This window comes from Carex rostrata, chromosome 35 (assembly GCF_964058835.1).
Source record: "Carex rostrata chromosome 35, lpCarRost1.2, whole genome shotgun sequence".
NCBI lineage: Eukaryota > Viridiplantae > Streptophyta > Magnoliopsida > Poales > Cyperaceae > Carex > Carex rostrata.
The window spans coordinates 3,592,476-3,664,049 of NC_135952.1; the positions used below are offsets into that span (position 1 = coordinate 3,592,476).

The following is a 71,574-nucleotide window of genomic DNA, read 5'->3' on the forward strand; positions in this document are numbered from 1 at the left end:
GTTGTTTTAGACAAGGATGTAAAACATGAGTAAAATAGAGTTAATATAATCCTCCTTAAATCTAACAATTATATTTGATTCATAACTTAAAGTACAATATAATAACCTCTTTACTCCATACTTAAGTTGTCAAACAAGATGTAGAACAATAAAAGCAAGATGTTCTACAAGGTGCAGTGGAATAAGTTAAACCTCTGTTTTAGATTATTAGTTTACTGCAAACTTACTCTGTTTGTAGGGTGCACTGTCATATTATAAACTCTCAAAATCTTTCATCTCTGATATTATTAGAGTTTCTATCTAAGGTGACAGTTTTTATATAGATTGCATGAATTAATATACGAGAGTTTCTTATTAAGAAACTATGGATGAAAGTTTCTTATTAAAAAAAAAAATTTATGAACTCCACGCTGGTTAAATAATTGGTTGAAGTTTTTTTCTTCCAAGAAGAAATGAGTTTATTTTCAATTAATTGCTAATCTAGTTTTAATAGAAACTATAATTTCATTTTAAGAGATGTGGAGATTTATAAATTAAAAGAGACTTAATTTCTATTTTAGTAGTTAACAGTTATTTAGAAATTAATTGAGTTGTTGAGATACACATTTATTTGGTGTAGTTGAGTCTCTCCATCCATCACCATTATCCTTGCACGGGCCCTACGATCAAAGCATATTTGTGCCATAGTTGGCGCAGTTCAATTTCCTCAAGTCATGAGAGATAACCTAGCTAGCACTCTGCTGGGTCAAAGTTGATTTATGGTGTAGTTCTCACTGATAGCTTCTATCAGTTTTTCAAAAAAAAAAAAAAAGATTTATGGTGTAGTTCAAATTTCCCAAAAATAAACAAGGATAGAGCTATCTCATAGAACCCTGGGTCAAAGTCAGGAGAGATGCCCATTTCATTACGATTTCTCACAAGTTGCTTCTAATTCTTTCAATAGTTTGAAACTTTGAATCTTTAAATAATAAATAAAGTAATTAACCAATTACTGATGAATGAAGAATTAATTATTATTTTTTCAAGTCAAACATTGATTCTACCATACTGAACTTTATACGACTTATCAGAGCAGCATCCATCGATCTAAGAACTACTGAGCCTTCTGAAAACAACTTATTATAATAAAAAAGGCTCAAGAAATACTTGTATGTTTGACCCTAAAATAGTCAGATACCATATTCTAGGAATTTATTAAAAACAGTCAGATTCATATACTGTTTATGTTAAGATTACACTCAGTTTCAGCATAATTTGGGAATCAAACCGAATTCTCTAGAAGATCTATATCTACTCAAAAGAAGAAAAAAAGAAATTCAAGAATATCAATTATATCAATTATATCTAGTGAAATAGACAATATATAGTATTTGATTATTTGTCATTAATTCTAAAAATTGGTTTTTATGTTTAGCATAATATGCAAAATATTTTTGAATTGATAAATAGAAATGTAAGAGCCATGTATTTCATACAAGAAAGAAAAAAGAAATAAAAATTTGGGAGGAAAAGAAGATTCATGGGAGTCTTGTGTTCTTGAGTTCTTGAATTGTTCTATTAATTTTGACAGTTTACCCGAGAACTGGGGATTCTTTATGCAGTTTTTAAGAAGACGGGTGATTGGAGAAGGGAAGTTTTTCTGTGTGATATCAGACCAGCACAAAGGAATAAAATATGTTTTTGATCGTGAAGATTACGGTTGGTCAACACGTACTGGCCAGTGTGTGCACAGGTTGTGTATGCAACACGTTGCGGAGAACCTTTCCAAGGCAACCGGGGGCGACACGTGGTTTACTGATACATTTAGATGGAATTGCAGAAAGAAAAAACCGAGAAGGGTGGTAGAGATGACTAGCAGTTTTGCAAAGGTACATGTATTTCAATTGTTTACATATATTATTGTACTTTAAGAAAACAAATTTTTTTTACTACAATTGTTTACTTACATTATTCTATTTCCTTATTTTCTATGTAGTACATGCCAAAGGCAAATCTCTACTTAATGAAGGTGGGCAAAAATAATCCCCGAGATGTCAACGAAGATCCAGCATACGAGAAAATATATCAATCCCGGGATGGAGGTTGGCGTTGGGGAATTATGACCACCAACGGATCCGAGTCGCTGAATACAGTATTCAAGCAGAGCCGGATGTTGCCTGTGGCTGCAGTTGTAGATGACACATTCTACAAGTTAAATGCCTGGTTTCAGGAACGGCGTGCTAAGGCCGCAGAATTAATAAGGATGAACCAGTCATTTTCAACAAGGGTGGAGGAGAAACTAAGACGACACAGAGACAAAGGTGCAACTATGATCGTGATCCCGATGGGTAATGATGGAACAGAATTCGAAGTGCAAAATCCAAATGAGTACGTTCCTACCAGCCGTAAACCAGACGGCACTATGGCGTTTGTCAAGAGGGCTTGCAAGTACGTGGTTAAATTCGGAGATGCCAGGGCGGTAACCTGTACATGCCAAGGACCCCAGCTAAGTCACATACCCTGCAGTCACGTGATGGCGGTATGCCGAGTGAGGAACTACTGTGAGGATCACTATGTTGCTGACATGTACCGTACCAATTACCTTGCTTCCACTTGGGGTGGATCTTTCCATTCTTATCCTGATCAGCATGAGTGGACTGCATATGTCGGAGATAGAATATTACCTTCAGAAGGATGGATAAGAAAGGGAAGGAGGAGACACAAGCGTATTGTAATGACCATGGACGAGATGGGTGGTAGGCGACCGTCGGGAAATCGGGCTTGCCGTTCTGTTTCCAACAGGCATAGGGCAGGTACGTATAATTGTACAAAATTTATTTATGCTTTAATTATATTACTAACTGAATTGCATTGTTACATTTAGATGCAATAAATGAACACAACGAAAGAGAAAATGCCAGAGTTGTTGCTGAAGCAACCGGTAGAACACAACCCCCTCCTCCTGTAAGCCAATCATCTAGTAGCCAAGCCTCTACAAGTAATGCCGCACCTGCCACTGGTACCAGAAGAACTAGTCGTTTGTTAGGTTTATTCAGACGTGGTGGCAGATAAACTTGCTATTTTGCTTATGCGAATTGATTTATTTGATATATGTGTATGTGTATGTGTATGTGTATGTGTATGTGTATGTGTATGTGTATGTGTATGTGTATGTGTATGTGTATGTGTATGTGTATGTGTATGTGTATGTGTATGTGTATGTGTATATGTATGTGTGAGTTTTTTTGTATGTGTATGTGTATATATGTATGTGTATGTGTATGTGTATATATGTATGTGTATATGTGTATGTGTATGTGTATGTGTATGTGCATGTGTGTATGTGTATGTGTATGTGTATGTGTGTATATTATACATATAGTTCACCAAAAAAATAAAAAAATAAAAAATCAAAGTTAGGTTGAACATGGGCTGCATTATTTTTGAATATGCTAGAAATAAGTGCAGTTCTAAAATAGTTTGCTCGTAAGGCTTAGACCCAAATTGTATGCCGTTGTAGTATTTTGCTTATGCGAATTGATTTATTTGGTTTGAACTATGTTATGAACTTTAATTGCGTTTTTGATTGTACTGTTGAACTTTTTTTTGTTGAACTATGTTAAACTATTTTTAGAACTATATATGTATATGTGTATATGTGTATGTATATGTATATGTGTATATTATACATATAGTTCACCAAAAAAATAAAAATAAAAAAAAATCAAAGTTATAAAAATTTACGACATCACTTCGTAAATATATCAAATATTTTTATTTTTTGGCATACACATACACATATACATAATATTTTATTTTTTGACATACACATACACATATACATAAACCCTAAACTTTTTTTCACAAAATTATTCAAATCAAAATACTAAGATTTCTCTAAAAAAAAAAAAAAAAATTACACATGAGGCGCCTCACTTGTGGTATGGGCCGCCCGGCCCTGTGGCGCCTCACTGGGTATTTTTGTAGAGAAATTGTGAGCAGGGGCATTTTTAAAATTTCAATTTTTTTTAGGAATATTAATAAAAATGGCCGCAGTACTAAAGAGCACCTTAATTACCTCACGGACGCCTCAAGTCTCTTATGAATTATAGTACGGTGATGATATTATTTATTAACACAATATAATCAAAATATATTACGATATAGATTTTTTTACCCTTCATTAAGTATTTTCATTAATTAAAAACTGATTCTCTCTCTATTACCACATAACTTTTTTCTTTAAAAGTTATATTTTATAAAGTTATTTTATTCAAAATTTATATCTCTGTCATATATTATTATATGATTTATTTCCTTAGAAGTTAGATTAACATAATAAATATTCTATATTAATTTTCATTAATTGAATCTTTAAGATTTTTTTTAAAAAACTACAACAGTGAATGGTTCTATTATATTATTAAAATCTATCATATTGTATATATCGATTTTTTTTATAACTTCACAATTTTTTAATGATCTACATAAAAAAAAAATTGTTTTGCTTATCCATTCTTTGTGCAAATATAAATTAATTACAAAACATATCAATAAGCAATTTCTTGTAAAGTTTGTTGTTATATATATTTATTTTTATGAGAAAACATGAAGCAGAAAAAGTCAATTTTTTATTTCTATCCAAAAAATAAATCAAATTTTAAAAAATAACCAAACCGGCGGTGAAAATCGAAATCTATCCAAACCGGTTAACCATTAACCGGACTCAAATCAAATTTCCGGTTAACCGTTAACCGAACCGGTTCAAATAGTCCGGTTAACTCCAAAATTAGTATAGTTCGGTTCCAATTCTACATATAACTCCAGAATCGGTATCATTTGTGAAAAAGATGACACAATTCCTAAAATTATTTCGAACGATTGTTGGTTTATTACAGGTACTAACTGATGGTCACATCCCCCATCGGTAAATATATTAAACCTGGCTTGGATTTCCATATTTACTTGACTAGCATTGTATCCAACAAGTTTATAAATCTCATTCTGAAGATAATCAAAACTGTGGTTCACGATTAGTGGTAATGAGTATTTAGCTCGGGTGCTGTAAAAGACTCCGTCATCATTGTATTGGGTTTCCCCTCCAATAAAAATTTTCACACAAATATTTGTCATTTTTAGTTTCGATTGGTCTGGCAATTTAAAAAATAACAACATATAAGTAATTAAAATTTGTACGGACCTCTAAAAATTATTCCAAATCCATTTTATAATTTTATAAATTATTCTAAACTATTTTCGAATTTTATAAATTATTCTAAACCATTTTGAAATGTTCTAAATAATTCTAGATTATTTGGACAACTAAAAAAAAACTATTATGGAATGAACTAATTAATTATAATATAAATTAAAATAAAAATAAAAAAATAAAATTTAGAAACTACCAATAACCGGTAGTTTTCGAATTTCATTCGGGATTTGAATATTTTTTAAAAATTTATTTATTTTTTGGATGTAAATAAAAAAATCGGCTTTGTTTACTGATTTATTTTTGTATGGATGATTATGATTAAAGTAATTTACACATACATAATTTGCATACAAGTACTGGAGGAAAAATCTCCATTATAAAAAAATATTTCAAAAATCAATAGTTAAAAATTACAGTTCAAAAAAAATAAGAACTTACATAATTTACAAATTAATTATAAAAAAAAACTTACCTTTTTTTTTTCTTCCATTCGTCTCTCAGTTTGAGGGCGTTTCTTTCATTTCTTCGTCAGAGTGATCGAATTTGAGGGCGTTTCTTTCATTTCTTTGTCAGAGTGATCGGGTTATATAACATAATTTAAAATAACTTTGTAGTATTCTAAAAACCGGACTTCTATATCATTTCCGGTTCACCGTGAATTGAACTCTTTTTCCGGTTAACCAATAACCGGAATCTATTTTTAACCACGTGCAAAAAAAAAACCAAACTTTCCGGTACACGGCTAACCGGGCCAAAGAACCGGTTAACCATTAACCGGACCCAAAACAAATTTCCGGTTAATGGTTAACCGGACTATTTGAACGGGTCCGGTTAACGGTTAACCGGAAATTTGATTTGAATTCGATTAATGGTTAACCGGTTTGAGTAAATTTTGATTTTCACAGCCGGTTTGGTTATTTTTTTAAATTTGATTTATTTTTTGGATAGAAATAAAAAAATCGGCAGAAAAAGATACCTCAATATTAAAATAAATTAAAAAAATGAAAATAACATCTAACAAATATGATCAAATAATTTGATAAATGATCACTATATTAATTATATTATGGAAAAATATAGTAATCAACAAAATATTTAAAGAAGGTTAAAATTATCCATACATTAAATTTTATTAAAGATGTTGTGTTAATATAAATGTGTGTGGTGTCAATATGCCTACCATTATAGTATTATACATTGTTGTAAATAAAAGTATGTAGTTATCAGAAGGGCATGATACCATCAAGCGATTAATCAGAAATAATAAGTCATAGTCAGAAATAATTGGTCGATTAATTGGAAAAACCCTTAACGGTTTGGTTACCGCCAACGACTAATCGACCAATTAATTGATCTAAACATACGTTTTTTTACAAAAATGGTACTATACTCATGTGATTACGGGAGAATACTTTTTAATCTGATGATATATATGCCAGAAAAGTATTGAGGGGAGGGGGGTTGACTATTAAAAAATGAGGAACTTCGAATTATTATAAAAGTTAAAAGCGTTTTTTTTTTCATGTGCGTTGCATTTTCTTGGGTGTAATTTGACTGCCTAATAATTAATTGTAAGATAATTATGACTGGAAACGAATCAAACCAAATCAAACTTATTTTAATTTGAATTTGAGTTTTAAGCAGTGTTATCAGAACCGGACCGGACCGGCGGTTTAACCGAAAAAAACCGGACCCGGATGTCTTTCCGGTTTGGTTCGTTTAAAAGACCGTTTGTGTTGGTGAACCGGTAAAGTCCGGTTTAATAGACTGGTTTTTCAAAAACCAGTTACTCGGTTTAGGTAGAAAAAGCTGATTTAAACGGTTCAAACTTCAAAGTTCCACTTTTATACTGTTATGCATTAAATGAGAGAGTACGGAAATGAATGACATGTAAGTAGGGATGGCAAAAAAGCCCAGTTGGCCCGAAGGCCCGTTAATATCCGCCCGGCCCGCCCTTTACCCGGTCGGCCCGACACAGTGACGGGCCAGGGCAGGCCTGGGCTTCACTTTAAGCCCACGGGCAGCCCGTTGGGCTTATATGTTAATACAAGTATATTGAATTAGGGTTTTAGTTTTAGCCACGCTCTGCCTTAGTTGTCTCTAATTTTCTCATCGTAAAAATTATATTTACAGTTATACTTGTATTTGAAATTAATGCATAGTGCGACAACCAACAGGCTATAATTTATGGAAAAGAAAATAAAAATCTGGAGAAATTCAGCCTCAAAAAATGAATTGGGCATGGCCGGGCCGGGCCGGGCCGAATAAGGCAGCCCATGGGCACAGGCAGGCAAGCACGGGCAGGCCTGGGCCTAGATTTTCAAGCCCGTTAGACTGGGCCAGGCAGGCGGGCCATTAATTTTTTACGGGCAGGCCAGGCCTGAACTTGACAAAATACCCGTGGGCTAGGCCCATTGCCATCCCTACATGTAAGACATGTACATCTCTGTAACCTAAGGTGCATTTGTGTTCCCTGTGTTTCAACTTTGAACTATGAACTAGAAAAATAAATGTACATCTCTGTAGTTCAAACTTTATTCTTTCGGTATATTTTAATTTAACGTTTTGAAATTTACACATAAAACCTTAAATTTTATATATTCTAAAGTATCAATTTTGTATAGTATAAAATTTGAGTGAGTCTATGGTACTATGCATATCACGGGTTGGTCCGTGCTACGGCTCAATATTCGAGTTTTCAAAGTCCTAATGGTCGATTCAAACCGTTTATCTTGTTCTCCATATTAATATATGTTTGGAGACCAAATTTTACATTTTTTGAAATTTTTTTACTATTTTTTTAGATTTATTGAAAATCACTGTTTTTGGATGGTCCAGAATTTTCAGATCAAGTGATTTTCTATATATCTAAAAAAATAGTAAACAAATTTCAAAAAATGTAAAATTTGGTCTCCAAACACATATTAATATGGACAACAAGATGAACGGTTCGGATCGACCATTAGGACTTTGAAAACTCGAATATTGAGCCGTAGCACAGACCAACCCGTGATATGCATAGTACCATAGACTCACTCATAAAATTTTGTGCATGTATATTTCCTTGAAAACTAACAATTGTTACTTATTGTATTTTTATTCTAATTGTTATTTTTTGTTGAAGTGCTGTATCTTTCATTAGGATATAATTTATTACTAAATGTTAATTTTGAAATATATCTATAAATTTGGTCTTATATTATATTATTTGAAATTTTGAATACATAATTTATAACAATCTTGGTATCTAATATATATGTGAGTATTTAAATAAACCAGTAATTGAACCGGTTGACCCACCGGTCCGACCAGTAAACCGTTGACCCAAAGTTTTATCGGGTTGATGTCCGGTCCGGTTCTGATAACATTGGTTTTAAGTTACCGTCTGTTACAATTTGTCCTATTTCTACTTTTGGTATGTACAGTGTATCGTTGGTGTATATTTAGTGTCTAAAATAGATGTTATCTTTCTTATCTAATTCAAATCGCTTGATTGATGATGAACGACTGGGATTAAAATCCCTTCTATATCCTTATTTTTGTCAACATAGTCGCTCTCTCTCATTTTCCCTCTTCTGATTTTTCTCTTCCCTTGAAACTTCCAGTCTTTCACTGCAACTATATAATTGTACCCAATTAAAAGGTGTCCGCATCATTCCCCACACAGTGGACTTATCAAACATTTAGCTTTGTCTGAGCTCTATTGCAAGTTGAATGTAGTTAATTTATTTAGATGTTTGATTGCTACTTCAATTTAAAAGACATACATTATGTTACTTGTTTTATCTTCCTTATTTTGTTTTACATCTAGTTTCACTGTTTAAGGAATAATTTAAATTAATTTCTTTGAATAAGAGAGCAATTTAGAAATAATTTTTTGCTGATAGTGGACTCTATAGACAGAGTAAGTCTGAAGTAAACTAATAGTATAAAAAAAATTAACTTATTCCACTGCATTTTACAAGATGATCGTATTGTTTTACATTTTTATATATCTCTACAATCAAGCATAGTTGCTATTTAAATTTAAGGAGAAAATTGCTTACTCTATTTTACTCATTTGAAACAACTTGAATCATTATTTAAATTATTTCGTCCGAAAGTGAAAAATAGAAAAGTAAATCTATATCTATGACAATTCTACATGAATGTAGTGAAGTCAATCAAGAAGAAATTGAATAGAGAGCGATATAACTTGACCTGGACCCATTTTTTTTAGTATTAAGAATATTTATATGAGTATGGATCAAGTTACAACAAGTTATCACAACTATTTTTTACATTTTCAAAATCCAAATCGTCGATTCAAATCGTTAAATGTGATATCTACAATAAAATGTGTTTGGAGACCAAATTTTATATTTTTTGAAATTTTTTTTACTATTTATTAAGATGGGTACAAAAACTAGTCAAATTCAGACCATTGAATTTTGTACCCATCTTAATAAATACAAACAAAAATTTCAAAAAATGTAAAATTTGATTTGGAAACACATTTTATTGTGGAAATCACATCTAACAGTTTGGACAACGATTTGGACATTGAAAATGTAGAAAATAGTTATGGTAACTTGTTGTAACTTGATTCCTCCTCTATTTATATTTGTCACATCAAAATTTGAAAAATTTATCAAAATAACATTGACTTCAGCGTATAATTAATTACCTTTTCTAATAAACGATTTAGAGAAAATTGAAGTCTCCCCAACAAGTAGGTACGGTATCTTAGTTCCTAGTTTTACATATATATAATCTATGTTTTCAAGGTAAAGCCCATTCCATCTCTCAAAAAGTACATCAAAATTGAGGGAAAAAAGAATCATATGGCCATGCAAAAAGTAGAGATCATAACCTCAGCTATAGTATTAGTTTTACTCCAAGCTCAATTTTACCTAACCTCTGCAAATTTTATCAAAAACAATCTAGGAACTAGTATATTTGATACCTTGATATACTTTGTCATTTGTTATCTCCAAACCAACCAAATATCTACTAAGAAATGGAGAACTTTGATGGTAGTTTTATCCCTGGGTTTAATCATACTGATATTTGCAAATCATTTCTACATCAGTCCATGGCAATGGGAATTTGTAGCCTGCCTTATCCATGGTATCGACTCGGCAGCCAATGCGCATTTTTTGATGATGAAATTCTCACATGATTGGAGGACCGCGGTTCTATCCACAGCAGCCGTAATAGATGTGGTTCTGATATTCAATAATCGTCAAGATTCAGGAAAATTTAATAAAATTTTCACGGTGATCGTATCAATTTTAGTATATGTAATACTCGCTGTTTTTCATGTAAAGCAAATATGGGACCGAAGGAGGAAGGTAACGGCCATTGCATCACTTTTCCTTGCAACTTTGATGTTAGGTATTGTCCTTCGCATCTACTGGTATGACAAGGATAAGTTATTTGTATCAATTGCTAGCATCATTGGTTGTTTCTCCCTTGTGCCATGGCTGTGGCTAATGTGTGCCCCAAAAATAAAGGCATGGTGGCAAGTCTACAACAAGCAGGAAACAATCCAAGACGAGCAATACGATTTCCTCGAGATGGCCGGATTACCCGCTAGGTTCACAATCCAAGAACTTGAAACAGCAACAGCAAACTTTCAAGCACCCATAGGTGAAGGTGCTTCTGGTGCAGTGTTCAAGGGGACACTAGCAGATGGCTCTACCATTGCGGTAAAGCGGATCAAATGGCAGCCTAGTGGTGAAACAGAATTTAGAACAGAGATGACAATTATCGCAAGTCGGCAACATGTCAATTTAGTGCGCCTTCTGGGATTTTGCATCTCTCCGAGAGGGGACCGGTACCTTATCTATCCGTTCCACGAAAACGGGTCTCTTGATGCATGGATTTTCTCTGACGATGGAAAGAGAAGCCGTTTAACATGGGCATTAAGGTATCGCATTGCAATTGATGTTGCCAAGGCACTTGCATATCTCCACCATGAATGCCATAATCGGATTTTGCATCTCGATGTCAAACCTGCAAATATTCTCCTCGATGGAGACTTCCGGGCCCTGCTATCGGATTTTGGTATCTCAAAATTAATTGGGAAGGATGAAAGTAGTGTCATGACCAGAGCAAGGGGAACGGTAATTATTATTATTGATAAATACTCAATTAATTGTTGTATTTTGCTGACTCAAAATATTTTTTTATATAGTTATGATCATTAAATTTATCTCTAAATTTGGTTACATGCCAGAGCTTATTTTTTATCGAGTTATCCTATTTACTTTGTATATTTCGAAAACATCTTACCATATCAACATATTTTGTACCACAAACAGGTTGGTTACCTAGCTCCTGAGATGCTGGTGCCTAATGCTATCTCGACCAAGTCTGACATTTATAGCTACGGAATGGTGCTTTTTGAGCTGGTTGGTGGGCGAAGGAACTTGAGATTGATGATGGATGGAGAGACTCAACAAAGACGGAACTCGTATTTCCCGAAAATCGTCAGAGAGAAAATGATGCAAGGTGAGTTAATGGAGGTAGTCGACCAGAGCTTGATCAAGAGTGAAGAGATAAGAGAAGAAGAAGTTACAATCTTAACTCGACTGGCTCTTTGGTGCATTCATGAGAACCCAATTCTAAGACCCGGCATGACGGAGGTGGTTGAGATGCTGGAAGGTCGCACGCCGGTGCATGTGCCACCTGAAAGCTCAATGTTTGTGGTGAACTTTTTGGATGGGGATACACATTCCGGTGCCTTTGCCCGAGGACAGGAGGATGAGGCCATTATAATGTCGGCCAATACTTTGTCCATTTCCATTCAATCTGGTAGATAGAAAACAATTATATGGTAAGCCAAATGGTTGTTTTGAAGATCAGTTCTCCTAACCAGAACTCCTATTACTGGTAAAATTAATGGAGTCTATTGATTCAATTAATAGAGTGATTCAGAAAGAGAATAATATAATTACAAGGTGCACTGGCTGGGTTAGAACTTAGAACACAACCTTTTTTTGAAGAATCTCATTATTTTTTGACTGTGTGAAGATAAGATAGAATAGAATAGATTATGACTACACTCATAGATTTTATTTTTTTCAAACAGGTTCTGTGATACAATAAATTTTATTTTTTTCTCCTGTTGTTTTTATTTTCGTACGAAACTCGAAAATATTAAATATAAATTAAGCACAACAACTCAAAATATAGTTAGGTTCTTACAAGACTTATTTTATAATAGCATCTTTTACGCCCTAAATTCAGCTTAACTTGTTTTTTTTTTTCCTTTACCTAATCTGCAAAGTATGTCATACTTTAGGTCTTTAGCTATAAACAAAAAAAAAAAAAAAAAAATAGAACTGATTTTAAACTGGCCAAAATCAGAATTTAAACTATTTGATCACTAGTATTATTATAGAACTCTAAAAACAGCTTTACTATTTCCAAAACACAAAAGGGCTTTTCCCAAAATTACCTACCAATATTAGCCAATCGGCCCAACCCGTATGGGCCAAGTGGCCCAAGTCGGTGTTTTCGACTTTGTCTCTGGATAAATTATTACTAGCTTTTTGCAAGGCAACCATACCCCTAGACATCTCCTAAATCCGACCTCATCAACCTCTCCAGCTCCAAGGTGTATGTCAGATCCTTAATCTGACTGAGCTAACTGAAATCGCAATTGAGCCAAAAAGGTAGCTGCTTGGACGAATTTCAGTCTTTGAGCTTGAGCTCAGTGGTAATGGTGGAAAGATAAGAATGAGAAAATTGGGAAAAGTTTGTTATTCATTTCATAATCCGAATGGATACAATACTGAAATTTACAAGTATCTATGCAACGGATTCGTCAAACAAACGACGAGCTGCCACCTAAGCACCACACTGGAGCTTTTCTTTTTATTAGGCTAACTGACTAACTAACTACACTGTATCCTGTTACTGGGCCCAATCTCCAGTATTATTAAACTGACGACTCTCTTCAATAGACGGAGCATGGAGCCCACTGTCAGCGACTATTCTTTTTAACGGATGCTGCCGTTATTCCTTCTTCTTCAATCGGTCCTTTGACCAGTTCAAAATCAGCCCAAATCATCCCCAAATTAGCTCCGCTATCTGACAGCGATCTCCGTCCCTGTTGCCACCGGTTGCTTTGTTGGCCATGTCGGATGCTGTTCCTTTACAGGTAACAAATTAATTTCATTCTTTTTTTCTATTTTATCCCCGCGATTTCAATTTGAAAGGAACTGAGATGAACGACAATGGCGATGGTGACACGTAGGTTGCCATGTAACACTATATCGGCTATTTGTTCGGTTCTTACAATAGTGGCCCACCCGTCAGTTGCTTAACCTTCTTATTTGCTCTATTGTTGGGTTTTTATTTTCTGGTAAACCTTTGCATACTGCAGTACAAAATTTAGAAACTTCAAGTATCTAGGTGAAATTAGATTTTTTTTTTTTTTAAATTCAGATAACAAATCTGAATATTTATATCTAATACATAAAATAAATCAAATGAAGAAATAGGATTTTAATACTTTATCCTGTCTGTTTCCTGAAAAAAAAAAATCAGACTTCTGATTATTTTTTTCTATAAAAACAGGAGAACTTTTTTTGGACGGTAAAAGTAGACTAAATTTGATTAATTAACCTAACAATCTGGCCCCTTCAAGCATAGGTTCCTTAATGTAAAATCCTGCCCTAGTGCCCTGCCCGAAATGCCCGTAGCTTCATCTCTTATGTTCAACCATTTGAGCAATTCAAAATAGCCTATGGCCAACCTAATTTTCCCCGACTTGTGATTAGATCGTGACATGTAAACTCTGAAATTCTTGTGATCCAATGTGATTGTTTGAGAGGAGAGATAATTCAAATTTCAAATTAGCATTTGCAGCTTATAATCTCGACCTTGGATAATTTTGTTGATTGTTCGTATTAATGTTTCATACAATGCTAATTGCTTACATGAAGTGTGCTAAGTTGCCTTTTGTCTGAAGCATACCAGAACTTCACATTCATTGGTTCTATTTTGGTGTGATTATGATATAATAGCCAATTTTTTTTTAACTTTATTTATATAAATTGACATTTGGAACAGATGTAGAGTGTGATGCTGGCTGGTGCGCATTGGCCGGGTAAGCACTAAACAGATTTATTTTATTTCATTCTTTTCTTTCCTTTTTATTTCATTTCAAGAGATATTAAATTTTGTTATCTAATTTTCTAGGGTAAAGAAGGATTGGTCCACTTACAATGGCTTGATCGAAGCCAAAATATCTTCAGCGGCCAGCAACAGCACCGGTCGCTGATACCATTAGTCTCTTGATTTTGAGTGAAATTTTTTTTTTTTTTTTTTTTTTTTTTTTTTTTTTTTGGAGAAATTGAGTATTAGCGACCGGCGTCAGCACCGATTGCTGATGCTCCTTTTTGCTGTAGTGACGATAGGAAAGTGTAACAAAAACATATCAATAGATATTTTAGAAATATGCCCTTTTGCTTTTGCTTGGTCATGTGTAGCAAATCGCTAGAGCCTAGAGGAGTCCAGGAGACGGAAAAGGGATTCTTTTGAAATTCTGAAACTTTCTACTCTCAAGTTCTCAACACTTGAACAGCCGACATTCTCAATAGATATAAATTATAGGCAAAGGCTTCTATGGACAAAAGGACCTATTTATAAAATGAATATATTTTTTAATTTTCAAAGTTCAAATAGTCAATCCGAACCGTTCAACTTGTTCTCCATATTAATATGTGCTTGGAAACGAAATTTTAAATTTTTCTGAATTTTTTTACTATTTATTAAGATGGGTACAAAATTCAATGGTCTGAATTTGATATTTTTTGTACCCATCTTAATAAATAGTAAAAAAAATTAGAAAAATGTAAAATTTGGTCTCCAAGCACATATTAATATGGAGAACAAGATGAACGGTTCGGATCGACTGTTTGAACTTTGAAAATAAAAATATGTTCATTTTACAAATAGGTCCTTATGTCCATAGAAGCATCACTCTAAATTATAAATTGGGAAAGTTATCATTTTTGAGCTCTCATTTTGTTTTTTGTTTTTTCTTTTTTCTTTTGGGCCAGAGTCATGCTCCAAGAGGCCCACAGGCATCGAGCTCTCTGCTAGGTAATCCACTAACCAGCCCGGCCTGCTTTTTACCTCCTACAGAACAAAAGTAATTTTGAATCCTTTTACTGGTATTGGCCGAAATTGTGGACAAATCATTTTTTTTTTTTGAAAAGTCTAGAATCTGATTTTCTACTTATCTAAATAAACTGTAAAAAAATTCTAAAAAAAATATAAATTTTGATTTACAAGTACATTTTCATATGGTTATCATGTTGATCGTTTCAGATTATGTTTGAAACTTCAATAACTATAGTGTTGTTGAGAAAAACTTAAAAGACAAAATAATGTTGAGAAAAATTGGATTGCTTGTGGGACAGTGGTTATACCGTATGGTACTTGAAAATTTTGGTAAATTAAGGTGCTAGTTTGACTTGAAGAACATAGGCCATAAAATAATCGGCCGATTAATCGACTGATTAATTGATTACCGTCAACGACTAATCGACTGATTAATTGATCAAAACCGAGGTTTTTTTACCAAAGAATACTTTTTAATCTGATGATATATATGCCAGAAAAGTATTTAGGGAAGGGGGGTTGACCATTAAAAAATGAAGAACTTCGAATTATTATAGAAGTTTAAAGTGGTTTTTTTTCACGTGGGTTTCATTTTTCTTGGGTGTAATTGGCTGTCTAATAATTAATTGTAAGATAATTATGGCTGCAAACGAATCAAACCAAATCAAACTTATTTTAATTTGAGTTGAGTTTAAGTTACCGTTTGTTACAATTTGTACTGATTCTACTTTTGGTATCTGTGTACAGTGTACCGTTAGTATATATTATTGTCTAAAATAGATGTTATCTATCTTATCTAATCCTAATCGCTTGATTGATGATGAACGACTGAGATGAAAATCCCTTCTATATTCTTATTTTTTTCAACACATAGTCGCTCTCCCTCATTTTCCCCTCTTCAGCTCTTCTGATTTTTCTCTTCCCTAGAAACTTTTCAGTCTTTTATTGCAACTATATGAGTCTACCCAATTAAAAGGTGTTCACATCATTCCCCACGCAGTGGACTTTATATATCAAACATTTAGCTTCGTCTGAGCTCTATTGCAGTTGAATCTAGTTAATTGATTTAGATGTTTGATTGCTACTTCAATTTAAAAGATAGAAAACCGACAAGTAAAAGATAGAAAAGTAAATCTATGTCTATGACAATTCTACATGAATGTAGTGAAGTCAATCAAGAAGAAATTGAATAGAGAGCGATATAACTTGACCTGGACCCATTTTTTTTAGCATTAAGAATATTTATATTTGTCACATCAAAATTTGAAAAATTTACCAAATCAAAACTTGAAAAATTTACCAAAATAACATTGACTTCAGCGTATAATTAATTACCTTTACTAATAAACGATTTAGAGAAAATTCAAAGTCTCCCCAACAAGTGGGTACGGTATCTTAGTAGTTAGTTCCTTGTTTTACCCATATATAATTAATCTCTGTTTTAAAGGTAAAGCCCATTCCATCTCTGAAAAAGTACATCAAAATTGAGGGAAAAAAAGAATCATATGGCCACGCAAAAATTAGAGATCATAACCTCAGCTATAGTAGCTGTTTCACTCCCAGTTCAATTTTACCTAACCTCTGCAAATTTAATCTCAAACAATCTAGGAACCAGTATATTTGCTACCTTGTTATACTTTGCCATTTGTTATCTCCAAACCAACCAAATATCTACTACAAAATGGAGAATTTTGATGGTAGTTTTATCTCTGTTTTTAATCATACTGATATTTGCAAATCATTTCTACATCAGTCCATGGCAATGGGAATTTGTATCCCGCCTTATCAATGGTATCAACGCGGTGGCCCTGGAGCATTTCTTGATAATGAGATTCTCACATGATTGGAGGACCGCGGTTCTATCTGCAGTAATCACAACAGATGTGGTTCTGATATTCAATAATCGTCAACATTCAGGACAATTTAATAAAATTTTCACGGTGATCGTATCAATTTTAGTATATGTAATACTCACTGTTTTTCATGTAAAGCAAATATGGGACCGAAGGAGGAAGGTAGCGGCCATTGCATCATTTTTCGTTGCAAGCTTGATGTTAAGTATTGTCCTCAGCACCTACTGGTATGACAAGGATAAGTTATTTGTATCAATTGCAAGCATCATTGGTTGTTTCTCCCTTGTGCCATGGCTCTGGCTAATGTGTGCCCCAAATATAAAGGCATGGTGGCAAATCTACAACGCGCACAGAACAATCCAGGATGAGCAATACGAATTCCTCGAGATGGCCGGATTACCCACTAGGTTCACAATCCAAGATCTTGAAACAGCAACAGCAAACTTTCAAGCACCCATAGGTGAAGGTGCTTCTGGTGCTGTGTTCAAGGGGACACTAGCAGATGGCTCTACCATTGCGGTAAAGTGGATCAAATGGCAGCCTAGTGGTGAAACAGAATTTAGAACAGAGATGACAATTATTGCAAGTCGGCAACATGTCAATTTAGTGCACCTTCTCGGGTATTGCATCTCTACGAGAGGGGACCGCTACCTTATCTATCCGTTCCACAAAAATGGGTCTCTTGATGCATGGATTTTCTCTGACGATGGAAAGAGAAGCTGTTTAACATGGGCATTAAGGTATCGCATTGCAATTGATGTTGCCAAGGCACTTGCATATCTCCACCATGAATGCCATCATCGGATTTTGCATCTCGATGTCAAACCTGCAAATATTCTCCTCGATGGAGACTTCCGGGCCCTGCTATCAGATTTCGGTATCTCAAAATTAATTGGAAAGGATGAGAGTAGTGTCATGACCCGAGCAAGGGGAACGGTAATTATTATTATTGATAAATACTCCATTAATTGTTGTATTTTGCTGACTCAAAATGTTTTGTTTAGTTATGATCATTAATTTTATCTCTAAATTTGGTTACATGCCAGAGCTTATTTCTTTAAAACCTAATTTATATCGAGTTATCCTATTTACTTTGTATATTTCAAAAACATTTTACCATATCAACATATTTTGTACCACAAACAGGTTGGTTACCTAGCTCCTGAGATGCTGGTACCTAATGCTATCTCAACCAAGTCTGACGTCTATAGCTACGGAATGGTACTTTTTGAGCTGGTTGGTGGGCGAAGGAACTTGATAACGGTGATGGATGGAGAGACTCAACAACGACGGAACTCGTATTTCCCGAAAATCGTCAGAGAGAAAATGATGCAAGGTGAGTTAATGGAGGTAGTCGACCAGAGCTTGATCAAGAATGAAGAGATAAGAGAAGAAGAAGTTACCATCTTAACTCGACTGGCTCTTTGGTGCATTCAAGAGAACCCAATTCTAAGACCCGGCATGACGGAGGTGGTTGAGATGCTGGAACGTCGCACGCCGGTGCATGTGCCACCCGAAAGCTCAATGTTTGTGGTGAACTTTTTGGATGGGGATACGCATTCCGGTGCCTTTGCCCGAGGTGATGAGGAGGATGAGGCCATTATAATGTCGGCCAATACTTTGTCCATTTCCATTCAATCTGGTAGATAGAAAACAATTATATCCTAAGGCAAATGGTTCTTTTGAAGATCAGTTCTCCTAACCAGAACTCCTATTACTGGTAAAATTGATGGAGTCTATTGATTCAATTACTAGAGTGATTCAGAAAGAGAATAATATAATTACAGGTGCACCGGCTGGGTTAGAACCCAACCTTTTTGTGTGGAAAAGGACAAAAAAAAAAAAAATTGTAGAATCTCATTATTTTATATATAAGCAAGTCAGTACCATAGGAGCACATGGTTGCTTGTATATAAATGTATAATTGTGTTTTCGTTTATTTTCATTTTGATTGAGGATGAAATCTCTGCAATGAAATCCCTAAAGAGTTATTCAAGAATATGGTATATACAGACCTATGAAATATATAGCATGTGACATTTAATTTGTATAGAGTGGTAAGGGCCGAATCAAGACGGTAAATGAGCTGAGTTCGAACGAGTTACTTCTAGCTCGTACTCAGCTCCTTACCAACTCGAGTTGGCTCACAATTTGTTTATAACTTGTTTGTAATGTAATTTATGGTTATTTTCGGACGATACTCGAAATATTAAATATAAAGCACAACAACTCAAAGTATAGTTAGGTTCTTACAAGACTTATATCATAATAGAATCTTTTGACTGCATAATCTCATTTGGTGCCGGCCTAAATTTAGCTTAATTTTTTTTTTCTTTACCAAATCTGCTAAGTATGTCATACTTTAGGTCTTTAGCTATAAGAAAAAGATTAAAAAAAAAATAGTACTGATTTTAAACTGGCCAAAATCAGAATTTAGACTATTCGACTAGTATTATTATAGAACTCTAAACACAGCTTTACTATTTCCAAAACACAAAGGGCTTTTCCCAAAATTACCCACCAATATTAGCGCGACGGCCCAACCCAAATCGGCCCAGTTGGTGTTTTCGATTTTTGTCTCTGGATAAATTATTACTAGCTTTTTGCAACTTGCAAGGCAACCAGAACCCTAGACATCTCCTAAATCCGACCTCATCAACCTCTCCCGTTCCAACGTGTACCGATTTCCGACAGCGATCTCCGTCCCTGTTGCCACCGGTTAGTTTGCTGGCCATGTCGGATGCTGTTCCTTTACAGGTAACAATTTAATTTCATTCTTTTTTTCTCTTTGAAAGGAACTGAGATGAGCGACAATGGCGATGGTGAAATGAGAGAGGAGAGATGAATCTCAAATTCCTTTAATTAGTCGCGTAATTGATTATGTACTAACCGAGAGAGTGACACGTAGGTTGCCATGTAACACTATATCGGCTATTTGTTCGGTTCTGACAATAGTGGTCCACATGTCAGTTGCTTAACCTTCTTATTTGCTCTATTGTTGAGTAATATATACTTATTTTCTAGTAAACCTTGCATACTGCAGTATAAAATTTAGGTACTTCTAGTGTCTAGGTGAAATAAGATTTTTATTTTTGAAATTCAGATAAGAAAATCTGAATATTTATATCTATTACATAAAATAAATCAAATGAAGATATGGGATTTTAATGTTTTATTCTGTCTGTTTTCTGAAAAAAAAAATCAGAATTCTGATTTTTTTTTTTTTTTTTGGACAGTAAAACTAGACTAAATTTGATTAATTGACTTAACAATCTGGCCCCCTTCAAGCATAGGTCCCTTAAATGTAAACTCCTGGCCGAAATGCCCGTAACTTCATCTCTTCTGTTCAACCATTTGAGCAATTCTAAATAGCCTATGGCTAACCCAATCTACCCCGACTTGTGATTAGATCGTGACATGTAACTCTGAATTTATTGTGATCCAATGTGATTGTTTGAGAGGAGAGATAATTCAAATTTCAAATTAGCATTTGCAGCTTATAATCTTGACCTTGGATAATTTTTTTGATTGTTCGTATTAATGTTTCATACAATGCTAATTGCTTATATGAAGTGTGCTAAGTTGCCTTTTGTCTGAAGCATTTACCAGAACTTGACATTCATTGGTTCCATTTTGGTGTGATTATGATATAATAGGCAATATTTTTTGTTTCCCTTTATTTACATAAATTGACATTTGGAACTGATGTAGAGTGTGATGCTGGAATTTCGAGCTGGGAAGATGTCCCTAGAGGGAACTAGAGTGGTAGCAGATACACGCAAGGGGCTGGTGCGCATTGGCCGGGTAAGCACTAGACAAATTTATTCTATTTCTTTCTTTTCTTTTCTTTTTATTTCATTTCAAGAGATATTAAATTCCGTTATCTCATTTTCTAGGGTGAAGAAGGATTGGTCCACTTACAATGGCTTGATCGAAGCCAGAATATAGTTGAAGATGTATCTTTTGTTCTCTTTTATTTTAAAAGTTATCCATATGAATATTATGTCAGAAAAATATAGTGAAGACTTTGCTTGACCTAATATCACAGGACCAAATTGTCTTTCCAGATGAGGCTGTTTTTGAGAAGGTAATTTGTCGTCACAGTTATTTCTTATGCTAGCAAGTTTTTTTCTTCTTCTGTTATTTCTTTATCGACCTAATTTATTCTTCATTTATTTCATTAGGTGAACCAATCATCTGGAAGAGTTTACATCTTGAAATTTAGCTCGGACAGTAGAAAATTTTTCTTCTGGATGCAGGTTAATGTCTTATATGCCACATTTACCCTTATGAAATTTGCACAAGCTGGTTATAATACTTTTCTGTAATCTTTAGGAGCCAAGCACTGAAGGTGACTTAGCAATATGCAACTCAGTCAACAGTTGTCTCAATCGGCCTTTAGGTAATTGTTAATCTTCGTCCAATCTTTTTTGAGTGAGGCTACGGTACTATGCACATGCACAGTGCTTATTGGTCTGTACTATGGATCAATATCTCCGATTTTAAGTACCAAAAAGTTGGTCTGAACCGTTCAACATGATCTTTGAATGAAAATGTATATGTAAATCAAATTTTACATTTTTTATAATTTTTCTACTAATTTTGTAGATAGGTAGAAAATCACTTGATCTAAAGATTCTCAACCATTCAAAAGTAGTGATTTTCTACCTATAAAAAAGTAAAAAAAATTCTAAAAAGTTCAAATTTAGTCTGCAAGTACATTTTCGTATGGAGATCATGTTGAGTGGTTTGGATCAATTGTTTGGACTTTGAAAATGAAGATGGCAGTCCGTAGTACGGACCATCAATCTGCGCTATGCATAGTGCCATTGCTTCATTAAATCTTTTTTTTTGTGTGTGTACATTCAAGATGAAGCTCTAACTTTGTTGGTTTTAGATATGATGGGTGATGATGAAGCCGAGGTCTCAGTTCCTGTGCAGGAATCAGAAGAGGCCACTGAGGATGACCTCTCTTCTAGGTATCCCTGTTTATTTTACTTATCAAGAGGCCAAACAAGCACCTTATGTTAATTCTATATTTGTATTTGTATTGAATTTAGTTAACAAACACCGCATGAATTATTGTCCCATGTCAGGTTCATATTGGTTCTTGACTAGTAATTAGTTGACAAATAACACCCTTTACCACTTTATAGAATTACATCTATGATGTATCTCAAATGGAACTTAATCAATAGTCAAAAATAATTTTCAGGATGAACTAATCAGAGTGTTTAGATAATTTCATATTGAGAAAACCCAATAACATTCTACCAATTTTTGGCAAATCATATAATGTTAATGACCGCACTTTTTGTGATTGTTAACTTTACCTTGAATTGCACATCTAAATTTTTTCAGCCATAGCAGTTAACTTTTAACATTTGATTTGGAATATCTCAGTTGGATAAATTAAAAACCGTACTTGCCTAAATGCAGTGTTAGTTTTATCAAGTTACTGGGGTCTCATCCTCTTGTATACAATAATTTAAACTTGCTTTATGTCTATTATTTATTTATTTTATCTATTTGTCTGATTATGATAGGATATCTGGAAAGTATTGAATGACAATCAATACTTATTGACTTCATATTGAAATTTCTTTTGTAGTTTGGCACTCTCTAATACTTAATAGTTTTATTTAGGTTGAACCCCTGTTGGATTCCTGCTTTAGATGCACAGTGTTAAAATGCAGTAACCAGAAGTTTAGGGGGCTTCTATAAATCAGACCTTTCTATTGTTGAGTTCAATTATCAGTTTATTGTTAAACTCTATTTAAAGCTTTTGAGTACAAATGAAGGCTGTAATCTCTTTGGTCCCAACTTGGAACTGAATTTGACATTGTCAGTATCATTGCATGCATCTGATGTAACACAACATGTGATCTAGATTCTAAATGGAACTATAGTTAATTAATCATAGTCTTGCCTCTGCACTTCTTTATGACACTACTTATTATTTTGTAAATTACTTATAATTCTGTGCTCGCAAATCTCTCACTTCAGGGCTGGAAATTTAGTTGATCAAAGTATGGCAACTGATCTGACTGGTGAGGTGACATCTTCTGCGGGACCCGTGCAATTAGAAGATTTACAGAGAATACTCAGGAGTATCCAGACACCAGGTAACTCAACTGGCATTTCTCATGCCATTATGTCATACAAATTATTTGTAGTTACCAAGCATCTATTGGTTTATATCGATAGCAATACCATAAAGGACATGCTGTACCTTTACCAGTATCATACCATGATTTGAATTTGCTGTGTTTTCTGTTGGTTTTATCTTCTCTGGTAAATGTCAGGGCTCTATTAGACTTCCACCGTGATTTCTTGTGTTTATAAGCAAACTTATAATATTATTTGTTCCTTTTATTTGTTTGACTAAATTTTTCTTTTCTTGTTTGTTTTCTATCAATGGTGGCTACAAATCCAGTGGAAGATCCAGATGCCAGTACGTACTTTGCCAAAACCAAATTCTCTGTGTTACCATTAATAAATAAAATATAAATGTTTTTATGAGTCTTTTGTTTTATTTTTTTTTGTTTGGTATTGCAGGTATAGGACTCAGTGATATATTAAAGCCTGATTTAGTTTTTCCACTTATTGAGACACTTCCAATTGAGCAAACCCTAGCATCTTATCTGCCCGAGGTACGTGTCAAAATTAGTAGATTTGGTTTTAAATAATGATGTTTTCTTGGTATCTTGGCAATTGATCGATGGCCTTTTTTTCTTTTGGTATTTTTTAAACTCATATAAAGTATCACAATTGGTAAGACCTGTACTAAGTCAATTGGCTGCTTTAGGATCTTTTGTGACATTTAGTAATTAACTAATTATTGCTGTTGTTATTATGCTAATGCAGGGTTCTCAGTCTCGTGCTGATATTTTTGAATTGTTGCAAAGCCCTCCATTTCGTCAACAACTAGACACATTCTCACATGTATGTTTCTTTGTATATTATTGTGTAGAAGCACTATGCCTTTTTGGTTTGACATACTTGGACAACTATATTGAATTTTTTTTTTCAGGTTCTTAGAACAGGACAGATAGACCTATCTCAATTTGGAGTCGACCCAAGTAAATGTAAGTGTTTTTTTGTTTTGTCAATGTATTAGCACACTAATAACTAAATTGCAACCATGAAATTACCAAGTACAAGTGTAAGGCTAAATATATCCTTTGGAGATGTATCTACTATATAATTATAGTCTCTGTTCTCTTTTACAGATAGATTCACAGTGGTTTCTTTCCTTGAGGCTTTGGAAGATTCAGTGGCAAAGGCATCAGAAACCGAAACAAGCTCATTGCCAAAAGATGCCATGGATGAGAGTTGATTGAGAAATTCAATGTGGCACTAGGCATCCAAAGAGTGTTCATTTTTTAAAATTTTGGAGCTCGGAGTATCTTGTAGCTGGTTTGTTTATGTTGTAATTTGTTGTGTGTCAGATGGTCATAGTAGTTACCTGATAAACTAGCTGCTACTTAGTTAATTGTTTTGCAAGTTGAATTGATTTCTTTTTAATTAAGATATTTAGCAAATTGTCTGTGGAAATTCTAGTCTCCGTACACTAATAAGTAGGTTTTTTTTTTTTTAAGTTGAATGTCTGGGAGGTAATATAGAATGTATTTAGGCATTCCTAATACTTTTAATGTACTATTGCTGTTAATTCTAATAATATAGAATTAGAACCTTTGAATATGTTTTGGTTGGCGCGTGTAATTAACGAGTTAATTGGTATATTTTTGCAAAGACACTGTCACAGGGACGGTGCTAAACTTGAGTATTTCTTGTTGTTAAAAAGAATATTGTACTATGTTTTCAGAAAAACAAGCTATTAGTTTGGATATTTTTACCATGTTTTCAGAAAAAGAAGTAAATAATTAACGGTGTATTTTACAATATATAACTATGTATTGTACTACTATGTAACAATTAAAGTAGTGTATATTTTAAGACGAGGTTTCTGTGGCAATTTGGTGTAGTGGGTCATTAAGTAATTCATTATCAAGGAACAACTCTAGTGCGATCTGACGAAGCCACAAGACTCGTATATAAATATAGACAAGCGAGTGATTAGCCAAGAAAATAAGTGAGAACATGGTGCAACCAGTTACACAAAAACAACAGCAGTACTATAATGTCACTCTACCGTACGATGAATTTTAAAATTAAATGAAATTATTATTCATCATATAATTATTAATTGATGACATCAATGATCATCCCTGGGCAAACCCTGGCATGTTAGAAGCACGGGGCCACCAGCAAGATGATCAGATCGTACCCAACAAAATAGAATCGTCGCTTTGAAGCAGTGTTGTAAATAACGGTATGCGGTCATCGGACGGACGGGGTACCGTCAAGCGATTAATCGGTATATGACCGATTAATCGGAATTATGCAGACAATTTAACGTTTTTATTAAATTTATGTATATATATCATAATTTATTAAAAATAATTTATTTAACTCATTACTCTTATTAAATAAACTTAATTTAACTTAATTTCATTATTATAACATGACACTACACATTTTGTTTTTACCGTACAAGTACTTTACATGTGTCAATAACACATTTATTTAATGAAAAAATAAATTCAAGAGTTAAACTTTTTTCAAATGCTAATAATATATTATGTGAAAGAAATAAAACATTTCAACATAAAATCACTAAATTTAGTTTATAATAACAACTTAGTTTCATAAATGAATATGTTGTACTAATTGAAAAAATTACATCAGTAATTAGTAAGAAAAAAATATGATAAATATTTAGAAGAAGAATTAATTAATTTTAAAGTATAAAACATATATAAAAAATATTGAATGTATGTCCAAGCACAAATAAAACTACAATACATGATTTATAAAACTTATTTCACACACTATCACATAAAAAAAAATTCAATGTGAAAAAAAATATGAAAAAAATTGTAAAAAACGGGAATAAACGGCCGATTAAACGGTAAAACGGCCAATTAATCGGAAAAATCCGCAAAACGTACTCCGTTAAGTGTATTCGTGACGGTTTGGCCACCATTTCCGATGATTAAACGGCCGATTAATCAACCGTTAAGGCCGTTTTTTACAACACTACTTTGAAGTGGCTGACATTAAATACACTATAATGCATATTAATAGTATAGTTTGTATGGTTTTTGAAGTATATTTTGCATATTGTTAATTTATTGTATTTTTATAATTTTTCATGACTCAAGGAAAATGACCGAAATTTTTAAAAAAAAAAAACTGCATAAGGCTTGCAAGGCTTCATTTTCTCCAAAATGGACCAGTATCTGAAGAAGCTCCTGAACAAGTTTATATATTTTATTGAAGTAGAATCTGTAAGTTCTCAATTTATTGTATTTTTCTTAAACTGTAAATTTGTACAAATTTTGTATATCTTGTAAAATATGTCATTAAATTAAAAAAAACTTGTTAAGCTATTAGTTTGGTAACATATTAAACCAAAGGAAAGATAATTGACACTCACCCGATCCTCTGGAGTAACTCAAATTTTGAGTTTAGATCTGGACCGTATGATTCGAATCTGTATCAATCTGGCTCGAGATAGAATGCACGAGACTCCTTTAATATTCGTGCCAAAGAAGATCCTACAGTCCGGATCTGAACTCAAAATTTGAGATACATTATGTGATATGAATTATAGTCACACAACTCGCGTTTAATTCATTTTTTTTTTTACGTTTCCGAACTGAACACCGAATAAAACGCGAATCACATTTTTTTTTGCTTCCTTGTGGTACTGAATCATTCCCAAATTATATTCGAATTATTTCCGGACTATCCGTTTGTCAGTATAATATGAATGCCTCAATAAAATACTGCATAAAGTTTGCAAGGTTATTATCTCCAAATGCAGGGGCGGACCCAGTATAGAACCAGGGGGCAGCTACCCTCCTGAATTTCGAGTTTTAGTGGTGATCTATCAGTACCAATCAACTTTGCCCCTCTCTATAATTCCCCCCCCCCCCCCCCCCCCCCCCCCCCCCCCACCCCGTGGATGTTTGATTTATAATTCGGGTTAAATTTAGTGTTAAAATCAAAATAAATTTTTTGAATTATGATTGTTAATTAGAATTATAAGTTAAAGCATCAGAAATTATAAGTAAGAGCATTAAAAAATATAAGTTAAAGCATTATTTTTTTTATCGAGTATCCAATTAATTAATGAGTTTAAATCCGATTCTATATTTTTTTTGCCCCCTTGACGAAAATTCTGAAGAAGCTCTCCTAAACAAGTTTGTATAGTATGAAGTAGAATTTGTATGTTGATAATTTATTGTATTCTTATAATTTTCTGAAATTTTCTTAAATTTATTTTGTAACTTTCTTAAACTGTATTTTTTTTTTTTTAAATTGTGTAAGTTGTAAAATATGTTATTGAATTATATGTTAAATAAGTTATTATAATATAAACTCAGACAATAATAATAGTGTGCCAAAAGTAGAGACCGTTTGATTCGAAATTAACAACTAATAATTTTCAGAAACCATGGCATGATGCAGACATGATTAATTAATTATCTAGTTACAGTGATGATGAAGCGACAAGGAAGGAAGGCTCATCTCTGACAAACTTTTTATAAAGTACAGCGAGTAATTAGCGAAGCAAACAAGACAGAAAGCATGTTTGTTTTTTTTTCCTTTTCAACCGAAGATAAACAAAACAACAGCAGTATCTTTATTAAGTTTTTACCGTACGATGAATTAAATGAAATTATTATTCATGATTGATGACACCAATGATCACCCTGCCATTTCATGGTCTTCGGCTCAGAAGCACGGGGCCATGTGCAAGCAGATTCTGAAATACCAACTTGTTTGATTTGTTTTTAAAATCAGGTTTTTTTTTCCGAACAGGCCCTAAATTTAATTGTGAAACACTTATCATTTTTGTTTTAAATATTGATTGGATCCGTAATTTTCTTTTTTATTTATAGTTTAAAAAAAATATTCTCGAAATTGTGCATCGCTCCGTGGGAGACTTGGGAAGCAGATCACCTGCCCCCGGGGTGCAGGAAAATCCTGCCCCCTCAGTCACTGCGGGGTGGGGCTGGGTTTAGGATTTAGAGGTTTAGGATTTAGGATTTAGGATTTAGGGAGTCCACCAACAGTGACTCTGGAGGCAGGAAATTCCTGCCCCAGTGGGGCAGACGATTCAATCCTGGAGACTTGGAACAATAATGATAAAGATAATAACGAGAATTGGTGAACGATCATTGATCATTGGGCTTGAAACTAGTGTATTTATACTCGGGCGGGTACGGGTACCCCGGGTATACCCGGGACGGGTACGTCTCGAGTACGGGTATACCCGGGTACAAGGGTATACAGGTACGGGTATGGCGGGTATAATTTTCAAAAACCATACCCTACCTGTCCTATACCCTTACCCGTGTACCCTTGACGGGTAAGGCGAGTACGGGTACGGGTATTTTTTTTGTTTTTTTGCTGTTTTTTTTTTTTGGTTTTTTTTTGTTTTTTGCTGTTTTTTCGGTTTTTTTGTTGGTTTTTTTTTGCTGTTTTTTTTTGCTGGTTTGGGGGGAAAAAAATCTGATTTTTTGAAATGGGATGAACAGTGGTCGGGTATACGGGTACGGGTACTCGGGTAGTCGGGTATGGGTAAACTCGGGTAGGGTATGGTCGGGTATACCCGACCCGGGTGTTATTCAAACTCTACTTGAAACTAGTGGTTTGCTAACGGGTTACCCGTGACCCGTTCCGGGTTACCCGTTAGGGGTAACGGGTAGGACGGGTAAAGGGGTAGGTCGGGTACGGGTAAAACCCGTAACGGGTAGACGGGTAATTTTCCAAAACCTCTATCCGGTCCGTTTATTACCCGTACCCGTTGCGGGTTGACGGGTACGGGTACCGCGGGTACGGGTCCGGTCCGCCCGTTTTTTTTTTTTTTTTTTTCCTGTTTTTTTTCAAAAAATTCAAAAAATTCAAATTTTTTTGAACTGAAACGGGTTGGGTACGGGTAACGGGTACAGGTACGGGTATGCGGGTAGATGGGTACGGGTTGGCGGGTAGACGGGTACAACGGGTTTTTAAAAAAAATATATTGTCCGGTCTGTTTATTACCCCTACCCGTCTACCCGTTTGTACCCGAGCAACGGATACGAGTACCACGGGTAACGGGTAACGGGTACGGGCCGGACAAAACGGGTTCAACCCCTAACGGGTTTAGCAAATCTCTACTTGAAACTAGAATCCCATATCACGTGCTATGTCGATCTGTCCCTCGTGCTCTGTTTCACTGTGCAAATTGCAAGGAGCCAGCTGTCAGCCCATTTCCCCACCTGCGCTAGCTTCTCCTCAACCAGCTGTGCACCATTACCGTTTATTTTGTTTTTTTCTCTCTTTTTAACACTAAATCAACAGTCATAACTCGTAACTCTAAATTAAAACATCATTAATTGAGAAGACAATATGATGTGTGTTTAAACTTGTACTTTATCAAAATTAAGAAAACTATATGATGTGTACTAAATTTTTTGATATTATGTACCTACACTTTTTTATCAGTAGATTATGTAGGTTCATTTTGATTTATCTCATTGAAATTATTTTTTAACATATGAACTATGAAACGGCTTTTCCTCTCGTGGCCCCTATCCTATTCCTAATTTCTTATCCGCACGCATCACGAGGTACACAACGCGGTTATTTTTTTAATTATTATTGTATAATTTTTTTCATGAAACTATGACCGTTATCTTCGCCTCAATGTAATATAGTCAACATTGTGCTCCAAGCCAAGCAAAAGAAAGAAGCAATATATGTGCTCCGACTCCGAGCATACGGCTGTACACTATTAGACGAAAATTAAAATTACTGATGCAGGATTCATTGCTGGATTTTCTGCACCCTATTTGCTGTGTGCTCTGTGCGTCAGTAGAATATATATATATATATATATATATATATATATATATATAGAGGAGGGTTCAAATGCCTCCATGTTTTTGTGCCTCCATCTCTCTCCATCATTTTCAAAGTTCAAACAGTCGATCCAAACCGCTCAACCTAAACTCCATACTAAAATATGTTTGGAGACCAAATTATATATTTTTAGGAATTTTTTTACTATTTTTTTAGATAGGTAGAAAAATACTGTTTTTAGATGGTTCAGATTTACTGATTTTGTACCTATCTAACAAAATAGTAAACAAATTCCTAAAAATAAAAAATTTGGTCTCCAAACATATTTTAGTATGGAGGTTAGGTTGAGCGGTTCGGATCGACTGTTTGAACTTTGAAAATAATGGAGGGAGATGGAGGCACAAAAACATGGAGGCATTTGAACCCTCCTCATATATATATATATATATATATATATATATATATATATATATGCCTTTTTAGATGTCAACTTTTTAATAGTTCCCGTACAATTTAAATTTTTTCGTATTTTAATTTTATTTGTCTCTGCGCGTTGATTGTTTTACTTGGGTACTGTTTAGATATTTTCATTTTCTTTTAGAATAAGATAACATCATCCAGAAAATCTTAGTGCATTCTATTCTGTTTTCTTTTTCTTTTTTTATAATGATATTTGGTAGTTTTTGAAAAGAAAATGGTGATTCTTAGTACAAATTAAATAACCATTATAGTTTTCATATTAAAATTAAAATTTACGTCAAAAAAAATAAATGAACATAATAATGATGATGATAATTAAAACAACATAATGAACAACCACAACCACAACAGTAAAGATGATAAATAAAGTAATAATATATTTCATAAATAAAATATTACAAAATATTACTAACAACAATAATCACAATAATGATACAACTAACAACCATAAAAATGTTACTAAGCATATTATAATTGATCAATAAAATATTATTGTTTTCGTCACTATACTATATTAGTTACTACTAATACTGATAATAAATTAGAGAATGGACTAATAGGAAAGTAAAATAAAAGAAATGACAATTTCGTTGTAAGACAATTTATTAAGAAATGAGAGTTGTTGCAATTAATCTAAATATGAGTTCGGGGATCATCCTACTTCCGTAGAATGTCATACTTACAATAAGATTCGCAAACTATGTCTGAATTATATCTGAATAATTTATTTTTTTGGTGATGTCGAACCGAACGCCGAATTATTAGATTAACTGAACTTTAACCGAATTAAATCTGAATAATTTGCGAATTTTACAAATTATTCGCAAATTTTTCCCGAATTTTTCCAAGAACATTTTCTTTTTGTTTTTATTTTTTTGCTCTGTTACAGGATTGAGATCTCTGGTTTGGATAATTCCAAATCATTCCCGAATTATACCCGAATTATTTTTGAATCACAAAATTTTGACCTCGGCCGAACCCAAATAATTCATTTGTAGAGAACGAGTAGTTGGCAACACCAACTCTACATAGGTGATTGCCACAAGAGACCCGAAGCCCACTTATAATAGTTCAAACGGCTAATTACTAATCCCTGATCTAAAATTTAAATTTAAATCAAATCGAGCGAATGGCTGCGATCCATCATAAATAGAAGCATCACTTTAAATTAAAGTCTTTTTATTTCCCCACACACTCCCCAGTCCCCACTCTCTCCAATTGCTTCAATTCTTTCCTCCCCATCACAAAAAGGAAAGGAGGAAAGAAAAATGCTTCAGATTCCTTCAGTGATCTCTCTTCTCCTCTTGTTCTTCACCAGTAGTTGCCTCTGTGTACAATACAAGGTAGGAGATCTCAACGCATGGGGCATTCCTCCTTCATCTAATCCAAATGTCTACTCTCTTTGGTCTCAAGCTCATAAGTTCCACCTTTACGACACTCTTCGTAAGTATATCAATTTGTAACTTTTTTTAATGCAAAATATTTACATTCTATAATAACTAATTTATCTCTTTTCTGAATTCTTTCAGTGTTTCTCTACCCACCGAGCGAGGATTCAGTGCTGCAGGTGACTGAAAAAGCATACAACAACTGCGCCGTTTCAGATCCAATTTTACGGATCGATGACGGTAACTCGAACTTCAATCTTACATCTCCCGGTCGGTTCTACTACATCAGCGGCATTGCTGCTCATTGTCTGAAGAACCAGAAACTCACAGTTGATGTACTCTCTGCTAATGGAACCTTCTTCCCACCGGCTGATGGACCCGCAGGAGCTGCAATGGGACCCACCGCAAATTCACCGTCGTATCCTTTCGTATTTGGTCCCTCTGCTGCTCAGTCGTCTGATGCGGTGTCACCTCAGGCAATGTTTGCTGGTGCTGTGGTGATGATGTTACTGCATGTTTTGTTTTGAGAGGAGGTGCTGAGTTGAAATTCAGATTTGGGGCGATGGAGATGAGATCTGGATCTCCAATTTTTTTGTTTTTTTGTTAGATTAGATTGAGGTGGATTTTGTGCTTCGATAGTGTACGCGTTTATTTTATTTTATTTTTTGTTTACGTTTTGTCTTTATTCAGTTAATTAATTTGTTATTTGTTCAATACTTTAGGGGCTGGTGTGGGATGCATTGTTTTTTCTAGTGATTTGAAAACTGGGCGGTCCGGTCCAGACTGGTCCGGTTCAAATTTCTATGGTTCAGGGGTTGAACCGGTTCACGAGTTGGCACGGATCATGTGTTGGTATGGTCCGGTTTTGGAGTCGGTCCAAATGTGGCTTGCCCGATGGTTCAGACTCCTACGAGTTGGTCCACTCCGGTCCGGCAGTCACAGATTGGTTCGGTCTGATTTTTTTTAATCAATTGTTTAAAAAAACGAATTACTTTAAAAAAGTAACCGGATTTGGTCCACGTTGGAGGCAGGTTTCATCCAGATTAGTCCCGGTTAATACGGTCCGATCCGGGACGAGTTTAGGGCGATCCGGGACGAGTTTAGTCCATGGGTTTTGAACCGGCCAGATAGACACGGTTCTAATAGAAAAATCCAACTCAAATCCGGGCTAGACCCGTCTGGACCGGACCGTATCTACCTTTCCAGTCCCGTCCGGTCCTGTGGATTTCACGATGCGAGTCTGAACCGGTCGAGTAATTTCAAAGCTCTAGTTTTTGCTAAAACCTGACATTCATTTTTTTCAATGTCTTTATCAAATGATATTGATCTGCATGAATCTTTCATGAATCTTACGGTTCTGAGCATATATATCTCAACCTCAGAATTTATTATATTAATGAAAATTCATACATAAAATTTCCATCACAAAGAGGAAAGAAATTACCTTTATTTATATATTGTTCAATTCAGCCCCAAAGATGAGAGAAAAATTGGAATTTTAGTATATATATATTTAGGGGAGCCCGTGAGTAGAAGATTAGTTTTGGGCATGTCCTTAACCTGTTCGATGAAATGCTTTCATTAGGAGAGAAGGATCAGGAGCTGTTATCTCCTTTATCTCCCTCCCTTAACCTTGCTGTGTAGTTGCTTGCAAATGCTTCTTTTGCATGTTTCAAGAAGGTGAAAGATCGCAACTTTACGCAGTTCACCACACAGACCTTGAATTCTATGATTACTCTGTTTCTGACAAAGGGGCTTCATTTCATTACAAGGCTTTTGAGATATACGAATCAATGCAGACAAGCCAGTGTTCTCTCGATTCAGAGATTTATAAATTGACTGAGCTTTGAAACTATTTAGTGACATTTAAATTGAAAGAGGACAGCAAAACCAAACCCTGTTTTGGAATTTATTCTTCTTTGGTCGACTCCATGGGAAAGGCTGGGAGATTAGATGCAGCAATGGAGATCTACCGAGAGATGCAAAATTTGGGTTATAAACCAACTAACGCCACAAATGCATCTATAATTCAGGCTTTGGTCAAACCATGGAGCAATTTCTTATTTATAATTCCATCCTCTTTTGATATCTTTCATTCTTAATTATTAAAATTGCAGATAAAACTGCACATAATTTGAACATACTACAGGAATATTATAAAAGAAAACAAACTCATATATCAATCTTTGCTATTTGGTACCATATCCAACTCTTTGTTTCATTTGAAATGCAAGAACAACCAAATCAAACATTTGACTTCAAGGTATTGGCAATATCGATTACAAAACGGTATTTGACATCTGACTTGGCAAGCCGTTCCATCGCCTTGTTCACATAATCAGCACTGATCAATTCTATGTCGGCTGTTACATTATGCTTTCCAGCAAAATCAATCATCTCTTGTGTATCCCTAATTCCTCCAATAATGCTTCCAGCCAGACTCTTCCCTCCTGTACCAGTACAACAAGTTGATACTAAAATCGAAGAATCGAAGTTTGTAGGAATGAATAGCAGCTAATTAAAATGTAATCAATTACCAAAAATTAAAGCAAATGCGGGGACCTCCAAGGGTTTCTCGGGTGCACCGACTAATATCATCTTGCCATTTGGTTTGAGAAGTTCTAGTAGAGGCGGAATGGCATGTGTAGCAGAAACAGTATCAATTAATTTGTAAAATATAATAAAACTAATTATTATACTAGTATTATCCGTTATTCATCCGCTACCGTTTCGTTTACCGATAATATTAACGGGTAAGGATAGGGTATGGTAAGATTAATTTTTACTGGATATGGGTAGGGTATGAATAAGATCAATTTTAATGAGTATGGGTATGAAAATGTCTCCACCCAACCCGTACCGTACCCATTGACACCCCTACCTCACAGGCTCACACTGTAACTTCACATTTATTATTTTGCACCAAATAACACCTCCATGAAGTCTGTTTTTATTGAACTCGTAAGATATATTTAGTATCTTTATATAATTATTCTAAGGTTTGCTATATACTAGTAATAAATGGTTAACTGCTATTGTCTTTTCCGTAAACTATTTCTGTGTTGTCTATCTGTGTGGCGTGTGGGGACATGGTTGATGATTCAAACTTTTTAGCAGCAGCATGGTAAGCTGCACAGTTAAAGCCGCAAAAACACATGTGTAATGCGGCAGGGTACATTTTTTATTTGTCCTCAGCCCACAGAATTTTTTTTATAAACCATAAATAAATAAATGAATTTTACGGAACCAACATGATTGTTTTTTTTTTTGAAAAATCACAAGTACTGAACGGACCGTTCGGTCTCAAAATTCCTTTTTCCCAAGACCGAACGGACCTTTCGGTCTCAATCAATTTTTTTTTTTTTATAAAACAAATTTTTTTATTTTTTGTATTAAAATATTAGAAATGTTGAATATATTTCTTTGAAAATAGATGAAATACAATATAATTTGATTTATTAGAAAGACTGCAACAAATAATCCGAATCAATATTTTTCAGGTCGGATTTTTCGCGGTTGTAAGAAAAATTAATATATTTCTTTATGTGTTATTGGAAAAAAATAAAAATGCTTAGATTCTGAGTTATTGATCCCGGTTCAAAAGTCACTTCTAGGTTTAAAAAAAAATAATCATGTTGGTTCCGTAAAATTCATTTATTTATTTATGGTTTATAAAAAAAATTCCAGCCACAACAATATAATTAATGCTAAGAAATATAATTATTCAAGCCATAACAATATAATTATTCAAGTAAAAAAAAGCAATATAATTAATGCTAAGAAATAAAATAAAGAAAAAAATATTTGTTTTCGAAACATGCATGGAGATAGAGAGAGATGGGGAGAGTCGGAGAGAGACGAACCAAAGCAGAATTTTTCTATTAGTAGAAAACTAGAAATTATTAAAATCAGACGTATTTTACGTGTATTTTCGTAAGAGTGCATTATTTTTAACAAATATAAAAAAAAATTTGACTCATTGAGTCCGATTCAAATATTATAGACCGGACTCAATAATTTAGATTCATGTTTTTTTTTCTTAGTTTGGATATGGACTGCCCGATTAAAAGAGAATCAAACTCTAGTTCAAGAGAATCAAACTATAGTCCACATAATTTCAGAAAAGTCTAATTTTTCGATTTGGAGTATTAAGTCAAACCCATATATTTTAGATCGGATTCAATGAATCATATCTTTTCATATTTGTTGGAAACAAGACACTATGAATTTAATAATTTCTATGAATAAAAAATTTCCGAAAAAACCTTTTGGAAAAAGAGAAAGGAGAGAGAACGCCTGAGTCGTCATGAGCAGCCAGACCAAAGGCCTTACGGTGCTCCTCTGGCGCTATTGCTATTTTCTTCTCGTTTGTTGTAGCTGCCATTAATTATAGTTTTTCAAAAATACCGAAATTTTTAAAAGTATTGCCGACCAGTGACCAGTCAAAATCATAAATATGTTGGTAATGCAAACATTTTTTTTTTCAAATTACTAACTTAAATTATAAACTTAAATACTTAAATTTTTCATTCATTTTCATATTTGAATCTTGTTAATTAGTATTTGTTTCTTAAATCTATATGACTCAATTATCTGATAATTATTTGCTTGATATCATGAATTATCCGCTATGTACGTATTTGTTTAAGGAGAATTTAGTTTTAACTTTCAACATCCATTTACTATTTGTATCATATTTGTATTCGCTCATTAAAAAAATGTATACAAATTTGATATTAACATTATCCGCTTCGTTTTCACACCTGGTGGAGATCCTTACCGTATCCATTAACTCAATTAAGTGCTACATATATTCGAACAAATCCAAATGTTTATGTTTGATCAATGAAATGCATCACCAATCATCTTTTGTCAAATTGAGTTAAGAAAACATTTTCAGTCTCTACCATTCTGGCCATTCCATCTTCAGACAATAGCAAACAAACATATTTCTTCTTTAGTTTCCAATGATCCAAGAAAATACTTAGGGCCCGTTCGGCAGTTCAGTAGGGAATAGGAATGGGTTTGGGAATCAAAAAATTTGAACTGAATTTTACTGTTCACCGTGGGAATAAAAACTTAGCTCTGATCAAATTTTTTTTTCCCACGGTGAACAGTAATATGCCGAACGGGCCCTTACTTTATCATCGGTTGGGTGCAGACTAGGGCAACTCAACGCCACCGTCAGATCTTGACCGTCCAATCCTCTCCTCCTCTCCTCTCCACTGCTGGGGCCCACCAGAGATCCTCCACCTACGCTTCGATCCTCAGCACTCAAAGATCGAGTGGTGCCCTGTTCATCCTCCTACTATCTACGCTAGCTGCTGATCCAGAAATTAAAAATGCTATTGGTATTTTCACCAAAAGATTAAACCTTTCTTCATTAATTTAATTTATGTTTCTAAAAGGCAGGGAATTTGGGAAAGGAAAGCTATGCACGGCATGGCAACAGCATTGTTTGAAAAAGAAGCAATATTTTAAATCTGTTGTGATGCAAAAGAATTGCAGGATCTCTGTTATTTAAAATCCAACCTTTTATTTTCTGAAACACATGAATCTCAAAACGAATGGAAGGTTGAATTTGAAATAACATGATCCTGCAAATCCGAAGGACCACAACAGATTATTTTCGTCTATCCGATTTCAAATATTGTTTTCTTAGTTAATCTACTTCAACTTTATTTTTACTTTTACTTTTTTTCTTAAAATAAAAAAGAAGTTATTTGTTTCAAAGTTAGAACAATCAAATTAATAGGATGGTGAATTATAAGACAAACAGTAACAATGGGCTGATAATTGGCCAAAATAAGAATATTTTATGAGTGAGTCTATGGTACTATGCATATTACGATTTGTTACCGTGCTACGGCTCTATATTCGAGTTTTCAAATCCTAACGGTCGATACGAACCGTTCATCTTGTTCTCCATATTAATATGTGTTTGGAGACCAAATTTTACATTTTTTGAAATTTTTTTGCTATTTTTTTAGATTTATTGAAAATCACTGTTTTTGGATGGTCCAGAATTTTCAGATCAAGTGATTTTCTAAATATCTAAAAAAATAGTAAAAAATTTTCAAAAAATGTAAAATTTGGTCTCCAAACACATATTAATATGGAGAACAAGATGAACGGTTCGGATCGACCGTTAGGATTTCAAAACTCAAATATAAAGCCATAGCACGGTAACAACCCGTGATATGCATAGTACCATAGACTCACTCATATTTTATTGTAGAATCGAAAACCACTGACTCGACTATATATTTTATCCCTGTTCATCTCTGTGCTATACATATATATATATAGAGTAGAGGAGGGATCGGATGACACCCTTTTTTGGTGACATCGGATGACACCGTGCATTTTCAAAGTCCAAACAGTCGATCCAAACCGTTCAGCTTGATGAATATATTAAAATGTGCTTGCAGATCAAATTTTATATTTTTCTGAATTTTTTTACTATTTATTAAGGTGGGTACAAAAATTCAACGGTCTGAATATAGCGATTTTGTTAAATACTTAATAAATAGTAAAAAAATTCAGAAAAATGTAAAATTTGGTCTACAAGCACATTTTAACATATCCATCAAGTTGAACGGTTTGGATCGACTGTTTGAACTTTGAAAACTTTAAAAATGCACAGTGTCATTCGATGTCACCAAAAAAGGGTGTCATCCGATTCCTCCTCATATATATATATATATATATATTGTCTACTTATATTCCTATCTAATTTTCTGATCCCACTTATGTTTAAAAGTTGATAGATTCTCTAATATCTCCTCTGCTAGGCTAATCCTCCACTTAAAAATATACGGTCTAACATGTTTAAACGTTAATTGGGATGTCTTGATCAATCAAGAACGATGAAGCCAATTTCTGTAGAACAAATGCTCCATAGCAAACCGAGAGAAATATCTCCCAACAAAAAAATTAACGCAATTAAGAAAATATGTAACTGTAATTACAATTGAGAATTTTCCACAGCTGATTTTTTGAATAAAAACCGACATAAAGACTAATCGTTGCTTGATTTGCACTAACTTGACTACTGAGCCCTCTGGCAATGGAGATGTGTCATATTTTTTTGCTACACAAATTACACCAACTTGGTATGTAATTTGTTTATTTTCTTGTAGATATTTTTATTGATTTTCTCTAATATCATATTAAATGATTCATTAAAATAACAAAATATTATTATTAGATACTTGTTTTTTTTTGTAAAATTTTATAATAAAAAAGAAAAACAAGAGTATTGCCAATATTTTTTCACATAGATAATAAATCATAATTAGTTTCATTCACGAAAATTGAAGAGATATATAAATAAATAAGCAAGTAACATTTGCATGATAGATCATGCTAAACTTATCTCTCTCTAATTCTACATGCAAATTTTTTTATAACATCAATTTCAATTGAACACTTACAAAAATTGTCTTGAAGGTCAATAACTGAAAATTATTAAAAAAAAAAACAAAATTCATTTTAGCAATAATCAGTTTGTGAAGAGTCAACTTTAAAAAAAAATGATTATTTTAATTAATTTATCTCTTTAATTTAAGGAATCTTCCCTGAATTTAATATTTATATTCATGCATGGATGGGAAGAATTTTTCTTAGGTTAAGCCCTTAGGCAAATATGTGGGAACAATTTACACCACACATTGGGTAGTTTTCAAAATAAATCGCAAAACAGGTTAGAATTCGTAATTTGTTATTAATTTTGGGTATTTATAAAAAATTTGGCTTATTAACTCGAAACTACTAACACATGCTTCCAATTATCCAATAGAGTTTTCATTATGCAATCAAGATGCAATTAACCAATTAGTTAAGTGCTATTTTGATCCAACATATTTTTGACGAGAAGCCCGTATAATTTAAATAAAAACGGATGTCAAATTTATTAAAAATAGAACTCTTTAATTATATTAGCTCGTATACATGAAACAAACATCTCTGTTTGAATTTATTTTAATATGGAATTTATAGTGGATGATATATGAATGTAAATAATTATATCCGTTCTCTGTTTAAGAATTAAGAAAATTGACTGAGGGAGTGATAAATTGGTCATTCATATTTTGCATTTTACGTAATCTGTAGGTATTCTGTATATATAACATAAATATCCCTATCTATTTTTTCCATCTCAAACAACAAAAAATAAAAAATACTCCGCTCCCTCCCTACTAAAATTTATAAAATATCTAATTCTTAGATACTTGTAAATATTTTCATTGATTTTTTCTAATATCTCATTAAATGATTCATTGAAATAATAAAATATTATTATTAGATACTTGTTTTTTTTTCCTGTCAAGTTTATAATAAAAAAGAAAAAAATGAGTATTTGCTAATATTTTTTTTATAATAAACCATAATTAGTTTCATTCACGAAAATTGAAGAGATATATAATCATCTCGATTGGAGCGCGACGGTGAGTAGATTCGGTTGCCGTCGGAGCGCGGCGGTGGTTGAAGAATCGGATCCGGTCGTGGAGCGAGATGACGATTGAAGTATTACGGTAATCAACATCTCGATTGGAGCACGACAGTAAGTAGATTCGGTTGCCGTCGGAGCGCAGCGGCGGTTGAAGAATTGGATCCGGTCGTGGAGATTAAAAGAATAAATTTAGAAATTATGGTTATTTGACTCGTTGTAAATATTTTTTTTTATCAATGAAATTGTTAGTTGATATTTAAAGCCACTAGTTTAAAAAAATATTATTATGATAAATAAAATGTTAGAAACAAAATGAATTTATGTTGTTACAGTATAGCTATATATGTTTATTTTTGATACAATTAAAACTATATTGTTATAAATAGTATAAAGAGATAATTCAAGGTGCAAGTGTATAAAAAGAAAGCTATAAAAAGATTTAGAAAGCTATACTGTTATAAATAATAATTATTATTATTATTATTGGAAAGTATTGGAACAGATTTAGAAAGCTATAAAAAGAAATCCTAAATTTAATTAAGGAAAGATGTATATATACTTAACGTACGCTATTCCTATATATATATTTAATTAGTCGCATGTATATTTCATAATTCCCTTCCGGCTTTTGCCTTGGAATAAGAATTTGTTTACAGAGAAACGAAGAAGCAAGAATCTGTTAAACTCCGACATAATTATTTAAGGTGAGTCTTTAATTTCTGAATTAATAAATTCAGGATTAGTAATTCTCATCTCTGTGGAAATGGAACTAGATTTAATTAAGTCAAAATTCTCATCTCATCTCATCTCATCTCTATGGGAATTAGATATTTAATCAGTATCAGATTCTTTATAATTCCTTCTCAAAATGCATTCCCCTTTTTTTCAGGAGTACGTGAGCTAGGCCATATAATTATATTCCAGCCATTTTCAATTAATTACACAAAGATGAGGGATCGGTACAATAATTCAGATGAATACGAAGAAGAGGTGAGAGAACCACCAAAACTAACGAAAGATGAAAAGGAATTCCTAAGCATCAGAGAGAAGCTCAAACAAAAATTCAGACAAAAACTGTTCAAGGAGAGGGCCTCCACTTTTGGTCAATCTGCCTTACATGAGACTCCAAAAACCTCATCTCAGAACAAGTATATATATATCTATATATGTTTATGAGCTCCCTTATTTTCTCATTTAATATGCAATGAGAGAGATGAGCAGGTGAAATAATTATTGTTTCATTTTTACATAAACAGATTTGGGTCCTTCTTTGGACCTTCATTACCTGGAATTGCCCCACGGGTAATTGAAGAAGCAAAATCAACCAAGGAGAGTGGGTATTTGCAATCTTATAAATCTTCAGGCTCTTCTACTTCTACCACTGTATGTGTTCCAGTCAATGAGGTATATATATATATATAGCTTATGATTTTCCTTAATTTATCTACTTTTCATACATACATTAATTAATTATAGTAATTTGTAAATCTAGCTATCCATATATCTCAATTTGGAGGGCATATGATCATATTACTTTCAGGTCAAAAGGAAGGCTCATATATTGAAAAAAAATCGAGATTATTCCTTCATGTTCTCAGATGATGCTGAGGCACCCCATGACCCCTGCACAAAATCAAAACCTGGTAAACAAACAAACAAACAAACAAACAGCTTTGGTTTTTAATTTCATGGATGCATACTCATATAGGTTTCGCTTAATGTCATAGATCTTTCTACATCCCAGCCTTCATCAACTAAGCCTATGAAGGAGGCATCAAGAGGCCATATGAAACAACAGCTTCAGCGAGAGAGCACCTCCAGACAGCTTCCTCTGCCTCAATCCAACCCCGTCTCAAATGGCTCTCACCGTCCCAGGCCCCGTACTGGTGCCAAAAGGCCCTTCAATGATAGAGATAATTATAGTGCTATCGATATGATCCGAAAGATGTTCAAGTACGTACCACTTGTTGATATGTTGTTGTGGTGTTGAAAAATCATATTAATTATTGGTATTAATTTAAGCATAATTCTTTTACCTCATTCAATTCATTCTCGTTTGTTCTCGGTAAATTTAATTTAAATTGATTGTTCTGTGCAGCTATAACCCTCAAAGATGGGTTGGGAGGGACGAGGATGACAGTCACATGGTAGTTGGATTTGATGGGATTCTAAAAGAAGAACGAAGAAGGTACGCATTTTAATTATTTTCTATAAAATTTAATTTGTTTATTTTTTTATTTATAACAATTATATATCTGGAGGGTCATATTGGTAATAACAAGCACTAAGGTTGTCTTTCTAATTTCAGCTCCAAACTAGCACGGAAGGAAGATGAAGAGCAATTGCGCATCATTGAGGAGGAAGAGAAGAGAGAACGCATGAGAAAAAAACAGAAACTGCGCCATGGGTGATAGCAAGTAGAAATAATTAATAAATCATGGGAGGGTGCATTTTTTTTATTTTATTTGAACACAGGTTAAATTTTGAATTTCCAAGTACTATATATGTAGCTTTAGTGTCTTACAGAATATTAATTATGTTATGTTTTGTTTATGTTTTCTTCTCTTTTATGTTGTCCAGAGTACCTTTCTTTAATTAGGAGAGTTCATGCTTTCAATATTTTACAGTGTGTCATGTTCTTTTTCTTCTTCTCTGTTGTAAGGTGGATCAGTAGGTCTAAATTAGACCTTATTTAATCAATTCAACATTAGACAACCTTAGGAAGGACAATAAAATTTAAATTAAGTATGGAAACCAAAATTTGCCATGAAATTGTAGATTTAGCTCTACAATTAATAATTGGTCGTCAAATTTGCCATGAAAATGCCAGCTTAATTCACAACAAGGTAAATATATTAACAATGCAACAAAGTCAATGAACAGTACCCACCATAGAAATAGAAATTAAAAGGAAGACAAAAGAAAAAATAAAAATAAAAATAGAAAACTTCTTTAGTCATTCAAAATATATAAATAATATTTAAAGGTCTCAGATCATTTTGATTTGAATGGGATCGTATTTTGAGCCATCTAACTTTTAGAATTATTTTTGAATTTTGGGTCATCTTTGTTCGAGACAGGTCGAGTTTTTGTTTTAATTAGTATGCATGGCTTACTTTTACATTTCGGATCATTTAGGTTTAGATTATGTCATGTTCTTTGGTCAACCAAATTAAGTCAAATGTTGAAGTATTGTTGTCTAAGATTCTCTTACGGTTATGTTTTAATAATGTATGACATAATTAGCAAGGAACGACTTCTTCTTGCGTACCGATTCCTAATTGATGATAGGAATGAGGTGAAGTTCATTGCCTAAGGTGTAATGAATTGTAGTTATTTGATATTTCTGTTTTTGATGATTGAAACTGTTATGTGATAATATTTGACGTTACTGTCATGAATTTGTGGATGGTTGGATGTTGTGTGATGTTGGAATACTTTAGGTTGTTGTGTGATGATTGGTACAGTTGCTTTTGTGGTTTGTTTTATTTTGGAATACTTTAGGATTTATTTTTTTGTCAACTGGTAATGGATTGTGAAAATATAGTTTGTAATGTGGTTGTTATGTGATGATAATTGTTTTGTTGTTCTAAGTGATATGTTTTAGTTTATGCAAATGAATACTTTTAGTTTATACTTTATGTTAGTTGTGGTTACATATGATATACACTTAAACAAGATGAAAAATAGTCTTTATAAAAATGAATACTGATATGATTAACTATTAATACTTCATACATTGAAAGTTAATTTCATACTATTTTTATACTGGTCATACGATAAAAGGGTGAAGTCATATGCATGAATATTACTAGGTTTTAAAATTACTAAACTTCGTTTTATTGCAATAAATACTTTTGGTTTTATATCATATGTACATTCATTTTGCAAAGTTAGAATGAATACTTCGTTTATATGTCTGAATGTTGATCAAGGCTTATGTTGTTGTTTCGCGGTCCCCTCCAGTTAGTTATTGGTCCCCATCAACAGTTAAACTCGTTTTGTTTCTGTTAAACGTGTTTTGTTTCAGTTAATAACCGGTCCCTCCACTTAACGCGATTTCTTTTTGTCTTCTTGTACTTGTCCCCCCCCCCCAATTAAACGCGTTTTCTTTTGTCTTCTTGTGCTCGTCCCCGCCATCTTATGAGTGGTCCACGCAATTTAACTCGTGGGGCCCACAGCATGGGATGAATGGGAGATTTTATTCGGGATATAGTTAATCGATCCCTTATTTTAAATTCTGATATTTGAGAACCAATTTACTATTTTTTTTGCATATCTCATTAGAAGATACGAAAAATCGCTTCTACGCCTTTGAAATATACACGCTTAATAGTTAATAGTTAATTAGATATGATGGAATGCAATCCGATAATATTTTGTCAATTTTTTTAAAAATCGTTGAACAAATCTCAGGGCAATATTGTTGTCGCAATTTCTTACATCAGAATCTTAATATACATATACATAAAACATATTATATATACATAAAAGAGATTATTCGGATCTTTTGTGACTGAGTCTGTGAAAAAGTAAAAAAAACCTGGAGACCGAATTGTCATTTCGATATTTGTGGTCTTTAAAAAAAAAAAAACCATGCTGCTTTGCTAAATTTCATTTGATTAATTATGGTTTATAAAAAAAATTCACTCCAAAGTCCCCATACACCAGTCTAGAGCACATCAACCGAGACAATTACAAAATTCAATTAACGATATTTATAGATATTAAATCCACAACTCCAAAAATTAAAACCTTTTTAACTATATCTGCAGATTCTGGTATATAGTTAATTGAAAATTCAAATGTCATTTTCCACTTATCTAATATCTTAATTTAACACAACAAATAATTAAAATATCATTATATTTCTAATAACAAATAAATAACTCATCAATATAAACTATTCGTGTATAGTAATTTAATTCTTCTATATATTGTCCCGAAATAAGCTGAAAGAATAATACGAATATTACCAATATAAAATTTGAACTCTTGTTAAAAATTAAGTTGTTGTAAATAAATAAATAATTAATTAATAATAATAAATTACCATACAGAATCAAATGTTTGATGAGAGAGCTTTTGAAGATCATTAAATCATACAACTTTAATCTTTTAGCTGTAAGAGGGGTTACATATTAAGTTGCACAATGCAAGTGAGTTTATGATGATCTCAAGTTTCATAAGCAAATAATTAATTAAATGCCATTCCACGCTGTGCAAATGAATCTGAATATCCATTCTTTAAATGCCATTCCCCTATGTTTTTAAGAGTGATCTAACGGCAGCCATAGGTCGGGCATTTAGGGAATCAAGGATCCCGGATAATTGGTTGCCAAGTTATATTACCTTAATCCCAAAAATGGAAGAAGCAGAAAGACCAAAGGATTATAGGCCTATAATAGTAGGAAATATAACATACAGGCTCTTGATGAAGATAGTTGCTCAGCGATTGCAACCACACATGAGGATGGTGATCTCTACAGAACAAACAGCATTCCTTAAAGGGCGAAATATCACTGACAACACCATCTTAGCAAGAGAGATAATCCATTCCTTTAATTCCAGGAGTTACAAAAAGGAGTCTTTTATGCTTAAGGCAGATGTGAACAAGGCATTTGATACGGTGCAATGGAGTTTCATTTATGCGGCCATGCAAGCAGTGAACATCCCAGGGAAGATCATTGAACATCCCAGGAAGGGTAACAATGTTGAATGGGCAAAGAGATGGATTCATTAAACTGAATAGAGGGTTGAGGCAGGGATGCCCGCTCTCTCTCTATCTCTTCATTCTGGTGACCCGGATTCTTGACAAAGTTTGCAGATGGAACAACAAAGAGGCATCATTAGAGAGGTTCAATTGGCACGTACAGCACCAGTTATAACTCACTCAATGTATGCGGATGATCTGGTTCTGGTCGGGCAAGCAAGTGTTGTAGAAGTAGAGGCTTTCAAGGCGGTCCTGGATGAGTTTGCTAAGAATACGAGTCTATCTATTAACCTGGACAAATCCACAATCTGGTTTAGTAATGGATGCAATGAGGAAAGGAAAGATGTAATCAGGACAATGCTAGATGCTACCATAGCAAGAGATAGTGAGAAATACCTAGGGGTATACATAACACAAGACTCGGCACAGGAAGATATGACACATGACCTGCTAATTAGTCATTTCAACGGAAGGCTAGCGGGTTGGAAACTGAATATGTTGTCATATCCCGGGAGATTGACTTTGATTAAATCAGTCTTGATTTCTCTCCCAGTTTACTCGATGTCATTAGCACAACTACTGAAAAAGATAGTGAATGCTATCACGAAATTAATAAGAGACTTTCTGTGGGGCAAGGTAGATGGTGAGCGGTACTTGGTACCAATCGCGTGGCATAAAATATGCTGCAGTATGGTTGAAGGTGGACTGGGCATCCGGAATATAGAAATTTTTAACAAATCCCTCCTCCTCAAGCTAGTATGGCAACTGGCAGAGGATCAGGACAGATTTTGGATAAAAATCATGAAGGCGAAATACTACTCAAGAGGCGGTTTTTGGGCAGTTAAAAACAAGGCTGGAAGCAATAGACTTTGGAAAACCGTGCAGAACCTGAAAGGGTACTTTAAGGAACAGATAACTTGGAGCATTGCGGATGGCACAAACATACCGGCGCTCAATCAGCCGTGGTATGATGGGTGGGAAGTGAGTAGGGTGCTTACAAACCAGCAAAGGGATGCTACAGTGACATCGTTGGCATGTAACAACTCAAGTGGATGGGATTTGCAAAGGGTCAATGAGATAATGGGAGACATACTAACACAAGTTTCTTTGCAGGTTTTGTAGGTACCATCGACTCACACAATACTAAAGGACAAGCTCATATGGCTTCCAAGTAAGGCAGGTAGCTACACAGCTAAACTGGGGTACCAAATGCTATTACTAACAATTGCACCACCACCTACCTATGATGTTGTCAAAAAAGAGATGTTCATAAAGATTTGGGCATGGAAGTGTTGGAAAAATATGAATTAACCAACTAATTTTAAATCTGAATTTTGATCAATAAAATAAATAACAATTATATTAAAAATATAATCAATAATATAATTAAAACTTTATTACCCGGAGCTGCAAAATGCGGACCTAAGGCAACTTCCCGTCCTAAGCGCAGGAATAATCGGTTAAGCTTGCCCCAAGTTACGCCGGTATTCATCTACCTTCGGGCGCAACCGTGGTAGAGGTTGATGTAGCTTCTTTCAACAATAATAGCAGAATAATATGTTTTCTATAAAGAAAATATTTATTTGTGGGAGAATAGAAATTGAGTTTTTATGAATTATAGAGCTAAGAGGAAGAGCTAAAGAATGTGAATTATTTAATGAATTATTGGATGATTAGCTCTTCAAGTATCAAGTATTATTTATAGACAAATGACATAGCTAGACACCAGTGATTTGTACATTCATGACAATTAAATTGATATTTATTTTACCGTTTTATATTCAATCTAATAAGCTCAAACGGCAAAATGCAATTAACTGCATTTAAGCATGCTTTTGAAACGGGTCATTACTGGTGCAAGCTAATGTCTATTAACTATAAGGATATTTAATGTGTTACTGTTGATCCATGGACAAAGCTCAAATATATATATATTTGATTCGATCTTCTGTGGTTGATAATGAGCATCAATATTTAAATTGGATTAAAATAACTCATTCACAAATAGCTCTATAATTCATAAAGTTAAAAATCGTTAATATTAAAATAAATATTATTTAAATTTTGAGTTTTAAAATAAATTTCTAACAGGAAGGGCTTGTTGCCACGAGTGAAAACATTCTTATGGAGGGCAATTCATGAGGGCTTCCCAATGGCAACAATGCTACATGCTAGAATCAGGGGGGTAAATCCTATTTGCTCAAGATGTAATATAGAAAATGAATTCTTAATGCACATTCTGTTTTTTTGTCCCGGAGCAAGAGCAACATGGCATAGTTCGATCTTTCCATTAAGGGTTGAGCATTTGCCACTTGATTTCTCAAGAACACTATTGATGATCACATAGATGTTAGATGAGGATCAGGTAATTTCCTTATGTGACTTGCTCTGGGAATTATGGAAGGCAAGAAACAGTGAGATTTTTACAAGCAAGAAAATCCCCCCTCAGGTCATAATCAAGCAAGCAAGAAACCTACTTCCTGTGCAACCAATGGCAGGTCAGAACAAGGAACCACCTGTAATCCATCCCCTGCATATCACTCCTGGCTCAAGAACAATACTGGTGGATGCCTCTTGGGACGTGTCAAAGAAAACAGGAACTGGAGTCCTGTGCTTTGATGAAGGAGGAGTGCTACGGGAAGCTCATTATTCATGCATGATTACACAAGACCCATTCCATGCAGAGGCATGCGTCCTGCTGACGGCTATGCAACATGTTGCCTTAGACACAACAACAAGCTGTTGAAACATATTCTCTAATTGCAAAGTGTTAGTGGATATGATCAATAACAACTCATTAGATACTCTGCCTTCCTGGAGGGCCGGATCAATTGCTGAGGAATGCATAAATGTATGGCAAGAAGTGGAGAGAAGTACACTATTACAACATGTAGGAAGAGGGAGACTGTCGCAGCCTCACAACTAAGCAAATGCGACAAGAACAACACAACAGAGCAATAGGGGATCAGATGGCATGGAATTTGTCAGACAGCTGGGGATAGAAATGTTTTTACTTCTGCAGTTTTTTACATTTCATTAAAAAGGATAGGATCTTTTACTTCCGCAGTTCTTACTTTTTTAGTTGTTTTAATTTCATTTAAGTAGGACAGGAGCTTTAATTTTAAGTAGCTAGTTTAAGTCTAATGTAATCGCAGTTTATGATTCAATAAAATACACTTGGGGGTTTCTCTCAAAAAAAAAAAAGTGCAATAGAAGATCTAATGGTTTCGATTCAATCTCAAAATTTGTGCTCCTTTAGGGAATGTAATTCGTGTTTGTGGAGGGGATGTGAGGGGATATTTTGCGGGGCCTACAGTATCTAGCTCTTGAATTTCTCTGCCAAGCAATTGGCACCGTGGTTCTTCTGTGGCATTTTCCATACAAACTAACTGTGGAGAGTTCTCCTTACACTGACATGTGGACCGTAGTTTGGTTACAAATTTACAATTTGTTGGGATCCACTTATCTCTGAAGTAACATAATATTTATGTTTAGATCCGGACCATCTGATCAGAATTCAAATCAATTTGCACAATGCATCTTTTATACTTTTGCAAATTTTAAAAATTATCAAATTAACTTTAAACGAACGAAATCAAACTGTTAATAGTGTTACCTTAACTTCACCAAGTTGATAAATTGAAATTTTAAAAATTATCAAATTAACTTTAAACGACGAAATGATATTGTTAAGATTAATCTACTTTGATGTATTTGCAAACACAATTTATAATATTTGAATTATTTATTTATAAAATCAATCAATTAAAAGAATGATGAAAATAAATGCATGAAAATTAATTTAGACTTATTGTAACCACTTGATTTTATATTAAATTAATTCAAAAATTTATATATTTTGCATGTCAATCCATCACTTATAAATAGATCAGGTTAAACGTGAATTCGTTGTTTGAAGTTAGCAATAGATTTTGAAATTAAACTTACTAAAAAAATTGAATGAGCTTAACAATATCTTAGTTTTACTCTCAGTGCTGCAATAAATTCCCAATAATTCAAAACTTTGTTATTAATTGACAGAAATTTAAAAAAAGTACTGGAGGTGGTAAACACCATTTAAATTGTCAATTCGTTTGGATAGATGTAAAATAATATATAAACATAATACAGATAAATTTTCTTCAAATTATGAATTATTCAGCTTGAAGGAAAAATTGTACCTACAAATTAGATAGTGGACTTATTCGGATTCCAATAATAAAATATTTAGGGATTATTTGATTTTCTAAATTCATCAAAATCAAACTAGGTTCGGTTGTCAAATTCATCAAATGAAATGGTCATTATGCTTCTATCAACTTTGCTCAAAACAAGAGATTATTCCACTAGTTGTTAGCATAGTAATAATATTTGCATTTTATTCACAAATAAAATATTTTTTTGGGGTTTTGAAGTAAACGGCGAATTATTCGGTTAACCAAATTTTTGATGAATTATTCACAAATAAACACGAAGAAAACAAATTATTCGCGAATAAAAAATGAAAAGATTTTTTTTCTTTGCTTCCTTGTGGTACTGAATAATATCCAAATTATACCCAATTATTCCCGAATCACGAAATTTTAACCCCACCGAACCGAATTCAAATAATTCATGTCACTATGGTAGTAACCTTATTATACATAGGCATTTATCCAATCATCATTAATTTATTACCTTTCTGCTACATAACTACTTTGATCAACAAAAAACCGAATTCAACTCGAATTTCGTGCTCAGAAAAGGCATAATGCTCTCTATATTGACCATGATTTGTTCGAATCCACATCCCCCCAGGTACCTGAGGTGCAAGTGCTGAATCTGGACAATTCATTTCACTTGGCACGAATCTCAAAGCAGACCTCCTATAGCCTCAACAGCTACCGGATTGAGTTTAGCCTGGATGTTAATGAGGGCCGTCCATTTTTATAAATTGCACCTCAGGTACTTGGGCGGATACGGACTCGATTTGTTCATTATGCCATGCTACAACCTTCTCATAAGAAAGATCACCTCCAAATATGTTGAGAGAGCTACCAACTGTGACATCAACTCGGCCTCTACCAGCTGTCTTTATTCTCTCAAGGTCATCCATTGTTGATACGCCTCCGGCATAAGTTACCGGAATCTAGAAAGCAAGTTACAAGATTAGGTGTAATCCAAAACAATATGCAATATTTCTCATTTCAAAACCCAACATTTTTTAATATGCTTGTAAAAGGTAATGACATTATATTTAGGGAAAATTTCCACTGTACCCATACAAATTTGCAAAATAGCCAATTTACCCATGCAAACACCATAATATCCAATATGCCCATAAAAAATTCTAATCTTTTCTTCTATCCCCTTTTATTTATTCAATTTATTATTTCATTATTTTTTAAACTAAAATTGACAAATTTACCCTCCCCCATCTCTCTCGTTCTCCTTCACCCTTCACTGTACCAACTGCCTTGCGCCACCAGATAATTTGACAACAAGTTCACTAGTAGAAGTGAAAAAAATTCGAAATCCCAATTTAATAGCAAGAATCACATTGATTCAGAATACACAAAATTATAAAAGGATATATATGGCCAAGATGATTAAATAAATTTTATGAAGGGAATATATACTAGCTTTTTTAGGCAGAGTAATGGTGGATATGCAGTGGGAAAAAAATGTGAATGAATGGCTGCAATCGGATTGGTCGGATCTGGTTCGGGCAAACATTTGCTTCCTCTCAACTGTGTTTGACTGGATAACGGAGAGGATCAGGTAGAGAGTTAAACGGGCTCCGCTCTGATTCGACCAAACGAGTTGGATCCATAAAGTAGTAGATTTTTTACACCTCCCTCACATGTACAATGTCACTATAGGTTTAAGGATGGCTGATGCAGCGACATGTCATAGAATATTGGGAACCACAAGCCACAAATAATTTTAATGTGAGCAAATTGGAATGAGAAATGTGGTTTAGGATCTCAAGTGACAAAGGCTAAGTAATCTTCATCAGGGGACTATGGGCCCCTCTTGACAGTGGCTCTGTCACAGCACGGCACTCCCCATTAGAATAGAACAATCTAAAGGTATGATAAGGTAAACTACTGAAGTGAGACAGTGAACGAGAGAGAGAGAGAGAGAGAGAGAGAGATAGCATCAGCAAGATTAATTATTCACAATTTAGCAGTGTTAATTCCTTCATTGAATTGCTCTGCCATTAATATGGGGGTGTAAGGAGAAGGACAAAGGTAAGAAGAGAGGAGGAAAGAAGAGGGTACATTTGTCAATTTCTGTTTTAGAATAACTAAATAATTGATTGGATAAATAAAAGGGATATAAGAAAAGATTATAAATTTGTATGGGGATATTGGCTATTATAGTGTTATTATGGGGAAATTGGCTATTTTGAAAGTTTGCATGGGTACACTAGAAATTTTCCCTTATATTTAAACTCATTTTTAATTTATGAAGTACCCATTTTACTCTTCATTAAAAATATAAAAACTATACCAAGTTTCTAAAAATGTTAGTTTTTCAATTGGTCAGTTTCCGAGGAAAAATGGATGATTTCTCTATATATAGCGCTTACACAATCATATATCTAAATGAAACTATGTAAGCATCAGAAGTACAGAAATGACCAATTTGCCTTCGAAAACCGTCCAATTAGTAGATTTGTATTTTCTAAACATGCTGCATTTTTTTTATTTTTTTAATGAAGGGTAAAATGGGTACTTCACAAAATTAAAATGAGTTTTAATACAATTAAAATGGGTAAATTTTGTGAGTTTTTGAAGTTTAGAAGGATCAATATGATATCATTAGAGAGGGAAATACATAATTTAGAGGGGTATACATGAAATTCCCCCTTTAATATACACTTGTAAGATAATGGCATTATATGCTTGACAAGATCCTTTTTTATGCAAGCACAAAGTAAACAGAAAGTGACAGGTAGAACAAAACCTAATTAGGAGCTAATTTTGAAAAAAAATCAATTAATTTGATATGAAAAAGAAAGTCTATTTTAGTTTCTTTGGCCAGCTGAGCATTGGTTTAAACAAAGCTAACTGCTAAATTTTGCAAATATGAGTAATACTGGGTGTTATTTGTAAATGCAGTAGAGCATAAGATGTATCTTGCCAAAGAAACCAAATATCATATTACCATATATTTCAATTAAAAACTATTGGGATTCGAAGAAAGTCTAATTCAACCAAAAATCATCATTTTTCTTCTCAACTTTTAAGTAAGATAACGAGAAAAGTTAAAAGGATTAAAAAATAATTGAAGAGAGATGTGTTACATACTGGAGAAAGAGATCCAAGCAGAGTGACGAGCTCCTCATCTATACCTAATCTGTCATGCCATAAGAAAGTCAACATAAATGGAAGTCAAGAAAGTACAGAGCACAATTCTATAACATTAATTATACAGTTATATCAAGTAGAACTAGGGTGTTCCTAAGTTCACCAAGTCTTATTGTGAACTCAACTCTAAAACCTACTGGATTGACTTTGAATGACGAATCCAAACCGTTAAAACCCATCTACCCTTGCGAATGCTTGCATCTATATGCAAGAATTTTAAACTTTCAAATTAATTTTGTATAGAGTCAAGTGGTAATTGTGATTGGGTTTCATTTCTAGCCTACCCCAACTCGTTTGGGACTAAAGGCTTGGTTGTTGTTGTTGTTTATAGAGTCAAGTGGTACAAAAACGTTCAAAAAATGAATGCATTAAAATTAATTTATAAACCTTCTAATTTTGACCATTTGACTTTATACTAAATTATTTTGAAAGTTTAAATTTTCTGCACGTAGACGCATCACTTGTAAGGTACACGGGTCTCAACGGTTCAGATTCATCATTTAAAGTCAATCCGATAAATTTTAGAGTCAAGGAGGCTTGTTGAACTTAGGAACACCCTAGTTCTACTCCAGTTATATCTACTATAGGATCAACTAAGTTGGGTGCCAGAATGAACTAGTATTGTTGTATATTATGCCAATATTTGCCTTTGAACTGCTCAAATAAAACTTAAAATCCAATGAAACCTTAATTTAACAGTAATCAACCACATAAGACTGAATACTGGGATTCTACGACTCAACACTAGTGAGTCTTTTCATTTTTTTTCCTAAATTTCTACTTTTTTCAATGGTTTTCTAAACCAAAACATATAAAACCACATTTCAACCAATGAAATTACGAATAGGGGCTGGACCCTTATTCCTTACAAAAAAAAGACTGAATACTTTAATTACATGTGCCCACAAAAAAAGGAAAAATTTATATATGACAAGGTGAGAAAGCTTCACCTTTTCCCTTCTACATCAACTCCATGCACCAAAAATTCATCAGCATATGAAGCCAAAAATTCCAAACTTTGAGCATTTAGAAATACATCACTATACTTTTGCCATCTGTCTGTCACAATGGCATATTTTCCATCCTGCATTGTGAAAAATAGATAGAAATTCAACTTTGTAAAAAGTAAAAACCAAAATTAGCCTCAAACAAATCAAACTTAAACATTTAATCCTCAATATTGCCCAATTTTAAGCCTCACTGTGGCCCAATTTTAGTACTAAATGCATCATGTGCTAAATAACCCAATATGGTTTGATGCTATACCTGACATATTGTAAGAGATAAAATGGATCAACTCAGTGTAAGTTGTACAATTAAGCCCCAATTAAACTCAAATTTGTATCAAAAACTGGTGGGCTATGTAATTTTGCCTCCATTAATCCTCATTAAATTAACTGGCACATACTTTCTTCAAAACTAAGATGCAATAACTTGCTTCCTTATCAAACTGCAGTACCTATCAGAAGCTCACTGTTCGTATCAAACTTAAAAAAATAATAAAAATAAAAACACACGCACGCACAGTAAAGCTTTTACTACTGTGATTAGTGCAACAAGCTTCAACTATTTGGTCAAATAATTTAAACCTCATTTAGACAGTTGCCTAAAGATGCCCCAGTTGAAGTCCAGAAAAAGCTTAATATAAACTGATTTTGCATCAATCAACTGCAGATTCAATTATGCCTCAATAAAGGCTTGATTTAAGCAAAAATAATATACCTTTTTTCGACAGCTAAGATCCAAAACAAGTCTTTTCCTCCCTATCAAATCAACAAGGCCTTGAAGCCGCTCCATGTTCATCTTTCCATCACTAAAGACGTACTAAAAAGGTAAAAATAAAAACAAAGGCAAAAAGTTGGATAAGGTTCAAATCGGTAAAGCTAATAAAAATGATATGTTACATTTTAATAATATAAAATAAGAAGATGATACTACTCAAGGACCAATATGAATTTGCATTTACTACTTGGTTTGATTTCTTGCATTTTCTGAATTTACAAACCAATACATGTCATTTATTGTGTCCTTGACCAAAACTTGGTGTATAAGCCTTCACGTAGTAAATTTTTAATACAAAGTTAAACAAACACATTAAATTTCATAAACCCAATAAACACAACCAATGGCACCTTACAAATACCTCACAAGCATAAAGATGATAACTGAAAGAACATTGAGCCTTTTACTTATGTTTTCATACCCTTTTTTTTATTCATTTTGCAAATAAAAACAAATAATTTGTCGTATTTTTAAATAACACCTCAGGGGAAGAAGGAAAAACATACTGAGGTAACAATAACATGAGATGCACCTTCATCAAGATATTTCATGGCATTCTCCAAGTTAATCCCGCCTCCAACATGCAAACCACCTACTCACAAAAATAAACAGTTGTCATTTCTTTTCAAAATTCAAATATTTGTAACAAATCAGGTAAGGTTAGTCACCTGTAATTGTAACATCCATGATGCCCCTCTCACCATCTACCAATAAAAGTAAAAAAAGTAAAAAATACAAATATAATTTCTAACCAGGATAAGCATGTAAGGCCTCTAAAGCTGCCACCTGGCTCAAGGGATCGGCACCAAGCATTATGACATGGCCACCAGAAAGACTGTCTCGTTTGTACATATTTGCGTAGTAGGCAGCTGAGTTGTCAGATTCAAAGTTTGTCACAAGAAGGGAGCTCCCATTTTCTGATGAATCTCTCAGAGTTGACCCAACAATTTGCTTGACTTTTCCCTAAGAGAAAATGATATAAAGTTCAATTGAGGATTTGGTCAGAAATTAAGTTTATTGAGGGTCATATCGCAAAATGGCAAAATATCATTCAAGTAATGGAATCACCTCCTAGTATTGGTACGCTTCAAGTACAATACTAGTGCTTTAAACCAGAAAAACTAAAAAATTACAAAAGAGGAAACAGAAATATTGCTTTAAACAAAAGTAGTACATATACTGGAAAATACATGTTTGTACCTATTAGTGGTACCGAAACTTCGTAAGATATTTCATTAAGTGCAAAATCACCTTGTGTATATCAATGCAAGGTCGAAAGCGTGTTGCACATTGAACAGCATGTCGAGCTCCTATAGAAGTTAAAAGAAAAAGGTAAAGTTTCAAGCTTTCGAGGGTGTATCTAGAAAAGAAATACTGATAGATAGAGGAAGAGAAGTGCATTACTAGAAGGCGTGCACCTTGAAGGAGGTACAAAAGATGATATCTTTCTCCAATTGTAGATATAATTCAATTGACTGGTACAAATCAATTTATCATACATCAAGCTTTTCATCTTCAGTTGATTGATTCTATTCATGCAAATAACACTAGTTAGTATAAATTTAGAATGAAGCTCTGAATATTACATGTAAAACAACATCTCTACCCATAAAATAATTGGTACTTCCAATATATCGTAAAAAATAACTTTGTAATGATAAATGAGCAATTATTGACAAGGTAGGGTCCAAATTGCAAAATTGGAATGGGTCCCATACATCAAGCTTTTCATCTTCAGTTGATTGATTCTATTCATGCAAATAACACTAGTTAGTATAAATTTAGAATGAAGCTCTGAATATTACATGTAAAACAACATCTCTACCCATAAAATAATTGGTACTTCCAATATATCGTAAAAAATAACTTTGTAATGATAAATGAGCAATTATTGACAAGGTAGGGTCCAAATTGCAAAATTGGAATGGGTCCTTCTAATCTACTGGAGCAATTCGATAGCTAATTGACCATGATTACTCAAAAAAGAGAGGGAGATGGTACCTTGAGTAGAAAATGAAACGAGGGTTCGATTGCTCTCTTACCAGTCGGGTTACCTAACTCCGCCTCGTTCCTACCCAACAGCAGCAGCGGAATAGAGAAAAAGGAGGGAGAAGAGATGGTAAAAGGATAGCTATTCAAATCACCTAAGGTAACATAATATTTCTTTTTTAGATCCTGACCGTTCATTCAGAATCAGCACGAGTATTAATGGCACACGTGCATTTATCCTCAGGCCAGATTGGCCCGGATCCTGATCAGACCGTCCACATATAAACAGAAATATTTTGTTACCTCAGAGGTTCTGTCGTTGAATGTGACTGTCTGCTCCACTGAGCTATAGGACCAAGGAAGTGAGCCCGGATCTAAACACATAAATGGAAATATTTTATCTGTATATCTGTATATTAAAGAAAAACAATAGAGAGAACAGAATTGGACCCTACCTTGTCAATAATTGTTCATTTATTCTCCACGTGGCAGGAGAAGAGGGTGGTTTCAATTTTGCAATTTGGACCCTACGTTGTCAATAATTGTTCATTTATCATCACAAAGCTATTTTTTACGATATATTGGAGGTACCAATTATTTTATGGGTAGAGATGTTGTTTTACATCTAATATTCAGAGCTTCATTCTAAATTTATACTAACTAGTGTTATTTGCATGAATAGAATCCTTTTCTGTGCCTAACACCAAAAACCTATTCTGTGCCTCTTGAACTAAAAATAAAACTGAAATCAACAAATATAAAAACAACATAAAAGACTTTTCATACTTATACAGTACTACTCATTCATCTGAAATACAGTCATGTCAAATAATAGCTTGCTAATTCTACTCTATAACACACAGCACATGATTTTCTTTTAACAATTACAGAAAATTAAGATATTTTATCCATCTCCAGCACATGATTTTCCTTTAACAATTACAGAAAATAAATATATTTTATCCTCCATCTTCAATACCGATAGATAAATTGGAAAAGGTACTAAAATGTGTACATCTCTTCTATTTAAGCAGTTGAACTTTTAAAAAGCCTCCTCTCTCCCGCATAACAAAAAAATATTCAAATAAATATTTATTTCAATAACAGTTCACTGTGGAAAAGCAAGAGGCTGATTGAGAGTCAATAATTTTGGTTTCATTTCATCAAATATCTAGAGAGCATTCAAATTTTCAATAACATCCAATTAATAAAAAAGAAGAAGAGTTACCTCAACATCTTCATCTCCATCTAAATCATCACAATGTCTTAAATGGATTACCCTCTCTCAAATCTGGAAAAAACAACAACTAAGAGTTAAATAGAAATACAAGCATATTTAATTAAAATACTACAAAATGACACTATACGATATTATACCTTCGAATTCAGCTGTTAACCATTTTGCCTACCAAAGAAAGAGTATTAGATCAAATTACATTCATTTAACACATTGTTTTTAAAACTATATAATTCAGAAAATTAAAAGCAAACCGAGATTCATACGAATTTTAGAAAATCAAAATTCTTATGAATTAAAAGCAAACCGAGATTCTTAAATCTAAGTCTCAAAGAAGTTGAGTATAATACCTATTGTGCTAAACAGATTAATATACTAAACCACATCATCGGAGTTTACAAGAATAAGATACAGCTTAAAATTGAGTACATTAAATACTGTTCTAAACATATTAACATACAATTGAGGTGGTCGTGGCCTCGACGATCTGGCGGAAAGAGAGAGCGGTTCGATCGATTCTCTGGTGAGGACTGAGGAGCGGCGAGAGGAGGGGAGCGGAGGGCGGTTGTCCGGAGTGGCAGAGGCCAGGTGGTGGAGAGAGAGGGAGAGTGTGAAATAGCGGCTGTAATCTGGATACCAGATTATAAAACCCTAACGATTAAATATGGAATAAAATATTATTTAGAGAAAGAAAGGTCCAACGGGCTGCCTATGGGCTTTAACCAAAGCCCAAGTCTGACCTGGCCTGTCCCTCGGCCCGGTCTTGCCTAGCCTGTTATGGTGTCGAGCCAAACGGGTAAAGGGCCGGGCCGGATGGATATGAGCTCTTATGCTCTCTTCCTTTCTTCCACGCCCAATCGCTAGAGCGTTTTTTCATTAACTACATATAATTGGTTCTCTCTATTTACTTGGGTTGATTGAACTCTTCATAATCTGATGGCACGCTCTCTTCCTCTCTCACGCTCTGTTTCTAATTGCCTCTTTCTATTTTCTAGATAGATGGCACTGTTTCGATTGGGATATTCACAAGTGCACTTAATTTGATATGTAGGCCAACAAGAAATTAGTTTGTTGGTCACAAAAGAAAATCACAAGTTTAAAGAGTGGGTGATATATCTGCAACTTTTAAAAATCTATTTTATTATTGTCTTTTATTTAATTTTTGTGTTTATGTATATACTTGATGTTTTTTCTCTAATTTGCAGAAACGGTACGAGGATATTAATTCCAGTGCTTGATCAGAGGCCGCGAATGATTTGCTTCAATATTTGATGATTATTTTGGGAGATTGAGATTGCAAATCCTCCTCTTTTCTGGGTTATTTAATCTTTCGTTGCATAATAAGGAGTTTTTTTTTTTTAAATAGACCTCCTTTTAATTCTTTCAACGGAACAAGTACTGTCACATTCCTGATTCGGAGATGCGACAATTCTACTGCGCCCATTTACCATTTAATATACGTAACACTAGGTACGGATCTTTTCATGCATTGCCAGTAACATCCATTATTTTTGCCACATTCCAATTTATATACAATAATTATCTGACATTTTATAGTAGATGATGCTAGAGATATACTATGTGCACCATGTCAGATAATAAACTTAAATCTCATACCTTTAGGTGACCCTGCTGTCAATTATAACCCGGAATCGATCTTTATCTCCCTATAATAAACCTGTAACCCACAAGGAGAAACGAGTAAGAAATAATAAATTATTTCTCAGTACTGATTGCCACTCAGATTATTGGATTCGAAGGAAATTCATATTCAGAATGAAATCACCGCACGAGAAATAAACAGTGCATTTCATATTGACGAATGCAAATGCTCAATAACAGTATCCAATTGAATAACAAAAATCATATAAATAAATCAGAACTCTAAGAATCTTATCAGAATAAATGGTTTGGGTCAAAATCTTTTAAACCTTTAAATCTGGTAACATTTGGGACCTAATCTTTACAATCACTAAGTCTGGTAACATTTGGTTTCTTAACTTTACAATTTCTAGTCTGATAACACTGATAGATACCATAACATGTATCTGTCGTGACAAGGCTTATACCGTTCTAATTATCATGACAACTTGTTAACGGAAACAATATGAAATCAATATCACAATACTGTCATTATCGGAAAGAAAATCAATAATAAGATAGTTACTAGAGTTCATTAGTCTTACAGTTATAATAAACATTTATTCAATATCCCCTACCCTCAGGCTTGTAGAAGATGCGAAGGCTTAATTTGGGCCTAATCAGGCTAAAGATTTAGAATTCTGGTATTTGGGCCTTTTGGGTTCTTACATGCTCACAAACCCAAAAAAGCCTCTTTCTTCTGACCTTCTCTTCTCCTTGTCTAAAGTCCTGTGACCGGTGCAAGGCTGCAAGCTCTCTAACTCTTAAACCCTAATCAAGTCATGGCGTTCCTTCTCCGACCCAAAACCTCCATTCTCCGATCTTCATCCCTTCTTAACCTTCTATCCACCACCGCCACCGACACCGCCACCCCATCTCTCACTGCTTCTGAGTCAAAACTTCTCCAAAAGCTCCATTCTTTAATATTAGACCACCACCACTCCAATCCTTCTCTATCTTCTTCCCCACCTCCTCTCGACTTCTCCATTCCCTCTCTCACTACCACATTTTCTCAGCTCACCTCCACCGCGCCATCAGATGCTCTCACTCTCGAGCTCATCCGCCGTGTTTCTTCACTCCGTCATGGTCATCCCTTCCACCAAACCATTACCTTCTTCAACTGGTACCTCTCTTTCTCGCCTTCTCCCGCCAACTTAACAGACTTGTTTACTGTCATGATTGATTTCTCTGCAAAATTACACTGTTTTCCCCTTGCTCGCCAACTGCTCGACAAAATGCTTGCTCTCAATGTACCTGTACCATCACACACCATCATAACCTTAATTCGTCGGTACATTCGGGCCTCTATGCCCAATGAGGCAAAGGAGTTGTTTTGTCGCATGTCGGATTATGGGCATGAACCCGACCCATCATTTCTTGCAACTGTTATTGGATCTCTTGCCAAAAAGCGTCTGGCACATGAGGCCCAATCAATATTCGACTCGTTCAAGCCTGTGATTTCTCCTGACACGGTTCTGTACTCGGCTCTGATTAATGCATGGTGTCGTGCCGGCCATTTAGATAGGGCAGAAGAGATTTTCACTGAAATGAGCAAAACAGGGATTAAACCAAATGTTTACACTTATACATGCATAATAGATGCCATGCATCGAGCCGGCCAATTACCGCGTGCACAAGAGCTCTTATGTCAGATGATCGATTCAGGATGTTCACCCAACACTGCCACATTTAATGCGATTATGCGGGCCCATGTCAAGGCTGGTAGAACTGCACAGGTGCTTCAAGTCCATAATGACATGAAACGGCTTGGGTGCGAACCCGACATAATTACATACAATTTTATAATCGAGATGCACTGCAGTAAGTCCCAAGCAAACCTAGATGGAGCTTTGAAAGTGCTAAACCAAATGGTGTTGAAAAAGTGTAACCCTGATTGCTACTCATTCAACCCAATTTTTAAATTGTTGGTTAAATCGAGTAACATTGAGGCTGTACGCAAGTTGTATGACAAAATGCGTGAGCTAAATGTGCAGCCTAATACTGTCACCTACAACCTTTTAATAGAGTTATTTAATAAGGAGGAGAAAATGGATATGGTTCTTCGGATAAAGAAAGAGATGGAGAAGGAAGGAGTCGAGCCAAATGTCAACACTTATAGCGCCTTGATAACTGCTTATTGTGGGAGGGGGAACTGGAGGCGTGCATGTGATGCCCTGATGGAGATGGTGGAGGTAAAATGCTTGAAACCCAAGGACCTGGTGTACAGAATGGTCATGGACCTGCTCAAACGTGCTGGTCAGCTGCAAAAATGCAAGAACTTGAAGGAGATTATGGTTAAACGGGGTTTTCTTGAAAAACTGACAGAAAATGCAATGTTGTAGGGAATATTGTTTTTTTGGTTTGTTGCTCCCTTTTTCCCTTTGAAGTAGATGTTGTAGTGAAATTTTGAATTTGGTAAGAAAGATTAGAGAATGAAGGAAAAATAAGATTGTTTCTTATTATAACTGTTTGTAAATGTAAGTAGCTTCCTTTTGCTACATTTATTGAACAATTTCAATGTTGTATGACAGTATGAAACTATGAATAACTAACTACTATATTTACTTCTATAACGACATATTATTTTGGGTGCTAGAATTGTCTGTTGCACTTTCTTATAGAACATTAAGTATCATTGGCAGGAGGAGAGGAAGAAATATTTGCTACTTGTTGTTTCTGAAAATATGGGGGTCAGTCGAAGAAAGTTTTCCATAAATGATATGCCTGATCATCAGAGAACTGACTCGTTGTTTTCCTTAGCTGCAAATTTAGTGTGCTCTGTTGGGATATTTTGTATGAACTAAACCACTTGTTATAACAAAGCTAGAGAGTATCGCATATGGTTTTTCACATGTTCCCTTATTCGGTTGCTTGATGCTTTTGTTTTTATTGCTTTTGAAATTTCAGTCCAGATACATGCCATATATTTGTAGATATTTGTTTGGGCTTTCATGTGAAATTTACTTGGTCAGAGGCATTGCAATTGAGGGGTACACATAACTGATAGCAAACATAAAGGCACAGATCAAATTGGTACGCTGCTCAACTTGTTGTTTACTGTTTTCTTTTTACCTTTTTGTTGTTGTGTAGGCTTTAACCCTTAACCAAATAACTACCGTCTACCGTATTTTTTTTCCTTTTGACAATGTGTTAATGAGGGTGATAGTAGTATAGATTTTCGCTTGAACTTACTTTGTGGTGCACCTTAATTTTAATTGTCAGTATGAAAAGTTGACGAAAAGCAAGTCAAAATGGAGTGTTGAAGAGATGGTTATAATTTTGTTGGTAGGTTTTTGGCCTCTCTTTTATTTTGGAAAAAAATATCAATTGTTTTAGTGGATGATCCCAGTCAGATGTTGTTGAACTGAAAAGTTCAGATCTGATGGTCTATTTAACCTGCTTTTTCAATTCACCCATAAAAAACTGTGGACGACTTGAAGAGCATCTTGCCTGTTTATGTTTACTGGTACAAGATCTTGTCAGCTTCAATATCTGACCTTATTTCATTGGATAATAATTGAAAATTTGACTAGTATGAGATTAACTGGCTTCGTAATGCAGCCCTTGCAAAATACTTCCAATATTTTGAACAGACATAAATAAGACCAAGGAGGCCACAAGCATTGTTTGAGCCGGTACCAAGCCAGGTGGTACCAACCTCGGCCAGAAGGTGCAACCATTGTAAATATCTCATCCCCTAAAAGAAAAAAAAAAAAGAAGAAGAAGGTGCAACTCACAAGCTCTCACATTTACCCAATTTGAATGCTTTTTACTTATGCTAGCCTACTCTGACATCATATGGTTGGACAAATTTGAGAGCCCCTGAGTTTTGGATGGCTAAATTACTAAATATGATATTTTCGTTTTTTGGGAATGGTAACTATGTAATTTTGGAATCACAGAGGGGTATATATGAAATTCTGCAGAAGAAAAGAACGAAACAAATTCTATACTGCTACAAGTATCAACATAATTCTTGTTATGTACTGACTACGTACCAGCACCTGACCTGACACTACCAGTATAGAGATCAAAAAAGTTCATTCAGAAAAGTTTATTGTGTAATTTTCATTGTTTAGTCCTTGAAAATATTTTTGGTGCAGACTGGTTTCGGTTGGATGAATGGTGTGATCTTGGCATTATTGGAAGAGTTTGGATGGCCTCATGATAGAGATGTAACCACCAGCTGCTAAACTAAATTTCAATGTAAATTTCAATCAAATAAATGTACCCCCTATTATTTATACACATACAATGGATAATCAGTCTAAGAAAAGAGTAAGATTAATTTCTCTGGTGTTTTTCTATCTCTATCTATGTATAGGAGGATGAGCTTTATTATTTATCGCATTAAATATAAATTGTATATGTTTCCCGACGAAAAACAATCACTGGTTAAATAAAAGGTGCTTAAATGTTTTCCAGCTATAATCCATGACATCAAAAGTTTGTTATAAATTTGGGTTGTGGCCCAAAGTATTGGCGAAAAGGTTGTAGGCTTTTGCAACAACAAGCTTAATTATGGGTTGCAATTTGCAAAGTTTTAGACCCTACCACTTTAAAGTTGGTGCCAATTTCATTGGATCCGGGAAGCCTATAAAAGGCACATATCCTTATATTTCTTTTTAATTTGGAAATTCAAAAATCAAAACTTCGAGAAAGAGATTGAGTTTTTTATTTTTATTTTCTTTGGAAATAGATGGAACCGTACCAATGATGTGGTTCCAATAAGGACACACTAATGGAACTGCACCAGTGTTGCAGTTCCAGCAGTTTTCGAACAATTCTGTAGTCAAGATCAATTTTCAGACAAATATGTGGTCAGGATGGCGTTAAAGATTTGAAAAACGCTAGAACTGTGCCATTCATAAACCTGCAGCTGGTGGAACCGTACCATTAGTGCGGTTCCATCTATTTTTCAAAGAAAAAAAAAATCAATCAACCCCATTTCCGAAAAATCAAAATTTTAATTTGTAAATAAAAAAAATCCATATCTTATAAGACAATGTATGCTCTATATACAGTTATGTTCCCCTCTCTTTTTTTCCAAAAGGATGTCCCTGACAACTTTCCATAACCATTTTTTCGTACATAATAATTGAATTTGTGTGACATTTTTTAGGTTTTTTAGGTTACAAAAGGCAGTCTTCCTTTTAATAGATTTGACACCCCAAGTGCATCCATTAGGTCATTTGCATAATATAATCATGGTAGGTGCAGTGCTTACTGGATCACACCAGAAAATGAGAATCTTTCTACTTCGGCTTACATGCATGCTTATGCTAATATTAATTAATTATATATCTCGTGGAAATCAGAGAAGAAATTTTATCACTGTTTGACTGACCTAATTTAATCATTGCTTGGAAATTGGCCTCCATACTTTATACTTTCTTTGGGAAACACAGAATTTGAAACTAGTTACATATTTTCTGGTAAATATTAAAAAATGACTGCTGAAGCCTTTTTGTTAACTAAAAAAAATTATCTGTGTCATTTTGTTTTGTAATTTATTTCCTTCCATAGCTTGTAAGATGGTTAAGTTCTAAAAAAATTCATCTACATTATATACTTCATTATTAATATTTTATTCATTAAACTATGTTCTCTCTTTATATTTATTATGATCAAAGCGCTTATATTTTTTCATGCACTCTCTCCTAATTTAAGAGAACACATATGTTTGTATTTTTCAAGCTTCTAATTATATATAACACTATAGCCTTTAAGGTCCAAAAAATCTATAGTGCAGCTATAGTGCAATCATAGCAAGCTATTTAGAATCATTACAAAAGAAAAGCGGTTAATAGCGTTATAGCTTTTGAGGTCCGAAAAAGCTATAACGCAACTATTGCGTAGCTATGGTATATATTTAGAACTCTTATTTTTATGTAGAAATCTTCACGTAGATTTGTATTTTAAAATCTAAAAAGCTATTTATTTGTTCCAAATTACTTGACTGTAATATTTCTATAAAAATAATTATTGTTAACACTTAAGTGTACTTTGAAATATATTTTATTTATTTTTCAAAATGAAGTCCAAGAGACAATCTTAATAAACTCAAAATTTATTGTTGTAATGTGCCCCTCAAGGAGTTTAAAAAATCACAGAATAATTTATCCACTGTGTATATATATATATTATTAATCGGTGCATAATTATAGTTATCGGCATTGTATTTAATTAATTTCAAACTATCCACAATTTCACATGATGATACCTGCCTTAAGGTGGGTTTGGTGCATGGTAGATGGCAACATGGCATATGAATTATAACTAAGCTAGCCATGCATTGTCTATCTGTCATATAAATACAGCACCACTAGCAACATGAACAAATCTTAATTTGTTAATACAAGTTATATATTTGCAATTCAAAACAGCATATGTTTGGAAAAAAAATTAAAATTAGGAACTACTAATTAACATTTTGTCATTATTGAAAAGCTCATTCAATTAATTAACTTAATCCGTAAATAGGTTAGCATATAAATGCATAAAATTTCAAAAAAAAAAAAATGAGTCAAATTAATGAAATTTTTTAAAGGATACATGATACATCCCAAGTAGCTTCTAGATATATATCTTTTGTGGGGTAAGATTAGATCCTCTCTAATCATAAGCAAAGCCCCTAATAAAAGAACAAACCAATGAGGTTGAAGTTAAAGAATCTCTAAAAGAAAATTAAAACTCAAAAGGATTCCTAAAAAGCACCCTAATTAAGATCACTCAAATTAATTAACAAGGCCTATATATAAGGGTGACATGGTAGGTCCCACTTATGCTATGCATTATTGAGTTTTTATGCAGAGGATGCATGTTATATTATATGGTTGATATTTTGCTGAAAGAGAAATTGGAATTCCAAATAATAGTGCAAAATGTTACAATGAAAAGCTTTCATAATTAAGGATGTGAAATTGTTCTCGAAAATTTTATTCTAATTGAGAATTTATTTTTAACCTTTCTCGCTTCATGGACAATATTATTTTCAACACGTACATATATATAGAGAGAGAGGAGGGTTCCAATGCCTCATTTTTTTCATACCTCATCATACTTCATATTTTATATCTTCATTTTCTTTATATTTTATATCTTCATCTTCTTCATATTTTATATCTTCATTTTTTTATGGTCCAGATTTGTCTGAAAAACAACGATTTTCAATAAATCTAAAACAATAGTAAAAAAATTCCAAAAAATGTAAAATTTGGTCTTCAAACACATATTAATATCGAGAACAAGATGAACGGTTCGGATCGACCATTAAGATTTTGAAAACTCGAATATTGAGCCGTAACACGAGAGACCTCTATGCAACCCATAGCATATGAGCCAAATCCTATATATATATATATATATATATATAAATATAAAGAGAGAGAGATGGGCTATGATGAGTTGCGAAGTAAAGTGACTATTTTACTTCACACTCATATTTTGCGATTTTAAAGTTCAAAATGTCGATCCGAACCACTCAACATGATCTCCATATTGAAATGTGCTTGGAGACCAAATTTTATATTTTTTGAAATTTTTTTACTATTTATTAAGCTTCTTTGAAAATCGCCGATCCAGTGGTCCAGAAATTTTTACTGTTCACCCGGATTTTCAGATTTTCAAAGTGGCTTAATAAATAGTAAAAAAATTTCGAAAAATATAAAATTTACTTTCCAAGCATCTTTTATTATGAAGAACATGTTGGAAGGTTCGGATCGGCTATTTGAACTTTGAAAATTAAGATATTGTGTGAAGTAAAATAGTCGCTTTACTTCGCAACTCACTGTAGCTCATCTATATATCTATATCTATATATATATATAGGAATATGCTAGCATGCCATGCGTAGCATAGCTCCCCTCCGTGCAACGGCTCAATATTTGACTTTTCAAAATTCTAACGGTCGATCCAAACCGTTTATCTTGTTCTCCATATTAATATGTGTTTGGAGACCAAATTTTACTTTTTTTTAATTTTGTTTACTATTTTTTTAGATTTATTGAAAATCGCTGTTTTTAGCAAATCTAGACCATAAAAAACAACGATTTTCAATAAATCTAAAAAAATAGTAAAAAATTTCCAAAAAATGTAAAATTTGGTCTCCAAACATATATTAATATGGAGAACAAGATGAACGGTTCGGATCGACCGTTAGGATTTTGAAAGGTCGAATATTGAGCCATTGCACGGAGGGGAGCTATGCTACGCGTAGCATGCTAGCATATTCCTATATAGAGTAAAGCTAGGGTGTGATGTTCTCATCAAGAGAGTTTGGTGAGCACAACTCCAAAAGTTTATTGGATCGACTTCAAACACCGAATCCAAACTGTTGAAATCCATGTGCTTCATGAGTGATGCATGTGTATGCAAAATTTTGAAAGTTTCGAGTTCATTTGCTACACGGTCAAGCTGTCAAAGAAATGAAGATTTTATTAAGTTAATTTATAAGTTGTTTTATATAGTCAATTTTTATTATTTCTTTGACCGCTTGACCGTGTAGCAAATAAACTCAAAACTTTCAAAATTTTGCATGCACATGCATCACTCATGAAGCACATGGATTTCAACGGTTTAGATTTGGCGTTTGAAGTCGATCCGATGAACTTTTGGAGTTGTGCTCACCAAACTCTCTTGGTGAGCACATCACACCCTAGCTTTACTCTCATATATATATATATATATAGAGAGAGAGAGAGAGAGATGGGCTATGGTGCATTGCAATGCTTATGCACCCTTGTGGATTGGACCATAAATCACCGATTCAAAGTCCAAATGACCGATCCAAACCGTTCATCTTGTTCTCCATATTAATATGTGCTTGGAGACCAAATTTTACATTTTTTGGAATTTTTTTACTATTTATTAAGCCACTTTGAAAATCGCTGATCCGGTGGTCCAGAAATTTTTACTGTTTTTTTACTGTTCACCCAGATTTTCAATAAATCTAAAAAAAATAGTAAAAAAATTCCAAAAAATGTAAAATTTGGTCTCCAAGCACAAATTAATATGGAGAACAAGATGAATGGCTTGGATCGGTCATTTGGACTTTGAATCGGTGATTTATGGTCCAATGCACAAGGGTGCCTATGCATTGCAATGCACCATAGCCCATCTCTCTCTCTATAGATATATATATATATATATATATAGATGGGCTATGGTGCATTGCAATGCATGGAGGGGTTTGTGCATTGGATCATAAATCTAAAATTCAAAATCCAAATGACCGATCCAAACTGTTCATCTTGTTCTCCATATTAATATGTGCTTGGAGACCAAATTTTACATTTTTCTGAATTTTTTTACTATTTATTAAGTATTTTACAAAATTGTTGATCCAACAGTGGCTGCTGATTTAACTGTTTTGTTAAGCCACCGTTGGATCAACAATTTTGTAAAATACTTAATAAATAGTAAAAAAATTCAGAAAAATGTAAAATTTGGTCTCCAAGCACATATTAATATGGAGAACAAGATGAACGGTTTGGATCAGCCATTTGGATTTTGAATTTTATATTTATGGTCCAATGCACAAACCCCTTCATGCATTGCAATGCACCATAGCCCATCTCTCTATATATAATATTAAATTGATTGTTCCTAAGGTCTTGTGCAACTAAGTCATTTTCAATTTTCAAAGTTTAAAAAGTTGATCCAAACAGTTAGATGTGATCTCTCTATATTACAATTTACTTGGCGCCCAAATTTTATATTTTTTGAAATTTGTTTACTATTTATTAAGCCACTTTAAAAATCATTGATCTAATGATTGCTTAACAAAAAATGTAAAATTTAATCTCCAATTATATTTTAATATAAATATCACATCTAATGGTTTGAATCGACTTTTTGAACTTTAAAAATTAAAAAACAATTTAATTGTACAAAATCTCAAAAACAATCGATTTAATATTAGTTAACCCCACTCTCTCTATATATATATAATCTAGAAATTATTTGATATATTAGTGGTTTATTTGAAGTACATAAGCCGTGCACATGGTGGGATCAAAAGTAAGGATATCAAATCAAGCAATCATTGATTGATGACGGCACTTGTTGCTTGGCCAATAGTTTTCAGCTATAATTATGTGCTGCCTGCCAGTATATATATATGAGGAGAGTTGAAATGCCTCCATGTTTTTGTGTCTCCATCATGTCTCTATCTCTCTTTATTATTTTCAAAGTTCAAACAGTCGATCCGAACCGCTCAATCTAACCTCCATACTAAAATATGTTTGGAGATCAAATTTTATGTTTTTAGGAATTTTTTTACTATTTTTTTAGATAGGTACAAAATCAGTAAATCTGAACCATCTAAAAACAGTATTTTTGTACTTATCTAAAAAAATAGTAAAAAAATTCCTAAAAATATAAAATTTGGTCTCCAAACATATTTTAGTATGGAGGCTAGGTTGAGCGGTTCGGATCGACTATTTGAACTTTGAAAATGATGGAGAAAGATGGAGGCATAATGGAGGCACAAAAACATGGAGGCATTTGAACCCTCCTCTGTATATATATATATACACTGAAACACCGGCAACTGGGACCCTCAGATCTTACTTGGCAAATCATTTTTTATGCTTTTAGTTGTTAAGGGGTCCACCTGTCAGTGATACTTCCAGGCATATATTAAATGTTAAATATTAAATATTGAGGAGTCAGGGAATTTATTTGATAAATTCTTTTATGTAATTAAATATGTAGTTTAAATTGAAAAATTAAAAGCCCAGGAAAAGAAAATAGAACAATCTTAAGTTGTGTGGCATTGAAATATATATATATATCATTGTCTTTGGTATTAAGTAGAGGAAATTAAGGAAACCAGCTGCAATAGATTCCCTGAATTAATTAATTTAGAGTTGGTATTGGACCTACCTGAGATTAATTAGTTTTGCATGTTTGGTTGGTACTTTATAACTCTGGATAATATTTCAAAATACTACAAGATGTGTTTGGTACTTTGGTGTGTGTGTATACATACAAAGTATATATATATATATAGAGAGAGAGGAGGGTTCAAATGCCTCCATGTTTTTGTGCCTCCATCATGCCTCTATCTCTCTCTATCATTTTCAAAGTTCAAACAGTCGATCCGAACCGCTCAATCTAACCTCCATACTAAAATATGTTTGGAGACCAAATTTTATATTTTTAGGAATTTTTTTACTATTTTTTTAGATAGATACAAAATCAGTAAATCTGAATCATCTAAAAACAGTATTTTTGTACCCATCTAAAAAAATAGTAAAAAAATTCCTAAAAATATAAAATTTGGTCTCCAAACATATTTTAGTATGGAGGTTAGGTTGAGCGGTTCGGATCGACTATTTGAACTTTGAAAATGATGGAGAAAGATGGAGGCATAATAGAGGCACAAAAACATGGAGGCATTTGAACCCTCCTCTGTATATATATATATACACTGAAACACCGGCAACTGG

At 33.7% G+C, this 71,574-nt stretch overlaps 7 protein-coding genes across 13 annotated transcripts; 6 read left to right on the plus strand and 1 right to left on the minus strand.

Annotated features, from left to right (window-relative positions):
* Positions 1 to 9,963: 9,963 nt before the first annotated feature.
* Positions 9,964 to 12,135, plus strand: LOC144549683 (putative receptor-like protein kinase At5g20050). Its single transcript, XM_078298457.1, has 2 exons — positions 9,964 to 11,298; positions 11,497 to 12,135. The coding sequence occupies exons 1-2, from the start codon at positions 10,015 to 10,017 to the stop codon at positions 11,995 to 11,997; spliced, it is 1,785 nt and encodes a 594-aa protein (XP_078154583.1). The 5' UTR covers positions 9,964 to 10,014; the 3' UTR covers positions 11,998 to 12,135.
* A 1,140-nt stretch (positions 12,136 to 13,275) lies between these two features.
* RPN13 (regulatory particle non-ATPase 13) lies at positions 13,276 to 24,867 on the plus strand. Of its 4 annotated transcripts, none has more exons than XM_078298312.1 (13): positions 13,276 to 13,340; positions 20,875 to 20,967; positions 21,060 to 21,119; positions 21,212 to 21,250; positions 21,348 to 21,422; positions 21,499 to 21,565; positions 22,061 to 22,142; positions 23,170 to 23,288; positions 23,600 to 23,617; positions 23,722 to 23,816; positions 24,031 to 24,108; positions 24,197 to 24,251; positions 24,396 to 24,867. In XM_078298312.1, the coding sequence occupies exons 1-13, from the start codon at positions 13,317 to 13,319 to the stop codon at positions 24,500 to 24,502; spliced, it is 912 nt and encodes a 303-aa protein (XP_078154438.1). In that variant the 5' UTR covers positions 13,276 to 13,316; the 3' UTR covers positions 24,503 to 24,867. The 4 variants fall into 4 exon arrangements, with proteins under 4 accessions (XP_078154438.1, XP_078154440.1, XP_078154441.1 ...); XM_078298315.1 differs by lacking the exon at positions 13,276 to 13,340 and adding an exon at positions 19,768 to 19,920; XM_078298314.1 differs by lacking the exon at positions 23,600 to 23,617.
* LOC144549531 (putative receptor-like protein kinase At5g20050) lies at positions 16,769 to 19,058 on the plus strand. The gene is made up of 2 exons (XM_078298299.1): positions 16,769 to 18,099; positions 18,310 to 19,058. The coding sequence occupies exons 1-2, from the start codon at positions 16,816 to 16,818 to the stop codon at positions 18,811 to 18,813; spliced, it is 1,788 nt and encodes a 595-aa protein (XP_078154425.1). The 5' UTR covers positions 16,769 to 16,815; the 3' UTR covers positions 18,814 to 19,058.
* Positions 24,868 to 31,766: 6,899 nt separating the features above from the next.
* Positions 31,767 to 32,597, plus strand: ENODL8 (early nodulin-like protein 8). Its single transcript, XM_078298375.1, has 2 exons — positions 31,767 to 32,004; positions 32,091 to 32,597. Exons 1-2 carry the CDS (start codon positions 31,830 to 31,832, stop codon positions 32,474 to 32,476), a joined length of 561 nt encoding a protein of 186 aa, XP_078154501.1. The 5' UTR covers positions 31,767 to 31,829; the 3' UTR covers positions 32,477 to 32,597.
* An 8,629-nt stretch (positions 32,598 to 41,226) lies between these two features.
* On the plus strand, positions 41,227 to 42,842 carry LOC144549665 (uncharacterized). The gene is made up of 6 exons (XM_078298437.1): positions 41,227 to 41,552; positions 41,661 to 41,808; positions 41,945 to 42,047; positions 42,132 to 42,357; positions 42,503 to 42,592; positions 42,713 to 42,842. Exons 1-6 carry the CDS (start codon positions 41,353 to 41,355, stop codon positions 42,813 to 42,815), a joined length of 870 nt encoding a protein of 289 aa, XP_078154563.1. The 5' UTR covers positions 41,227 to 41,352; the 3' UTR covers positions 42,816 to 42,842.
* Positions 42,843 to 50,614: 7,772 nt separating this feature from the next.
* On the minus strand, positions 50,615 to 59,099 carry APG10 (Aldolase-type TIM barrel family protein). Of its 4 annotated transcripts, XM_078298358.1 has the most exons (13): positions 58,941 to 59,098; positions 58,621 to 58,648; positions 58,472 to 58,534; positions 57,547 to 57,617; positions 57,256 to 57,325; positions 56,659 to 56,783; positions 56,506 to 56,564; positions 56,007 to 56,217; positions 55,761 to 55,846; positions 55,195 to 55,296; positions 54,423 to 54,556; positions 53,413 to 53,461; positions 50,615 to 51,245 (listed from the first exon to the last, which is right to left on the minus strand). In XM_078298358.1, the coding sequence occupies exons 6-13, from the start codon at positions 56,765 to 56,767 to the stop codon at positions 51,024 to 51,026; spliced, it is 972 nt and encodes a 323-aa protein (XP_078154484.1). In that variant the 5' UTR covers positions 56,768 to 56,783; positions 57,256 to 57,325; positions 57,547 to 57,617; positions 58,472 to 58,534; positions 58,621 to 58,648; positions 58,941 to 59,098; the 3' UTR covers positions 50,615 to 51,023. The 4 variants fall into 4 exon arrangements, with proteins under 4 accessions (XP_078154484.1, XP_078154483.1, XP_078154480.1 ...); XM_078298357.1 differs by having other exon boundaries at positions 57,256 to 57,617; XM_078298354.1 differs by lacking the exons at positions 57,256 to 57,325; positions 57,547 to 57,617 and having other exon boundaries at positions 58,941 to 59,099.
* A 1,728-nt stretch (positions 59,100 to 60,827) lies between these two features.
* Positions 60,828 to 62,565, plus strand: LOC144549626 (Pentatricopeptide repeat (PPR) superfamily protein). The gene has a single exon (XM_078298399.1). It carries the CDS (start codon positions 60,904 to 60,906, stop codon positions 62,461 to 62,463), a length of 1,560 nt encoding a protein of 519 aa, XP_078154525.1. The 5' UTR covers positions 60,828 to 60,903; the 3' UTR covers positions 62,464 to 62,565.
* Positions 62,566 to 71,574: the final 9,009 nt, after the last annotated feature.

Excerpts from the sequence above, each read along its gene's own strand:
- LOC144549531 (XM_078298299.1), top strand. The coding sequence starts at position 16,816 with ATGGCCACGCAAAAATTAGAGATCATAACCTCAGCTATAGTAGCTGTT. Across the intron at positions 18,100-18,309 it reads TGACCCGAGCAAGGGGAACG|GTTGGTTACCTAGCTCCTGA; the intron begins GTAATTATTATT and ends TACCACAAACAG.
- LOC144549626 (XM_078298399.1), top strand. The coding sequence starts at position 60,904 with ATGGCGTTCCTTCTCCGACCCAAAACCTCCATTCTCCGATCTTCATCC.
- RPN13 (XM_078298312.1), top strand. The coding sequence starts at position 13,317 with ATGTCGGATGCTGTTCCTTTACAG. Across the intron at positions 21,120-21,211 it reads GCCAGAATATAGTTGAAGAT|GACCAAATTGTCTTTCCAGA; the intron begins GTATCTTTTGTT and ends CTAATATCACAG. Across the intron at positions 22,143-23,169 it reads GAGGATGACCTCTCTTCTAG|GGCTGGAAATTTAGTTGATC; the intron begins GTATCCCTGTTT and ends CTCTCACTTCAG.
- LOC144549665 (XM_078298437.1), top strand. The coding sequence starts at position 41,353 with ATGAGGGATCGGTACAATAATTCAGATGAATACGAAGAAGAGGTGAGA. Across the intron at positions 42,358-42,502 it reads ATGATCCGAAAGATGTTCAA|CTATAACCCTCAAAGATGGG; the intron begins GTACGTACCACT and ends TGTTCTGTGCAG. Across the intron at positions 42,593-42,712 it reads CTAAAAGAAGAACGAAGAAG|CTCCAAACTAGCACGGAAGG; the intron begins GTACGCATTTTA and ends TTCTAATTTCAG.
- ENODL8 (XM_078298375.1), top strand. The coding sequence starts at position 31,830 with ATGCTTCAGATTCCTTCAGTGATCTCTCTTCTCCTCTTGTTCTTCACC. Across the intron at positions 32,005-32,090 it reads CCACCTTTACGACACTCTTC|TGTTTCTCTACCCACCGAGC; the intron begins GTAAGTATATCA and ends GAATTCTTTCAG.
- APG10 (XM_078298356.1), bottom strand. The coding sequence starts at position 58,491 with ATGGAGATGAAGATGTTGAG. Across the intron at positions 56,784-58,471 it reads ATGGAGATGAAGATGTTGAG|AATCAATCAACTGAAGATGA; the intron begins GTAACTCTTCTT and ends TTGCATGAATAG. Across the intron at positions 56,565-56,658 it reads TTCAAGGTGCACGCCTTCTA|GAGCTCGACATGCTGTTCAA; the intron begins GTAATGCACTTC and ends TAACTTCTATAG.
- LOC144549683 (XM_078298457.1), top strand. The coding sequence starts at position 10,015 with ATGGCCATGCAAAAAGTAGAGATCATAACCTCAGCTATAGTATTAGTT. Across the intron at positions 11,299-11,496 it reads TGACCAGAGCAAGGGGAACG|GTTGGTTACCTAGCTCCTGA; the intron begins GTAATTATTATT and ends TACCACAAACAG.